The sequence below is a fragment of the Cornus florida genome, unplaced genomic scaffold, assembly GCF_030987335.1.
Source record: "Cornus florida cultivar Cherokee Brave unplaced genomic scaffold, ASM3098733v1 CherokeeBrave_3.0.0_Hap2_Chr05, whole genome shotgun sequence".
Classification (NCBI taxonomy): Eukaryota; Viridiplantae; Streptophyta; class Magnoliopsida; order Cornales; family Cornaceae; genus Cornus; species Cornus florida.
Window position 1 is genome coordinate 112,178,308 of NW_026775575.1, and position 62,955 is coordinate 112,241,262.

The 62,955-nt window shown below is 35.6% G+C and overlaps 1 protein-coding gene and 1 long non-coding RNA gene across 3 annotated transcripts; one reads left to right on the forward strand and one right to left on the reverse strand.

Moving 5' to 3' along the window:
• Positions 1-8,257: 8,257 nt before the first annotated feature.
• LOC132308635 (probable LRR receptor-like serine/threonine-protein kinase At1g53440) lies at positions 8,258-52,966 on the reverse strand. 2 transcript variants are annotated; one of them, XM_059806774.1, is made up of 24 exons: positions 52,578-52,966; positions 38,028-38,199; positions 37,158-37,229; positions 36,469-36,537; positions 36,285-36,356; positions 36,131-36,202; positions 35,963-36,034; positions 35,822-35,893; positions 35,615-35,686; positions 35,458-35,529; positions 35,284-35,358; positions 33,354-33,422; positions 32,812-32,880; positions 31,709-31,780; positions 31,586-31,627; positions 31,456-31,505; positions 30,938-31,314; positions 30,511-30,706; positions 30,298-30,432; positions 29,451-29,569; positions 29,058-29,268; positions 28,728-28,965; positions 9,761-9,911; positions 8,258-8,905 (listed from the first exon to the last, which is right to left on the reverse strand). In XM_059806774.1, the coding sequence occupies exons 1-24, from the start codon at positions 52,708-52,710 to the stop codon at positions 8,492-8,494; spliced, it is 3,096 nt and encodes a 1,031-aa protein (XP_059662757.1). In that variant the 5' UTR covers positions 52,711-52,966; the 3' UTR covers positions 8,258-8,491. The 2 variants fall into 2 exon arrangements, with proteins under 2 accessions (XP_059662757.1, XP_059662758.1); XM_059806775.1 differs by lacking the exon at positions 32,812-32,880 and having other exon boundaries at positions 52,578-52,965.
• On the forward strand, positions 10,742-11,987 carry LOC132308643 (uncharacterized). Its single transcript, XR_009482453.1, has 2 exons — positions 10,742-10,869; positions 11,763-11,987. It is a non-coding gene; the product is annotated as an uncharacterized LOC132308643 (long non-coding RNA).
• Positions 52,967-62,955: the final 9,989 nt, after the last annotated feature.

Genomic DNA, 62,955 nt, shown 5'->3' on the forward strand with positions numbered 1-62,955 from the left:
CCCGATTATATTTAGCCTTTCTAAAATCACCTAGTGTAGACTACTCCGTTGGGGACCTAACACTATTGATTTTAGATTGAGTGTATAACGTTATTAATGCTCTAATGAAAAATAAAATATTTAAATATCTTGTCATTATAATCTAGACTCTTTAAATCATGCGTAGGGCCTTATTTTTAAAGATCTAATTATAATGAACATTTAATATTATTATTTTCATGAGACAACCATTCTTGTAATATTAAGACTCTTCAAATCATGCGTGGGGCCTTATTTTTGAAGATCTAATTATAATGGTGTTAATAACGAAGGCCATGGGGCAATGTATAAAAATCCCCGCTCCCACTCAATTTTTAATCATTCATAATTAGGGTTTTCATTTTATTCATTTACATGATATAATGCATGCAAAACGTCTTGATTTTAATCCAATTAAATTTAGAAAATAATTGGACTTTTAAATGATTCACTAATATTTAATTGGAGGCACACTTTAAAAATAATTTTCAAAAATAATTTTTCGTTTCCCAATAAGTGCCCTCTAATTAATTAGTAATCAAATCCAATTAATTTTCATAACTTAATTAATATAAATCAAAACATTTAAATAAATATCATGGATCCAATGCATGAATAATAATAATAAACAATTAATTAATACATACATCAGATAAATAAATAAATAACAAACAGAAGCAATTTAAATGGCCATTGGATTCAGCTTTTAACATTTAAAAACTAAATAATTATTAAGTGCTATAATTATTGCACCCCATTAGACTCTCACTATCTTTAAATAATGGAGAATAATATTAAAATCCACTTTGGGGCAATAATTCACTCTTTAACGAGTGAAAACAGCACAAAATAATCATTAAAAACAAGCCTGGAGGTCCACCGTTAGGACCTATGCACCTGTAGGAGCCAAAACACAGTCCCACGTGCCCACACGCACGTCCCACTCGCCCTAATACTCTGGCACGTGCCAAGAGAGAGTGGCAGCGCGTGGCACGCGCTGCCACGCGCCATTTGATGCTGACACTCGCTGCGCGTGATACCCATGCGCTACTTGGTGCTCACACTCGCTGCGCGTGTTTCCCACATGCCATGTAGTTGGCTGGGCATTGATTGCATGGTCTTCCGCGAAGCACTGGAACATCTCCTTTGCTGATCACTAATCCAAGGGCCAATGATGCGGGCGCACCGTATGCTGGTGTACCGCGTCACACCTGATCCGCAGCCCTTTCTCCGCCACATCCCCTAATCGCGGGTGACTCTCCGGCCACCAGAAAAATGCCGGAAAATCCAGAAAATAATTTAAAAAATCCAGAAATTAAATTTAAGCCCTAAAAATTCCCAAAAAATTCCGAAAAATTCTTGAAGCCTAATTTAACCTTTTTGAACCTCTTTGAAGCTTCATAACATCCTTTGATGAAGATTACATGACTTTAAATAAATTTACAATTTGAAATACAATGGAAAAAATTAAATTACATCATTGAACTTTCAAATGGCTAAATCAAAGCCTGAATTACATTCATCCAAAGATAAAATTACATTCCAATAACCTATAAGCTTCATCCATGGCCTAAACATTTATCATCATCCATTCACAATTATACATACATCATCATGTATTAATATATTAAATCATACATTAACATACATCAATATATATAATTTGGATCCATGATGATGATTTTGATAAAAACATGATCTCTAGTAATGAATCAAACCACGTTCTGATACCACTGTTGGGAAACGTGCTAGTTTTAAAAACTTTTCGAGGGATTTTAATTCATAGATCTTGATTCATCACATAGAGACAAGTTTTATGCAAAAAATAAAACATGATGTATCATTCAATTAAAAGATTGAATACTTACATCAAGGTTTGAGTAAACCTTAGATCTCTCCTCTAAAGTGAATGTTCTCACTTATTGTAGATCCTTTTTGCTAGACACCTTTTCCATGGATCTCTATCTTCTTGGTAATTGTTTTGCCTTTAAGAATCACTCATAAGCCTCCATGAATGACCTTGGAAAACTAGGCTTGTGGGAGCCTCCATTAGATGAGAACACTAACCCTAATTTTCTAGAGAGAGAAAATTTATTCCTTTTTCCTTCTCATAAAAATCACCCCTAAAATATTTATAGACCATGTATATTTATAGGCAGTGTAAAGGTAAAGAAAAGGAAACAACAAATCCTTCTCAATCTCTAATTCACATGTCTCAAATCTAATATGATTCCAATATCAAGTTGGGCTATGAGTGAGAATCCATTGGGCCTATTATTTTATTGGCTACAATGAATTAATAATTGGCCCGGTCTATGGACCTAATTCAATTAATTCATAAATTAATTTCTACTCCACTAAAAGAAATTAATTGAACTCCAATTATATAATAAATAACTACTAAGTCAATATTGCACTTTGACCCCTCTATGCATAATTAGTTATCGGATAAATAAAGCCATCAATCCGACTACTTAATTAATATATTTATTTTGGTACCATTGACTATTTCTGGATCGATCATAATAAAACATTTGTTTGACAAAAAATAATAATTTAAATAAATAAATATATAATAAATCATTTTGTCTAAAAACACACGAAGGCCTTCGAATTTACTTTGTGATCAACCATAATCAATACAAAATAAATACAAGTAGTAATGATGCAAATATTAAAAATATAACCCTCGAACTATTAATTACATAACTACCCAAAGTGTCGGTCTAAGGATCCCGAAGAATCCGCCGAACAAATCAAATTAATTATTAATTAATAAAAGAGTCTATAATTTTCTCATGCTTAAGAGTCAAATGTTATGACGGTGATAGGGAGCAATTGCATACGACGACTCTTGCAATATATCTCAACCTAACGCGGATCCAGTTCAAGTCTTAATTAATTATGATTCCATCCATAATTACCGACTACGAACAATTTATGATTACTATTTATATTCATGTATTGATCGCCATCACATACATATATAAATATCTTTTGTAATCAAGTGGACACTCTCAATTCTATAATGAATCGAAACATAATACATTAAATTCACCAATTGTATAAAGCATAAATATTTTAGAAACGTCAGGAACATATGTTACTATAATCCCAATAGAAATTTGCTATGCCAGGGCAGATAAATCCCAACAGGAGGCATTCTTACCTTTCAATTGGGGGGAAAACAGTTCTTCTTAAGGCTGTTCTCCAAGCCATTCCAACCTTTACTATGAGTTGCTTCAAAATTCCTTTGGGTGTTTGTCAAAAATTATGAAGCAAACTCATTCACTTTTGGTGGTCAGGATCTAATGATCACAAAGGTGTTTGCTGGACCAAATGGGACACTTTGTGCAAAAACAAAGCAACGGGTGGTCTTGGATTCCGAGACTTAGAAAGCTTCAAATTTTCTCTTTTGGCTAAACAGGGGTAGAGGTTGGAAGTGGAAGAAGATTCATTGTTTTCAAAGGTGTTCAAAGCTAAATATTTTCCTGATTCTTCCTTTATGCAGTCTCGTCTAAAGAGAGGGGCTTCGTGGGCATGGCATAGTATTTATTCAAGCAAAGAAATCCTTCTCAAAGGTTTTCGGTGGAATGTGGGTAATGGTCGAAGTATTAATATTTGGAACGACCCTTGGATTCCAGAATCAATGGATTTCAAAGTTCAAACTCCTTGTCCCATGGGATGTGATCTTCAACTGGTTCATGATCTTATTGATCACTATACCAAGAGTTAGAACTATTTTCTCTTACATCAATTTTTTGGCATTGAAGATTGCACGTTTATTCAAAGAATTCCTATTAGTGAATTTGCTAGTTCGGATAAAAAAATATGGGCATTTTCTAGTAATGGTTCTTTCTCTGTCAAATCAGCCTATAATGTAGCGTTACATCTTAAGGAAGGTACTCTCAATCATCTTTTCCATGGTGCTCCTCCTTCTGATCAAGATGTTTTGTATCAGGTGTGGCAAAGTCTTTAGAATATTCGTGCAAAGGAATTTTTTTTGCATTTTTTATGGGCTTCTTTCCATGGTCATATTTAAGTTTTTTCCAATATGAAACGCAGGAATTTAGTAGAGGATGAGTGTTGCAAAAGATGTGGGCTTGACATTGAAAGTGTCAACCACCTATTGTTGTTTTGCCCTTTTGCTCAAAATGTGTGGCGCTTGAGTCCTTTGCGAGTGTTGGTTGAACAAGTCCCTCGTCCTACATGGTCTTCATGGTTTTCAAATATTGTTGTAGGGCTTAAACATTCTTCCATACGGATGGATACGTTAAGTTTAATTGCATACATTGCTTGGTGTTTGTGGAAAGCTAGAAATGCTTATATTTATGAAGAAAATGTCATGACAGAGCAAGAAGTTTTTTCACTGGCTTTGAAGCACTGGGATGAATTTAAACAAGTTATGAATGATCAATCCATGCGTTGTAGCAGTCCGGGAGTTATTCGAACAGAGGCGTAGCAACCTCCACCCAATGGTGTTCATAAGTTGAATTTTGATGCTTCTTTTTTGGCTCATTCCGGAGAAGCTGGTGGTGGATTTGTTGTTTGAGATTCAGAAGGGTGCATTGTCAAAATTGTCATCTGTTCATTGCCACACATGACTTCTGCTCTAATGGCTAAAGCTGCAACGGCTAGAAAGGCAATCAAATGGACTTTGGAGTGGGGCTTTACTGATTTAATTGTTGAAGGTGATTGCAAAGTTCTTCTTGATTCAAAGAGTCCTCAAAGTTACAGAGCTGTTATTTGGGACGATATTAGCTTTTTGCTTACCAAGTTTCAAAGCATATCTTTGCAGTGGGTTGGTAGAAAAGTTAATTCAGTGCTTATGTATTGAGTCATCTAGGTTTGAAAGAGAAAAGTGATATAATGTTTGCTTTTACTATTCCCAAAGTGATTCAAGAAGCAGCCTTAGTGGACTGCCATCAGTTGTAATTTGTTTTTCCTTTGAATCAATGAAATCTTTTTTCTTGCCTTGAAAAAAGAAAAAAAAAATGTGGCTGTGGAAAATTCCAAAAGTATAAAAGTATTCCTAAGAGGAGCAAAAGTGGTCTAATTTTTAATTCATCATTTTGAGTAAACGGGTTGAAGTTGTACCTCAAAGAACCGCGGTAAAAAGTTGATGCCTTTTGTAGACAAAATACAACCACATTAAATGCTTTGGCGACTAGTAGGTGCAAAAGTCATACAAGGTGGCTTGTATAGGTCGGTAATTGTGTTTTCAGTAAGTGGTCACAGATTTTATCGAATTAGTCATTAATTTTATTTTGATTCACTTCCAACGAATTGAAAATATCTGAATTTGTTATTTCACTGATGGAATTGAATTCGTTGAATAATTAATCGGGTGAAATTGAATTCGGATTAAAGCTTTTATTAAAAAGTCCAATATTATTTATTTTTAAACCATAACTCAATAGATTAAATTTCAATTTATTACCATTAATTCATACATTTAAATAATCATTAATTACTAAATTCTTCGTGTTGATGTAAAAATCTGCACGTTCCGGAGCTCGTGACGATTCCTGCAAGACAAAAGAGAAGTGATGACCAGCGTGGTACCGGCCGGATGCACTTCGACGGTTAAGTTAGTACTTGACGATTGAATATCCAATAAAGGATTAAATATGGGATTTATTGCTTACCTTTTGAGTTGCCCGACTTTTCTTTTATAGGAGAATTAATGATAGTCGTGTCCATATAGGGAGTTGATTCCCTTTACTCCTCCACCAAGGACTAAAAGAGTTATTCCATATAGAAGTCGATGATATCTCATCTACAAGTAACCTATCTAAACTTCTTGGACTTTTGTGTCAGCTAGTCTTCTACTTGAGCTAATATTCTTTATCAGTTGCCCCCCCATTCATGTGTTTGCTTGTCAAGCTTAGGGAATGTGAACCGCTTCTGTCTTTGCTTATTTTCAAGCTTATTGTAGAAGCACGGTTCAAAAGTAATATGTAGCTTGTAAATCAATTATCTATTTTGAAGATCATATTCTGCCCCAGTAATTGTGCACAATTTAGATAATGTGTCTGATTTAACGTTAGTTTTAGCACGTATTATTCTTTTTTTGAGAGTCTTTGGTTTGGCTCTATTGTCTCCACCCTTTAGTGAGGGGAGTAGTTGTCTTATCCCTTTAGTAAAGGAAGAAAGTTTTAATTGGCTTACCCTTCTCAATGGAAGGAGTAGTCATTTTCTCGTTCCTTTAATGATAGAAGAAGGTGTTGTCAACCTTTTGTCCCTTTAATAAGGAAAGAAGGTGTAGTCGGTCTCTCGTCCTTTTAATGAATGAATGAGGTGTAGTCTTAATGAGGGTGACCCTTTTAATACGGGAGGTAGTCGTCTCGTTCCTCTAGTAAATGAAGGAAGCTTGAATTATGTCACCCTTCTGTGTAGAGGGAGTAGTCGTATTCTTGTTCCTTTAATGAGGGAAGAATGTGTTGTTGGCCCCTGGTCCCTTTAATGAGGAAACCTTTAATAAGGTGTAGTCGACCTCTCGTCCCTTTAATAAAGGAAGTAGATTAATACGAGTTTCACTCAACTTACACTTTAATAAGGAAAGTAGATTACTATGAGCTTCACTCAGCTCACATTTTAACAATGTAAGTAGATTAATACGAGCTTCACTTAGTTCACCCTTGAATAAGGTAAGTAGATTAATACGAGCTTCACTTAGCTCACCCTTTAACAAGGGAGGTACTTTCAGCCCGCTTTCAAGACTAATGAGTTGATCCTTTTACTAAGGATGGTAGATTTTTCGAGATTCTTGTCGCTCAAACTATATATAGGATTTAAAGTCCTATATCATATGCCCATTTTCCAAGCTTGCTCATCACGTGCAAGGAACACTAACGTTCTCTTTCTATTTGCGAAGTTAGCAAAACAAAATTAAAGGAACAGATGTACAGTTTGAACGGATAATATATATATATATATATCAAAATTGGTACAATTAAGGCAAAAACTTATCATTGAGCATTATAGGACCAAAATTATCCATGGAGCTAGCGATTGTTCTCTGCCCCCAGTAACTGTTCAACTAATGGTTGGGGTGTTAGTGAAAAACGGAGTAAAAATTTATGATGTGAGTGATAGTTATTTTTAAAAGATGTTTAAGAGTGATATTTGACCAAATTTGAGAGGGTGTCAATAAAGTTAACCCTTTAAACATTGTTTTCATGCACGTGGCTATGGAAAATTCCAAAAGTATAAAAGCATTCCTAAAAGAGGAGCAAAAGTGGTCTAATTTTTAATTCATCATTTTGAGTAAACACGTTGAAGCTGTACCTCAAAGAACCGCGGGAAAAAGTTGATGCCTTTTGTAGACAAAATGCAACCACATTAAATGCTTTGGCGACTGACAGGTGCAAAGTCATACAAGGTGGCTTGTGTAGGTCGGTAATTGTGTTTTCAGTAGGTGGTCGCAGATTTGATTGAATTAGTCATTAATTTTATTTTGATTCATTTTCAACGAATTGAAAATATCTGAATTCGTTATTTCGCGGATCGAATTGAATTCTTTGAATAATGGATCGAGTCGAATTGAATTCGCAAATTAGAGATTTTATTAAAAAGTCTAATATTATTTATTTTTAAACCATAACTCAATAAATTAATTTTCAATTTATTACCATTAATTCATATATTTAAATAATCATTAATTAGTAAATTCTTAGAATCCATTAAATGATTATCAATTATTAAATTAACTAATACATTCTTTGAATATCTATATATATATATATATATATATATATATATATGTAAGTCTCACGGATCAGGATTGAATCGGACTTTCAGATTGAATTTTTAATAGTCCAATTTGTAATCTGATCCGTGAGCTACGGATTCGATTTTTTTGAATCCGCTACCAATCCGTGAATCTGCAAATTCGATAATTTCATCATTTAAAAAAAGTAGAACCTCAAAATAAAGCTCACACTCATAAAATGATAAAGCAAAAGATACCATTTTCTACTAACACTAGTGCTTTCGAATGAATCAAATTATTTACTTCTCTGCTCTTACATTTCATAAATATTCATACCATTTGTAGGCTTTATTCAGCTTGAAAACTAGGAGTGGGCAATAATTCGTGAATCTGCGAATTCAATCCGTGTGAACTAGCATTCATTTATAGGAGAAATAAGTAGTTTCTTCTACCAGGAAATAAATAAATAGGAGAAATAAGTAGTTTCTTCTACTAGGAAATAAATAAATAAATAGAAGTAATATCTTGATGATGACTAGCATTCATTTATATAGAATGGAATGGTTCAAAATTCAAATCTCATCATCTTTAAAATAAGTACAGGACTTCTCTATGCTTCAAAAAGTAAATATGTACATCATCTTTTCACCTCTTAGTAAAAAATAACATCATAAGTATAATTTAAGATAGAATTGCACAAAGTTTAGATAAATATAATTTCAAAGTGCTACAATTACAGACACATCACATATTCATAAATTATTCCAAATTCACGTCATAAAGATCTGGAAGAAGCTTGCTTGATGAAGTTCTGTTACTTGGGATAGAAACCGAAGAACCAGTCCATGGCCCATCCATAGATATGCTCCCCTGCACCTGACTGTCCACAGAGAATGCCGAGATGTTTGTCTGGCTGTCCTGTAATATCTTCTCAAATGATTTAAACCTCATGTCGTCGTTGACTGAACTACGCTTCACTATTGGCACTTGGATTGGGCTATTACCTTCGACCATACTCACCACAGATGACATGGATGGTCTAAGGGTGGGAGATAGGTTGGTGCATAAAAGAGACAAGTTTAACATCCTCATTGCCTCTTCTTTTGAGTAGTTTGAACCCAGAATTGGATCCACAAGTTCTAAAAGGTTTCCTTGCTCTTGCAAAACATAAGCCTGCAATTCCACGCGGAGACAAAATACTGAGATTTTTTATTTTTTTATCCTACTTTCCAACTAACTTAAAAGCATGAAACACAAACTTTAAAGTCTATATATACAAGGAATATATACCACCAAGGGTTACAGTGGTATATGGGTTCAAGTCTAGCTTTTATACGGACGAAGTAGGTGTTTGAGTTATTTGTCAAGAGAAAATTATTTACACACACATACGGAACATACAAGGGCATTTTCATCATAAAGCTACTCGAAATGAAGCCAATCATTTTATTTATTTATTTTTTCATTTCAAAACAAACATATTTTTCTTTTAGGTGCAAGTGAAACTTCATAACAAATATTTAAAACACAAACATCAAACATATTCGCATCACTCAAACCAACAAAAGCCAGTTACTTGTATGCAATGCATCTGAAGTTATCATAGTACTCTCATTCAATAAGAATTCGATTTGAGTATCAATTTCCTTTCCTTTTCTATTCTTTTTATCTCACTCTTTACATTACCTGCAAAAGACAAAAATAATAATAATAATATGTGGATCTACTTGACATCATGTAAGAAACAATGTTATTTTGAGATATTACATTCATGGGAGATTGAACGGTTTACAAAAGTTTTTCCATTGAATCTAATTTAAGGCTGGTTTTTGGCATTTTTGCAAAAAGAATAATTATATTTCATGTTTCTCAGAGTGCATTTGAAGTCAAGTATAAATAGTAGAAACAAGTGCAAGCTCTAGAAGTGTGACAAAAGACTATCTATGATGTATAAATAGTAGAAACAAGTGCAAGCTCTAGAAGTGTGACAAAAGACCATCTATGATTCTAAAGAGGAGAAAACTTTACCCAATCAAGAAGGTAAACAAACTCCTCCTTTGGCCTGTAACTTGTATTGCTTTTCCCACTGACAATCTCCAATAAAACAACCCCAAAGCTGTAAACATCGGCTTTGTCTGTCAAATAACCCCTCATTGCATATTCGGGAGCCATATATCCTCTGAAGAAATGAAAAAACAAAAAAGAAAAGAAAAATGTGCTTAAATAATTGTGATATATAGAGCGCAAATCTAGTTATATATAGTAATCCGATCTCTTCAACTATTCTAGAAACTCCAATCTAGATAACCCTTTTGGTTGGTACAGAAAAAGGGGTCAGTAAATTTGGAAATAGCATATTGAAAGCAGAAGCAGTTTACCACCCATAACAGAAACAAAGTAAGACAATATGCACTACAACACCACTGCTGGTCTCACACATGAAGTATTTTTCTCATCCTACTAAAAGAGAGAAGCAAAGAATAACGAAATATCGTATCAATGTTACAACCCATTATAACATGATACCAGTAACATATGACAGAAGAAATCCATTATAGGGTTTTTATTTAGGGTCTGATGCCTCTTTGAGAAATCAGATATGGATAGATGATGGTTAACTAAGTTCCATTTACAAACTAAGATTATTTACTAAACACATTCCTTTTTCCAACAATATTTTATTTGTTTTTTAACAGCAAGTTATTACCATTATCCCTAGAGATTAGATGCAAATAAGAATATACAAAGTGGAAATGTAATAGTTATGCTTATATATATGTATATGTATATATATATAATTAAGGTTAAAAGAAAAAGAAATAAAACAAGTGGGCCCCACCAATATTAAAAACATCAAAAAGGGCCATAAGGCCATTTCATGAGTCAACTGTTTCCTTTCTCTCTTTCTGCTGCATCCTTTCCCCTCTCGGCATCTCACTTTGTTTTTTTTCTTTTTGCAATCTCAAAAGCTTGATCTAGCTTTAATCTTTTAGATTTTGGTAGAACATTGTGAAGCAAAATTGTTGAGCTCGTCGAGGCCATCAATTTGATAGGAACCAATCATCATTTGGTGCACTCCAAGGAGTTCAAAATTCTAGGGTTCTTGGGCTCAAATTGGGGGTTTTCATCAATTTGAGGTAGGGGTGTTCTAATCTACAATTTCTTGGCCTTTGGTGAATTTTTCCCCTTAAATTTGATTCTAAGCATGCTAATTTTTAATTACTTAGCTTGTTATTGTTGTAATTCTTTGTAATTATAATAATAATTGTGCTCCTTGTGTTATTTGAGTTCATATAAATAAGCATGCTTAGTGTTTAATGTGTTGTATGTTTCCATGATTATTTATTTATTTATTGTCTTGAAGAAAAATGGATGCTATGGTTATAAATAAATAAAGGAAAGGAATGTTTAGAAATTTTCATTAAATTGTGATGATAATGTAAATGGAAAAGTGTGAAAATATATAGTTAAATTAATGATTTGAAGCATGAAGTATTCATGCATCCATTGGGAAAGAGAAAGGGGGAAAAATAATTGTTAGAACAAATAAAATTTGTTTTGGGGAAAATATTTTCTAAAAGTGTTGTGAAAACCGGACACCTAAGAGACGCCTAATGGTCTGTGATGTTGGTGTAGTCTAGAAGGGAATGTAGTTGAGTTAACTAGGCCGGGTGCGACGCCTTGGAGGTGCCTTGTGGTCGTGGATAGTTAACCAACCTTCCTTTCGTGACGCCATGGAGGTGCCTTGGGTCGGACTACACTAACGGTTTGGTTGTTGAAACGGAATTGTTTCGGAAATGGGGAGTGACATTTGCATAACATTGCACTTCATGACATCGTGGTAAATTTGTGATTGGTTGATATTTGTTATATACTTGTTATTGTGGTTGAGAATAGGTGTTTTCCGATGGCATGATCCCGTTCACTTTTTATCTATTCATTGTATGGATTCACGGGGACATAAGAAGTGTGTCTTAGACACTTCCTACTGAGCTTATGCTCACCCCCTTATTTTTAACATTTTTTTCAGGATATGGAAAAGAGGTGGCGGACGACGGTCCACCACAGGTTTAGATGAGCTTGAAGACCCATTCTATTTTGTTATCTTTTGTATTAGACTCTAATATTTTGTAAATGTAATATTAACTACCTTGTGACACTTTAGTTTAATTAGTATAATGTTGTAAGCTATGGACTTTTAATTCTAGCTACATTTTATGGATTGTAATTTGATGTAACTTAAGTGGGTTCCATGTTTGGATGAGATGGAGGAACGGGACTTTTGTATGTATGTAACTATTTTGGGAATGTAGTATAATATTTGAATTGTGCGTTGGGACAGGATAAGTTAGATTTAAGGCCCAGTGAGGCCATTGCATTTATTTTTGTATTTCTACAGGTTGTTGAGGGATGTTTTCTGCGGAAGTCATGCCGAAATTTTTATAGATTTTATTATTATTTTAGTATCTTTTCGAGTCGTTACTAATTTGGTATCAGAGCCATAGTTCGAATACCATTAGGACGACGGGTAGAGGCCTACCTAGGATTGCATGGGGAGTTGAGTTATTTGCTTACTTGTTTAATTACTTACGTGATTACATGCTTATATGTTAAGGTGTTTAATTATTTGAAAGGCATGCTTAATTGTTTAAATGCTTATATCATTACGTGTTAAGTGGTTAATGTTGTTGTATATTATTATGATTATGTTTATCCTTAGTTGGGTATTTTGGAAGTATGGAAAGTGTTTATGTGTTTCCATTCTTGTCAAATCATTCGTGTGAGGACTCCATTCTCGTGCGTATTTTAGTGTCATCGTAATTGATCCGTTTCCTTTTTTTATAGCTTCATGGCAACACGAAGGGATCCCGGGGAAAGTTCTAGCTCCAATCCCGTGGAAAGGGATCAGGAGCAAGTTGAGGAAGATATCTTATTGCGTGATTTGGTCCCACCAAGAGAGGGACGAGCGAGGGGGACCGTTGACCCACCTTTTCAGATAAATAGGGAGCAGTTGAGGTTAGCCGTTCAAGAGGCTATTTTTGATGCATATCGACCGACAGGTGCGTCATCGTCACAGTTTGTGCCACCACCGGCACCACCACCACCACCACCACCTCCAAAGAAAAATGAGTTAGATGATACTCTTTACCACATTGCAAAGTTTGTGAAATTGATGCCAACTCTGTTTGAGGGCGGTCCAGATCCGCTTGTTGCGGATAGTTTCATGGATAGGGTGGAGAAGCATATTAATGCCATGAATTTGGCAACGGACAAGTTGAAGATTACATTGGCTACTTACAATTTTGTGGGCGATGCTGAGATTTGGTGGAAGACCGTTTCTCACACCCATAATCTGGATACTATGACATATGCTACATTCAAGAAGTTGTATTATGAGAAGTACTTTCCAGCGCCTAAGCAGAGGGAACTAAAGAAGGAGTTTGATGGGTTAAAGCAAGGAAGTATGATAGTTACAGAGTATGAAAATAAGTTTACATCACTTTTGAGGTTTGCATCGGGAATTGCTAATGATGAAGAAGGAAAGATTGAGAAATTTGTTGATGGCCTTGATCTTACCATTAGGCCAATTGTAGCTGCTTAAGAACCGACAGAGTATGCAAAAGCAGTACGAAAAGCTTTAGTGGTTGAGGCTGAGAGTAAGGACAACAAGGCTATCAGGGAGTCCTACAAGCACAACAGGGGTATGAGTACTTTCTCCGAAGGTCAATCAAGTAAGAAGCAGAAGCATGAGCAGTCAGGGTTCAGAGGACAGCAGCCAGTCAGATCTGCACCCACAGCTTCAGTGTCCATGGGGTCTTCTAGACCGAATGTTACTTGTTTCAGATGCAGGCAGTTGAGACATTACAAGTCCCAATGCACTCAGACACAGGTAGCTCAGATGATTTGTTTCAAGTGTGGGCAGCCAGGGCATCACAAGTCCCAGTGTACTCAGATTCAGGTGGCGTCTGGTGGATGTTTCGGGTGTGGCCAGCAAGGCTATAGGGTGAAAGATTGTCCACAGCGGGGCAGTGGTTTGGGCAGAGGTAGAGGTTCACAGCAGAGGTAGATGCAGTCTGCCACAGTTCAGTCAGGGTTTCGACCACCACCACCACCTCAGCCGTCTCAGCTAACTATGTTAGCCCAGAGTTCTCGACCTGGTAGGGGAGCTTCTTCGAGTGCACCTACTCAGCAGTCTGGCTATCAGGCAGGCAGTTCTCAGGGGCAGAGGACCCAGGGTCGCCTGTTTGCACTCACTCCAGCCGAGTCACCATCCAGTCCTTCAGTTGTCAGGGGTATGTTTCTTGTGTCCCATTCTTGGGCTCGTGTATTGTTTGATTCCGGTGCTTCTTATTCATTCATTGCTTTATCATTTGCACGGGCATTAGGTTTAGAGGTCAGTCAGTTAGACAGATCGCTTTGTGTTGACACGCCTATCGGGGGTGCAGTTGCTTTTAGTAGAGTTTATGGGAGTTGTTCCATCACAATTGCCGGACGTGTTCTTGAGTTCGATCTCATCTTTCTCGAGATGACGGGATTTGACGTCATTCTTAGGATGGACTGGTTGTCATCCTTCAGAGCTGTCATTGATTGTTTCGGGGGCAGAGTTTCAATGTGTACCCTGGATGGGGATTGTTTCTGTTTTGTGGGAGATCGGTGTGATCCTCTCACTCATTCATTTTATGGTGTTAGGGGTCGAGATCGGCAGACATTCTTCTTGGCTAGTCTTTTCGCCGATGATGACGTTGAGTTTTATGGGGTTGATTATCCAGCAGTTGTGCGTGATTTTCTGGATGTGTTTCCAGAGGACTTGACTGAGTTGCCTCCACACCGAGAGGTGGAATTTGCTATTGATTTGATGCCTGGTATCGCGCTAATCTCTATGGCACCGTATCGTATGGCACCGATTGAATTAGAAGAATTGAAGAAGCAACTTGATGATTTGAGGATGAAAGGCTTTATCTGACCGAGTGTGTCACCGTGGGGTGCACCGGTCTTGTTCGCTAAGAAGAAAGATGGTTCTTTGAGGTTGTGCATTGATTACCGAAAGTTGAATCATGCCACCATCAAGAACAAGTATCCTTTACCAAGGATAGATGATTTATTTGATCAGTTGAGGGGAGCCAGTTGTTTTTCAAAGATTGACTTGAGGTCAGGTTATTATCAGTTACGGGTTAGAGAGGAGGATATTCCAAAGACCGCGTTCCGTACGCGGTATGGACATTACGAGTTTCTTGTAATGCCTTTTGGTTTAACCAATGCACCGGCGGCATTCATGGATTTAATGAACCGTGTCTTCCACGATTACTTGGATCAGTTTGTGGTAGTTTTTGTGGATGATATTCTTGTGTATTCACGGACTCGGGAAGAGCACGAGGTCCATTTGGGTATAGTGTTGCAGATTCTACGGGAGCACCGTTTGTACGCCAAGTATGAAAAGTGTGAGTTTTGGCTACAAGAGGTGAAATTTTTGGGACATGTTGTCTCGGAAGGTGGGGTTTCAGTTGATCCTTCAAAAATAGAGGCAGTTTTGAGTTGGGAGCAACCCAAGAATGTCTTTGAGATCCGGAGTTTCCTTGGCCTAGCGGGTTATTATCAGAGATTTGTGAAGGATTTTTCCCGTTTGGCAACTCCTATGACCAGATTGACCAGGAAAGGGATCAAGTTTGCATAGAATGAGGCCTGTGAATCATCCTTTCAAGAGTTGAAAACAAGGTTGACTACGGCTCCGGTGTTGGTGATACCTGAGCGTGGCTTGGGTTATGTGATCTATTGTGACGCCTCACGTGATGGTTTGGGTTGTGTACTGATGCAAGACGATAAAGTAGTGGCTTATGGGTCTCGACAGTTGAAGACTCACGAGCTTAACTACCCTACTCATGACTTAGAGTTAGCGGCAGTTGTATTTGCTTTGAAGTGTTGGAGACACTATTTGTATGGTGAGAGATTTGAGGTGTTCTCGGACCACAAGAGTCTCAAGTACCTTTTCTCCCAAAAGGACTTGAACAACAGACAGAGGCGATGGGTTGAATTCTTAGAAGACTATAACTTTGATTTGCAGTATCATCCTGGCAAGGCAAATGTGGTAGCTGATGCTTTAAGCCGGAAATCTCGTAGGACTTTGGCTAGTCTAGCCATTCGGAAATGGAAAATGCTGGAAAATTTGGCTGAAATAGGATTGTATTGTTTTGATGATGATGATGATGGCAGTGAGTCAGCATTCTTGTTTAGTCTCGTGGCTCAACCCACTCTTGTTAGATGGGTGATTGAGTTACAGAGACAGGGTTCAGATTTGGATGCCATTTACACTTTGATCTCCAGTGGCGAGATTGTGAAGGATTGGACCTTACATGCAAATGGAGGTCTACGGTTTAGGGGTTTGTTGGTTGTTCCTACAGTTTGTCGTGAGGACGTCTTACGGGAGTTTCATACTTCCCGCTTTGCAGTTCATCCGGGTGGTACCAAAATGTATCACAATCTAAGACGTCAGTATTGGTGGAGTGGAATGAAGAAGGATGTTGCACAATTTGTGGCTAAGTGCCTTACCTGTCAGCAGGTGAAGGCCGAGCACTAGAGACCAGCTGGTTTATTGCAACCATTGCCGGTAGCGCAGTGGAAATGGGAGGAGATTGCCATGGATTTTGTGACAGGTCTTCCTAGGTCACGGAGGGGAAATGAAGCCGTATGGGTCATTATTGATAGGTTGACCAAGACTGCTCACTTTTTGCCTATTAAGGCAACAAATGATGCAGAGGCACTTGGTGTCCTTTATGTGAAGGAGATTGTGAGATTGCACGGAGTTCCAGTGACTATTGTGTCGAATAGAGATGCCAAGTTCACCTCGAAGTTCTGGAAAGGACTTCAAGCAGCGTTTGGCTCAGCGTTGCACCTTAGCACGGCATTCTATCCACAGACGGACGGCCAGTCAGAGCGTACTATCCAGATCTTGGAGGATATGCTTCGGGCCTATGTACTTGACTTGGGTGGTAGTTGGGAGGATCACCTTCCACTTATTAAGTTTGCCTACAACAACAGTTATCAGGCAAGTATTCAGATGGCTCCATTTGAGGCGTTGTATGGTAGACCTTGTAGGTCTCCTGTCTGTTGGACTGAGGTGGGCGAGACAACCGCCTTAGGACCCGACATTGTACTCGAGACTACCGAGAAAATTAAGTTGATTAGACAGAGGCTGCTCACGGCTCAGAGCTGACAGAAGAGCTATGCAGATAGGCAGAGGCGACCGTTATCCTTTGAGGTGGGAGATCACGTTTTTCTTCGGGTTTCTCCACGGAAAGGGTTGATGAGGTTCGGAAAAAGTGGCAAGTTGTCGCCACGATTCATTGGGCCTTTTGAGATCTTGGACTGTGTAGGAGAGGTTGCCTACAGACTTGCTTTGCCACCGCAGATGGACAAAGTTCATAATGCCTTTCATGTATCAATGCTACGGAAGTACGAGCCGGATCCGTCTCACATTTTGAGTTGGGTTGATGTAGACATTGATGAGGATGTTTCTTACGAGGAGGGACCAGTTCAGATCCTTGACACACAGCAGAAGGTGTTGAGGAAAAAGACGATACCATTGGTGTAATACCCCTAATTTTAAAAGGATAGTCTCGGTATTTATTTATTTGTTTTAATTGTATTTTTTAATTATTTAATTAATTATTTGACTAATTGCTTATGTGTTTAATTAAATTAGGTATTACTTGATTATTTGATTATGTATCTATGTATTATTTGTATTTGTCTATGTGTTAATTATTTAATTAGATTGTGTGCTTAAATGGTGTTTTGATTAATTGTAAATTAAATGTTTTTTTTTATTATTTTATTTTATTTTTCTTTTATGGTTATGGTTATTAGTAATGGGCCAACCAATTGGGTCCCATGGTTGGATATGTATGGATTATTACTCATGGATAATGTATGTATATATATTATATAAATATATAGAAAGGAAAGTAATTTATTAATTATTTCTATGGTAACTTGGGTAGTAATATTTAATCTGATGTATATGTTTTATATTTAAATAATAAAAATATACATAGATTTGATACGTGTTATGTTTTAAGTTACTTTATAATATTATGGTAACTTAAGTATTATTGGATAATCCATTAATAAATAATGGAATATTTATTTAATAAACATATACATAAATTATATACGTAACATATTTTACTTACCTTTTTAATATATATATATATATATATATATATATATATATATAAGAGAAAGTAATTTATTAATTACTTTTATGGTAATTTGGGTAGTAATATTCAATCTGATGTATATGTTTATTTAAATAATAAAAATATACATAGATTTGATACGTATTATGTTTTAAGTTACTTTATAATATTATGGTAACTTAAATATTATTGGATAATCCATTAATAAATAATAGAATGTGTATAATTTATTTATTTAATAAACATATACATAAATTATATACGTAACATATTTTGCTTACCTTTTTAATATTTTTATTTTCATTTTTTTTTTTAGTTGACTTGGATTGGGAAAAGGGCTAGGGTTATTTTATTTAGCCTATAAATATATATCTATAGGTTGTAAAAGGGGGTTAGAAATATTCACGTGATATATACTAGAGAGATAGTGTTAGAGAAGGAAGGAGGAAAAGGAAGGAATGATGAGAAAAATCCTGTAGAGAGAAGATCAAGGAAGAAGAAGTTTAACTTTCGATCCGAAAGTTTAAGGCAAGTTCTTCTTCTATCTCTTTCCCTTTGATTCGTGTTTCTGTACATGCCTAGGAAATTCCAGGATTTATTAAACACATAAAATTAAATAATTATGCATGTTTAATTGGGTTAGAACATAGGTTTTATGATATTGGTTCATATTTGTTCTTGTATTATGAATTGATAAAATGCATGATTTTGATTTGATTTCTTATGGGAATTTTTACATGTTTAAATTATGTATTTTTCATATCTGTGGAATGATGGAACGTAGAAACATGCATAGGATTCCTGAACATTAAATAGGGACTAGGTTTGGGTTTTAATAAATTTAAATAGACTCAATCATAATGATGCTTGCTATTTGAATGTTTTAAACAAACGAATAGATTTAATCTTTTAAAATATTTTAGCAATTAAGATTAAATGTGTAGGATGAATTGGATATAGAGAATCCTTATTTAACAGTATAATAAAATATCATCATGTATAAGATTCAGTTTGCGTAGGACATATGATATAGGAAGTTTAAAGAAATAATACGTCATTCCTATTATGTGATAACTTGATATCATATTTATCATAGTTATTTATGGAATATTTGATGTATTTCCTTAATTGTTACACCAATTGTTGGCTTGTGTGGTTTAATGCACCGGTATGGGACGGTGGCATTCTAGGGATGGATTAACTTATCAGTTAAGTCCTACCTATTTTATATAAGGGAATGGATTAATAAAAATGTTAAGTCCTACTTATATTTAAGTCAGGTCAGCTGAACAAGTTGAATGACTTATGGAGGATTAATTTATTATATAAGGGAATGGATTAACTAAAATGTTAAGTCCTACTTATATTCAAGTCAGGTCAGCTGAACAAGTTGAATGACTTATGGAGGATTAATTTATTATATAAGGGAATGGATTAACTAAAATGTTAAGTCCTACTTATATTCAAGTCAGGTCAGCTGAACAAGTTGAATGACTTATGGAGGATTAATTTATACTGGATAGGATGGTTACTAGATTTTATATATATAAGTATGGTGCCATGATATGAGCTTGAGTCTCAGGATCAATGGTTAGGGCGCGTATATCGCCAGGGATGTGTAGCTAGATATAGTGTAGTTGTGTACCCTGGTAGGTCTAGGTACTCATGCCCACTATATGTGCGTTTTGCATGTTGCCTACTATTCAGGTTGAGACAACCCTATAGTCTAGTGAGGTTCCTTTAGTGTGTATATATATATATACGGACTACTAGTTACTGTTGGATTGACTATGATGTATACGTGTATCGGATCTCTGCTTGGACTGTAGTAGAGTAGAACTTGTTTGTGGGCCTGACCCACCATTATTTTTCAGGTGTTCGTCACGAGTAGAGGTTGTTCGTGCTAAGCGGGGATCAGTCTACTTCATTCTTCCGATGCTACATAGGAGTTCCTTTATGATTCAGTTTCCTGTTTTAGATTACTGTCATTTGTTTAGTTTGGATTTTCTAGGGTTCCACACAATATGGATTCCCGAGTTGTATTTTGAAGGATCAGTTGTATCAGAAGAGTTTATTAATTAATGAAAATATATTATGAGGTTTATTATTAGATTATCATTTTAGTTTCTTGTCAGCATTTTATTTATTCTTTTTTATTCTTTTGTACTTTGTGTTCGTTTATTATCAATTTGTTTTGATATCCTCGGGTATTCGGGCGTGGGCCTGGCCAACCCGCATTTGAAAATTATGGGGTATCACAGTTGGTATCAGAGCACTCCTGAAGAGTGTCTTTCATTATGTGACTTCCGCGTTGCGTCTCTTAAAACTTAGAGCCCATATTAGGATTCGTTGTACTTTATTTACGGTTTGTTAGGAGGAGCTGATGTCAATATTCTGTAGTCATAGAATGGTTGGTATTAGAAAAAGGATGGGTTCAAGGCGAAAGCAATAAAGACCCAAAGGAGTAGAGGAGTATGTTATCGATTTCATTGCCAGAAGGCAGAGTTAAGGATTGACGGTTTAGGTTCGTTTGGCGTTACTTTAAAAGTATAAGCTAATGAAGGATTTAGGTGTACGTGATAGGTCACCGCATATCGGGACCAACACGACTTCAGTTGATCTCAAAAAGGAGACAAGCAAGGAGTAGGAGCCGAAGAGGATCCTAATGGAGGAGATTTATGTGTATCCAATAGAGAGGGTACTAAATCTTGAAGAGGGATGATTGCGCGAGGTGATCTAAATTGCTAATAATATAGCGAATGTTATTAGTAGAATTGGGGTTGATCAATCTACAAATAATTAAATCTTTCTTATCATCTCTAAAAGAGGTATATAAGAAGTATTGTTCAGGAGTTTGGGGATTGGATGTGTTCTTATCAGAACGAAATACATAATTTTTAAATCACATACAAAAAGGCATTGGTATTATGTTGTGACGTTCTAATTCGATTTATAAAGTCAAGTAAGACAGTTTACATTCTGCATATAAAGAGGATGAGGGTTAAGCCCTTGGTATTTGCTTAGGAAAACATTTGTACTTTTAAGCGATGTTTTAAAGGATATGTTTCGAGGTTGAATGATTATTTACGAAATTATAAAAGAAAATTTTGAAACAATCTAGTTAGGTTGATTTCAAAGGAGACTTTCTTTTCTAGAAAGAACGATGTCCTAAGTAGGAGTATATTTTGTTCTATTGTGTTTATCATACGTGTTTTATTTTATTTTTTTTGTTAATTACTCGGGATTTGGTATGTGGTTTAGTTGGAGACATAAGTGTGTGATCAACCAATTATTGTTTTAATAACATGGAGTCATAACGCTATTTACGTTAAATTTGTGAGCATACGGTCATAGGATTTGGTAGATACATATAAATCTAACCAATCTATTGGACCTGGACATGTGTCATTATGGTGTGTTTTGGGATGGGATAATTAAATCATCACTACGAGTCAAACAATCTAGAACGATTAATTTGATATACTTTACGTTAGGTATGGATTCGTATCATATTACAACGCCATGATATTGGTGATTGTTAATGTTTCGGTATGCGTGAGGTAGTGGTAAATAAAGATCACTAAAATGCCATGATGATATATCAGAGGTGCTGGATTTGCTGAACATCTTCTTAAAAATTTCAGAAGTTGTTACCAAGTTAGAAGGAGGATTTAGTACTAGATTAAGTACTTATTGGAATGACACCGAGTGAGGATAGGAGACTGAATAAATATTCATCAGTAAATTCTTAATCAAGAATTTATTCAAGAGGGTGTGTCATTGGGAGGAATTTGCCGGTGTTGCACATGGAGGAGGAAACTAAGTCTCTTCATTTCCATAAATAATATGGAATTATTTTTTTAGTCACAATTTGCAACAATTAGCTGTTGCAAGGAAATTGATGACTTATGTAGAGGATGGGAAGATTTCATATTCTTTTGAAGTTAGATAAAGAAGTCGGATTGTCATTAACTTGTCTTAAAGAAGCAGGGTGTGTCAAAGACAAGATGGTGAGACCAAATACTTATATAAAGATGAGGTGCATGGTATGTATGGAAAGGTCGTAGTTTGTTGACTTTTGTTGAGTTAAAGTTATAGTTAACTATTGATAAATTGAATTACCGATTGATTTTTAATATCGGCAAGTTTATCACGGATCAGTGGTGGATAGATTTAGTTACATAATTCGCTTTTGAAGATGCTCCAATTTAAACAATGGGTACAGACGAAAGCTGGTGGTACCGGACTAATGGTATTTTCTGTAGACAAATTTGATGGAGGATGCAAGGATTGAGTTTCACAACTCTTAGTTCTTTATTCACCCTAGTAGAAACATGATGCTTCACAGTATGAAGCAGATGTTTGGAGGACAGGCAGGAAGAGAAATATAGTGTTTTTTCTCTAAGTCTAATATTTATTAAATAGTAGAGATGGACCATCAAAGATCACTGGATTCTTGCAACTATTTTCTATACTGAAGTGGAAATGACAGAGCATTTTCACGGATTTAGTTGAGGGATTGCTGATTTGATGCAAGGGTCAGGATTCTAGATGGGATATTGGTTGACTGATAAAATTAAATCAGTTTCATTTTGTCTATTTTGATCGAGCTGGTAAGATATCAGTTCATACGAATATAACGGATCACGAGACGGCTTAGATGGATGCAATAATAACACTTGTTATTACCAAGGTAGTTCAGGAGGTCAATTTTGAATATCGGAGCTGACCTTAGAGAAGGTGTTACCTTACTCAGATGGAGTTTAAGGTACTGGAGGAGGAGTTAGTAGTTTCTATAAATAGTGATATGACTATCGGGCGACTAAGATGGAAATTTATAATTTTTCTTGGTACACCCAGACGGTTAGAAGGTACATCACGACATCAAATGTCAGTTTTGGTGAACAGGTACGGATAGGGACGTGTATATAATTGTCCTAAGTGTAAAACCTACTACAAAGGTGGAAAGTTGATCATTAGATATCATATGAATCTTTAGCCACTTCCCATAACAAATATGGAAGTTGAACTAAACAGGAGTGATAGTTGGTGGGAAGGATCGACATTGATTTGGATTTTCAATTTTCCATATGGAATCCGAGTGGTGGATTGAGAAAGATCGCTTGAGGATATAAATTTGAGTGATGCTTATTTTAGAACTTCATAGTAATTAAATAGTTCAGTGATAGTGGTGTTATAGCATGTGGATGTCCATATTAATGGATGCAAAATGCTATTTCGAAGGAGCTTTATGAAGATTTTGGAGCAGCAACTCTACTTCATATATATAGAAGGAGGAATTAATCGAGAGATTAAATTAGACCATAAAGGATATGTTTGAGGCGTATATCCTAGATTTTCATGGACTGTTGGAAGTGTTTACTTCACTTGTCAGAATTTTGTCTGTGATATTATTGGCACAAGGAGGTTAGTGTGACAACTTTAGAGGTTTTGTATCTTTCACAATGCATACCTCTCATTTGTTGGTTGGAAATGGAAGTAAGGGTTGTACAATCAGACCTCGACTTCATTTAAAAATATGTCGGAAATAGATACTTCCCTTTATATTGAACTGCGCGTGGTTGGGAGGCAACAGTAGGATGTTGTAAATAGTTGAACTCGTATACTAGAGTTTTTCTATCAGGGAGTAGTTTGCTCGTTCTGTTTTCTATGTAGGAAGAAAGGCGATTTTTGGAGAAAGGTCAATTTTACTTATTACATTGACTTTTAGAAGATTGTGTTTCGCAATTGAGGCAGTCACCTCTGAATTAGCGTTACCAAATTATTAGCGCTGGGTGCATATGAGTTTGTGCGTATATTCTATGGCACTTGGAGGTATGTAGATCATTCCCTTGTCGACATAGGAGGATTACGTTGTTATTTGATACAACCTACGCATTGTATGATTATTGTGTTTCTTAAAATATAGGAACTCTGTATACCACTTAGTATATTAGAGTTAAGTGGAGCCCTTATAGTGAGGTTGCGTCTATTTGGGAATATGAGGATGTTTTTCGCTCACAGTTTCCAAGCATAATGGAAGAAAGTAAGGGTGAATTCCAAGGACGGAATTCCTTTTATTAGGGGGGAAGAATGTAATACCCCTAATTTTAAAAGGATAGTCTCGGTATTTATTTATTTGTTTTAATTGTATTTTATAATTATTTAATTAATTATTTGACTAATTGCTTATGTGTTTAATTGAATTAGGTATTACTTGATTATTTGATTATGTGTCTATGTATTATTTGTATTTGTTTATGTGTTAATTGTTTAATTAGATTATGTGCTTAAATGGTGTTTTGATTAATTGTAAATTAAATGTTTTCTTTTTTTTATTATTTTATTTTATTTTTCTTTTATGGTTATGGTTAGTAGTAATGGGCCAACCAATTGGGTCCCATGGACTACTTGGATAGGAGGTTGGATATGTATGGATTATTACCCATGGATAATGTATGTATATATATTATATACATATATAAAAAGGAAAGTAATTTATTAATTATTTCTATGGTAACTTGGGTAGTAATATTTAATCTGATGTATATGTTTTATATTTAAATAATAAAAATATACATATATTTGATACGTGTTATGTTTTAAGTTACTTTATAATATTATGGTAACTTAAGTATTATTGGATAATCCATTAATAAATAATGGAATGTGTATAATTTATTTATTTAATAAACATATACATAAATTATATACGTAATATATTTTACTTACCTTTTTAATATATATATATATATATATATATATATATATATATATAAAAGAGAAAGTAATTTATTAATTACTTTTATGGTAACTTGGGTAGTAATATTTAATCTGATGTATATGTTTATTTAAATAATAAAAATATACATAGATTTGATACGTGTTATGTTTTAAGTTACTTTATAATATTATGGTAACTTAAATTTTATTGGATAATCCATTAATAAATAATAGAATGTGTATAATTTATTTATTTAATAAACATATACATAAATTATATACGTAACATATTTTGCTTACCTTTTTAATATTTTTATTTATTTATTTATTTTTAGTTGACTTGGATTGGGAAAAGGGTTAGGGTTATTTTATTTAGCCTATAAATATATATCTATAGGTTGTAAAAGGGGGTTAGAAATATTCACGTGATATATACTGATAGTGTTAGAGAGGGAAGGAGGAAAAGGAAGGAATGAGAAAAAAAATCATGTAGAGAGAAGATCAAGGAAGAAGAAGTTTAACTTTCGATCCGAAAGTTTAAGGCAAGTTCTTCTTCTATCTCTTTCCCTTTGATTCGTGTTTCTGTACATGCCTAGGAAATTCCAGGATTTATTAAACACATAAAATTAAATAATTATGCATGTTTAATTGGGTTAGAATATAGGTTTTATGAAATTGGTTCATATTTGTTCTTGTGTTACGAATTGATAAAATGCATGATTTTGATTTGATTTCTTATGCGAATTTTTACATGTTTAAATTATGTATTTTTCATATCTGTGGAATAATGAAACGTAGAAACATGCCTAGGATTCCTGAACATTAAATAGGGACTAGGTTGGGTTTTAATAAATTTAAATAAACTCAATCATAATGATGCTTGCTATTTGAATGTTTTAAACAAACGAATGGATTTAATCTTTTAAAATATTTTAGCAATTAAGATTAAATGTGTAGGATGAATTGGATATAGAGAATCCTTATTTAACAGTATAATAAAATATCATCATGTATAAGATTCAGTTTGCGTAGGACATATGATATAGGAAGTTTAAAGAAATAATAAGTCATTCCTATTATGTGATAACTTGATATCATATTTATCATAGTTATTTATGGAATATTTGATGTATTTCCTTAATTGTTACACCAATTGTTGGATTGTGTGGTTTAATGTACCGGTATGGGACGGTGGCATTCTAGGGATGGATTAACTTATCAGTTAAGTCCTACCTATTTTATATAAGGGAATGGATTAACTAAAATGTTAAGTCCTACTTATATTTAAGTCAGGTCAGCTGAACAAGTTGAATGACTTATGGAGAATTAATTTATTATATAAGGGAATGGATTAACTAAAATGTTAAGTCCTACTTATATTCAAGTCAGGTTAGCTGAACAAGTTGAATGACTTATGGAGGATTAATTTATACTGGATAGGATGGTTACTAGATTTTATATATATAAGTATTGTGCCATGATATGAGCTTGAGTCTCAGGATCAATGGTTAGGGCGCGTATATCGCCAGGGATGTGTAGCTAGATATAGTGTAGTTGTGTACCCTGGTAGGTTTAGGTACTCATGCCCACTATATGTGCGTTTTGCATATTGCCTACTATTCAGGTTGAGATAACCCTATAGTCTAGTGAGGTTCCTTTAGTGTGTATATATATATATACGGACTACTAGTTACTGTTGGATTGACTAGGATGTATACGTGTATCGGATCTCTGCTTGGACTGTAGTAGAGTAGAACTTGTTTGTGGGCCTGACCCATCATTATTTTTCAGGTGTTCGTCACGAGTAGAGGTTGTTTGTGCTGAGCGGGGATCAGTCTACTTCATTCTTCCGATGCTACATAGGAGTTCCTTTATGATTCAGTTTCCTGTTTTAGATTACTGTCATTTGTTTAGTTTGGATTTTCTAGGGGTCCACACAATATGGATTCCCGAATTGTATTTTGGTGGATCAGTTGTATCAGAAGAGTTTATTAATTAATGAAAATATATTATGAGATTTATTATTAGATTATCATTTTAATTTCTTGTCAGTATTTTATTTATTCTTTTTTATTCTTTTGTACTCTATGTTCGTTTATTATCAATTTGTTTTGACATCCTCGGGTATTCGGGCGTGGGCCTGGCCAACCCGCATTCGGAAATTCGGGGGTATCACAATTGGTAAAGGTTCTTTGGAGGCATCATGGAGTTGAGGAGGCTACTTGGGAGCTTGAACAGGAGGTTCGCTCCAAGTATCCAGAGTTGTTTTCTTCCTCATGTATGACTTGATTTCGGGGACGAAATCTTTTAAAGTTAGGGAGAATGTAATAGTTATGCTTATATATATGTATATGTATATATATATAATTAAGGTTAAAAGAAAAAGAAATAAAATAAGTGGGCCCCACCACTATTAAAAACATCAAAAAGGGCCATAAGGCCATTTCATGAGTCAACTGTTTCCTTTCTCTTTCTCTGCTGCATCCTTTCCCCTCTCGACATCTCACTTTGTTTTTTTTTCTTTTTGCAATCTCAAAAGCTTGATCTAGCTTTAATCTTTTGGATTTTGGTAGAACATTGTGAAGCAAAATTGTTGAGCTCGTCGAGGCCATTAATTTGATAGGAACCAATCATCATTTGGTGCACTCCAAGGAGTTCAAAATTCTAGGGTTCTTGGGCTCAAATTGGGGGTTTTCATCAATTTGAGGTAGAGGTGTTCTAATCTACAATTTCTTGGCCTTTGGTGAATTTTTCCCCTTAAATTTGATTCTAAGCATGCTAAATTTTAATTACTTAGCTTGTTATTGTTGTAGTTCTTTGTAATTATAATGATAATTGTGCTCCTTGTGTTATTTAAGTTCATATAAATGAGCATGCTTAGTGTTTAATGTGTTGTATGTTTTCATGATTATTTATTTATTTATTGTCTTGAAGAAAAATGGATGCTATGGTTATAAATAAATAAAGGAAAGGAATGTTTAGAAATTTTCATTAAATTGTGATGATAATGTAAATGGAAAAGTGTGAAAATATATAGTTAAATTAATGATTTGAAGCATGAAGTATTCATGTATCCATTAGGAAAGAGAAAGTGGGAAAAATAATTGTTAGAACAAATAAAAATTGTTTTGGGGAAAATATTTTCTAAAAGTGTTGTGAAAACCTGACGCCTAGGAGGCGCCTAGTGGTCCGTGATGTTGGTGTAGTCTAGAAGGGAATGTAGTTGAGTTAACTAGGCCGGGTGCGACGCCTTGGAGGTGTCTTGTGGTCGTGGATAGTTAACCAACCTTCCTTTCGTGACGCCATGGAGGTGCCTTGGGTCGGACTACACTAACGGTTTGGTTGTTGAAACGGAATTGTTTCGGAAATGGGGAGTGACATTTGCATAACATTGCACTTCATGACATCGTGGTAAATTTGTGATTGGTTGATATTTGTTATATACTTGTTATTGTGGTTGAGAATGGGTGTTTTCCGATGGCATGATCCCGTTCACTTTTTATCTATTCATTGTATGGATTCACGGGGACATAAGAAGTGTGTCTTAGACACTTCCTACTGAGCTTATGCTCACCCCCTTATTTTTAACATTTTTTTCAGGATATGAAAAGGAGGTGACGGAAGACGGTCCACCACAGGTTTAGATGAGCTTGAAAACCCATTCTATTTTGTTATTTTTTGTATTAGACTCTAATATTTTGTAAATGTAATATTAACTACCTTGTGACACTTTAGTTTAATTAGTATAATGTTGTAAGTTATGAACTTTTAATTCTAGCTACATTTTGTGGACTGTAATTTGATGTAACTTAAGTGGGTTCCATGTTTGGATGAGATAGAGGAACGGGACTTTTGTATGTATGTAACTATTTTGGGAATGTAGTATAATATTTGAATTGTGCGTTGGGACAGGATAAGTTAGATTTAAGGCCCAGTGAGGCCATTGCATTTATTTTTGTATTTTTACAGGTTGTTGAGGGACGTTTTCTGCGGAAGTCATGCCGAAATTTTTATAGATTTTATTATTATTTTAGTATCTTTTCGAGTCGTTACAGGAAAAGTGTGAGAGAAAAACTCACATTGTTCCAGCAATTCTTGTGCTGATATGGGTGTTCTCTTCTTCATCAAGCTTGGCCAAACCAAAATCAGATATCTTAGCATTTAAATCCTTATCAAGCAGAACATTGGTACCCTTAATGTCTCTATGAACGATTTTCAACCTTGATTCCTCATGAAGATAAGCTAAGCCCCTTGCTATTCCTAAGCATATCTTCTTTCTTGTTAGCCAATCAAGGTTTAGCCGGTGTTCCTCGCGACCTAGAAATGAGAAAGAGAGAGAGAGAGAGATCATAATAGTCACTCTTATGACGTATATAAAATGGTGTCAAAGATGATAGGGAAGTACTTACCAAAAAGTGCACGGGCAAGACTATTGTTCTCCAAGTATTCATATATTAGCAACAACTGGTTTCCTTCAATGCAACAGCCATAAAGCCTCACAAGGTTTGGGTGTTGTAGGGCAGATATCATGCCTATCTCATTGACAAACTCACGATTTCCTTGCTTAGATTTGGAGGAAAGCTGCTTAACAGCGATTACTAAACCATCTGACAATAAACCCTAAAATCAAGTAAAAAGCATTTCAAATGATTAAATATAACAAACAAGATATATGGCGGTCATATGAAAAAAATTCTTGGACTTCCCATTTCCGCCTCTAGGCATGGAATTAAATTGACACATCACCTCAATGTTGTGAGACAGTTATATATGGAAATTTGATAAGTTGTGTTGGCAATAACCTTGTAAACTGGTCCAAATCCTCCTTCACCAATTTTGTTTGCAGGGTCAAAGTTACTGGTAGCAGCTTTGATCTGCCTTAAAGTGAAATAACCTGTTTGCAGATCTAGCCCTCGAAGTTCTGTAACAAAGACCCAAAATAGAAATTGCCCCAAGAATGATAAGAATGATAAATTAGAAAATGATTGTAATGCAAAATACAGTTAAAAAATAACAGTTCATCTTTCTTTCCAACTTTCCGTCCAACCATAAGGTTGCAGTACTTCATAAACCATGATATCTTAGAGCCTCAAATTCTTATCCTATATGATCATCAGCGGATACCTTTCCATGAAGAAAAATTCACATACATACGATTATGTTGTTCATAACAATTTACATAGTTACACGTGCAAATACAAATTGGGCTAATGTTTACCCTGAATAAGGTTCTTACTCATCGCAGCATCTATCTTATCCTTAAACAACAAATTATCTTCATTCACAGTTTTAATCAATTTACAAGCCATACCCTAAAGTTTGTTATAACTCTCATAAAAGATTTGCAGGATCATTACAGAGATTCTTGAGTAGTTTAAGCATTCCAATCCATATTAAATTTCTGTCAAAAGTCAAAACACCCAAAGGGAGGACTGGTGTTTCAGAAATTCTATAAAGCTAATCTTCAATACGGGTTCTAACTTATATATGGTACAAGAAAAAGCATTTACCAGGACATTTTACCAATGCCTTATCCAGATAAAGTTCAAACATCAAGCACCTTTTCCAAGTAGTAACTCAACTTGCATTTGCAATCACATAGTGAGAAAAAACATCATACCAAGAATTTTGCGTGCTTTTAGATCTCACCTTCATTTTCAAGGTCTCTCCCTCCTAAGTAACCTTTCATTCGAAGTAATAACAAAATCAACCCAAAGACTACGCATGAAGCAGCCACGATACCAACAATAGATCCAACAGAAAGTCCCGTATCAACATCAAAGTCTACAAGAAAAAGAAAGATACTCTCGTAACAAGCTAGTAGAAAAAAAGAGGCACACCCAGAATGAAAGATACACTTACTTGGTGTCACTGAAATAGCAGAGATAAGAGGTCCATATACACCTTTGTCAGGAATTGCATTAGTCCCTTTCCCAGACCAGTATAAGTGGATCTCCAGAGTGCTGCCACTAACATTAACATCGTGTACCATTGTGAAGTTCTTGCCAGGACCTTTAGCTTCCTTCATAATGTTAAAATCCTTCCAAATTAGATTCCCCTGCAGAAGACGTGAAATTAACACAAGCTAGACAAAAGTTAAAAAACTTCTATTTTAGAGACCAAAAAAAAAAAAGTAGCAAAGAAAAGAGAGTGTCCAGAAAGCAATTGATGTTTATATGAAATGGTAAAAAAATTAACAAAGTCACGAACTGCACAAGAGTAACACTGTTTGTGCGGATCAACACAAGAATCTTTTCAACTTGCATTAATAAAAATGAATCTTACTCACTTGGATTGATACATCAAAAATCCGTTTCCCGAGGCTAGTATAATTCTGGACCTTCTGGTCATCCGAAAACATTATTTCAGCAAAGTGGAGACGCACTTTATAACTGCCTTTACGCAAGCAAAGGCCATAGTACTTAAGTGAAGTAGGGGCAAGGCGTGCTGTTTCGTATATCTCATCAAGCTTGTAAGAGAATAAATTATTTGCTATGTAACTGGCTTTGCTAATCTTGTCCATGAAAACCCCTGTGCTGCTAAAAGCCCATTTTCCTTCAGAAACATAAAATTGTGATTGACCGTCTCTCTCTGAGTCTCTTTCATATTCCTTCCCCTCAAATTTTGTTGGATTGCTTCCTCCACAATTGATAAACAGGGAATAGTCTATATATGCAATCAAAATTGTAACATAAGATATTTTTGTTTTTTCTTTTTGGCAAGTATAATATAATATATCTATAGGTAGATAAGAGTTAATTATTATCACCAGATCATAGTAACAGACCTGGCAGGTCTTAAACTTACGCTGGGCATTGTCGCAAGGAAGGTCCTTCTTCAAGCACCAAGGAATACTTCTGTAAGACTTTTAGGTTAGCTAACCCATATTACTTAGATATGCAAACTAAATGCCACTCTTTCTAGGCAAAGAACTTACGAGTTGCTATCCACAGATGAGGACATGCTGGAAGCTAAATTCCTGTTCACCGATATGGAAAGGGGTGATTTGTAAATTATATGGAAGAATGAATTATAGAAGTAATAATGAAAAGAAGCTTACAGGTTTGATGACCCGCTGCAACTGACTTCAGATGTATCTGATCCATCTGTGAAGTTGTTGTAAGACACATCGCTGCAACAGAATTGGCATGACATGCGTGAAATTTTCAATTGAATATAATTCTTCTTGTTTTAAAGACCGTGTCATGTCAGACACATAACATGCATATGGGAGGTTGAACATGCCCCTAAAAACACATTCAATAATTAAATTTTATTATATTACTGCTTCAAAATTAGTGAAATGTCTATATTAGACATTATGTTACACAGAGACGTCATTTTATTCTAAAAATAAATATAAATATTAACTAATATGAATATTAGAAATGTCTGTGTCTTCCTATTTTAAAAATTGACACATCCTATGTGTGGATACATTCTCGTACCCAATACATCAACCCAAATTTAGATCTCATTAGCTTAGAGATCAAGCTCAACCTCATCAAATTTGACAAATCAGAAAAACATGACATACGTATGCATGAAATTTTAAAAGTCAAATAAAGGTTGGTGATATACTAACATGTAGTCACTACTACTATTTACCAAAGATAGATTAAAAACATATTCTCTCATATATAACCAACTGTAATTTTCCTTCATCTAGGAGGAAAAATTATATAAGAAAAATAGAAATTTTATTTATATGAATCCGTGGTGGATTCTCATCCGACTTTTTCCATTATTTGATCAAAAATTGTTTAATCTTATTTTTATTTAATTTTATTATTCAAAAAATTCAAAATTGTTTTTAAAGTTCTTTCTTCTTCCCTTAAATTTTTTGTTTTGAAATTGAGTTCAGAGTTCTAATATTGAATGTGTGGTTCAACCATGCTTATTCTATACAATTTTTAGTTTAGTCCTTGTAGGTTTTTCTTTATTTTTGCACGAAGTGTAGAAGAACAACGACTCAAATATCCATAATTTTACACATCGTCAATCATATGCGTGGATAATTCTCATACCCGATACATGAACCCAGATCTAGATCTCACTAGCTTAGAGATCAAGCTCAACCTCATAAAATTTCACAAATCAGAAAAACATGACATGCGTATACATGACATTTAAAAGTCAAATAAAGGTTGGTGATATACTAACATCCAGTCATTTCTTCTAAGGAGTAACCAGTACGGTATTGTCCCATTTAGCGAGTTGTTGTTCAAAAACCTACATCCATATACATTATCATGATTAAAACAAAAATCATTAAGGTACAAACACAAAAGTCAGCTTACTAAATACTCAAATTTTGCTTAAAACCATAATAGTAAACAGATTTACCATAATTTGGAATGCATAATTTTTTTTTTTTTCCTAGTTGGTTCTCACACATACATGCATCCACTGCGACTTGAACCCTTGACCTTGTTGGTAATTTGGAATGCATATTTACTTTATATTAATTTATATATTGAGGATATACTGGTAAAAAAAATATATAAAATCTCTCATTATCTTCCTTCCAACCAAATAAAAAAATGTGTCACCTCATTCATCTTTTCTACTATTCTTTTCATTCAACGAAACAAAAAGTGAGGGAGATTCCTCCTCTTCTCTCTTCCATTCATTTTTTTATCCCTCTTAGGAAATAGAGCATAGAAGATTGTACATGGGACTTATTCTAAAAAATAATTACTTACATGTAATCAAAATCCAAATTTTCAAATGTCTTTGGAATTCCACCTGTCAACCTATTGAAGCTCAAATCTCTGCAAGTGAAAAGTTCATATGACCAAAATGAGATAAAATTGTCGATAAAAACATACAAGATGACTAAAATGTGATCTAATCCAAATATGATAGAGTAACTCCACTTTACTCTCAAAATCTATAGTCATCAAAAGATGGTAAGTAATCAAAATAGACTGACTTCTTTTGTAAAAGAAAAAACTGTGTGATTGCTATCGCACTATAAAGGGAATCATATCAAATGCTATTATGAAATCAAGTGAATTGTACATAGACCACAAGAGAATAAATTCAATTTCATGGATGTCCAAAATGCACTCAATATCTTCTTCAACTGATAAATTCTATACTGAGGACACTGCTTTTTTAGATGAAATAATGAGAATCCACAAAGAGAATATACTACTAAATTACCATCAGTTTGGACATTAACATTAAAATGAGGATTTCCTTCTACTCAAATGAAACCTTCTTTGGTATTTTATTCAGTAAATATTCAAACCTCGTGAAAAGAAAATTAATCAGCAAGATAGCAATTGATAGCCCAATGTATCATTAATGACAAACTAATGATGTAGGTTCATGACAATAAAAAAATCAATGCAATGTAAAAAAACTTCACTTACAATGACTTTTTTTTTTTTTTTTTTTTTTTTTTCAATTTGTAGATTTCTATTGGTTGATGTCTTTGGAGATTGTTTAGAGGTTGAGAGACTCATTTTGAAAAAATTGGAAGATCAGGTGTGCAGCTAGTTCCTAAGCCATGACTCCAATTCATCAAATTGTCCAAAGATGAAAATCAGAACAATTAAACGGATAGAAAGGAAAGCGCAGTGACAGATACAAAGTATCAACTCATTTTATGGATTCTTTTCCATTGTCATTACTTATCCATAATCACATTGATCACAGTAGAAAGGAATAATTCAAGTGAAGTCAAGGACAGAATCACCATGGGTACATGGTGGCCTCACTAATATTTTTTACGTATGTGTATAATTTTTAAAATACTAGTTAATGCCCCCCCTAAAATTATCCTTTTATAAAAATTTCTCTAATACTTTCTCTCTTTTCCTTCAAAGTTCGTACTCTTCTTCTTTTTCTTTCAAATTTTTTTCACTCTCTTTAAAAAATATTTACATTCCCTTTCTTCAGTCAATCCTAATTTTTTTTCCTTCAAAGTTCTCTCATATTTTATTTTCCCTTTATTTTCTTTTTCTTCTTCTTTGTTGTTCTTTTTTCTTTAAAATTTTCTTCCTCTTGCACTCATATATGATGTATGTACACTAACATTCTTTTCTCTTTTTACTTTTATTTTTTTATTCTCTTATTCTTTAAGTTTATTACTGAAATTTTATACACTTAGGGTTTGTTTGGTTAAAAGACTCACCTCTGAAAGCAAAACAGTCATTTTCACTTGTTTTGCTATTGTAGCTAAACAAATGAAAATAGAATTTTTTAAGAAAAAAAAAAAAAACCAATATGATGTAAATACTCTTCTTTAAAATAATTTAAACAAATTTTTTATGAAACACTGTGCAACAAATTAGTTACCAAACACGTTTTTGTTTCAGAATAAATAATACCACCGAAAAAAAAAAAGCAATTAATTTTAATTTTTGCACCGTTACTATCGTTCTATTTTTCAGTGTGTTGTCTTTGTTGCACTGTTAGTTGGGAAAAAAAAACACAATATAAAGTTCACTGTGCCCCCAAAACAAATTATTGGCTCCGTCCTTGAGTGAAGTCACTTTGGATCACCCGGTTTCAGAGCATGATCTTAAATTTGGAAATTCTATATGTAAAGATATCAAATCAGCAGCAGATCAGAAAAATAGAGAAACCATGCTTCTCTGTGAGAGTACATTAGAATAAACTCACAAAATTCTGAGTTCAATAAAATGATTATCAATGTAATCAGGAATTGAACCATTTATTGAGCAATTTCTCAGTATCCTGTGCCACAAAAACATAAAAACATGGTCAGCTGACAGAACCATAAAATTTGGTAACATCTTGGATGTTCTCCATGAAATATATTCATATTCAACTCACAGGTACTTCAAGCCTTTCATATCCTGTAGATCAGGGAAACTCGAGTTTGATCCATTCAGATCAGATATTCTCCTGAAAATCAAATGCAACGGATCAAATTACTTCGTTTTAACTGTAAAGCATTCAATAGCTTTTAGATGGTTAGATTTTTGCTCACAATTCTTTTAAGTTTTTCAGGTTGGATATGGTAGATGGTAAGGGTCCCTCCCCGAATGTTCCTTGCATATCCCTGCAACAGATTGAGTTGAACATTTATTTATTTGAGATATGAACAATTAGCAATAAAATTTAAGAAGAAATTTCGTTATTTTCTCCAGGTGGGGGAAAGGATTCGCTGATCAATGAAAAGAAGTATCATACTCACAGTCTGCTAATGTTCGTCCAGTTCCCAATCCAATCAGGTATCTTCCCAGATAGTTTACTCCCATCTATAGTACTGCAGGAGTAAAAAGTAATAAAATTTCTGAAACTCAAGATCATAAATGCCAAAACAATTAACACTTACAATTCCGTTAAGTTCTTTAGCTTGCTGAATTCAACTGGTAGTGTTCCCTTAAAATTGTTAGCAGAAAGACGGCTGCAGAAAAGCGTTTGTTATGCATTTGAAACCGCATGAGAAAAATCAGTCCAATATTGGCAAGAATGTTTATTTCTCCACTGACTAGTGTCTTACAGTCTACTCAAGCGGCTCAAATTTCCAAGGTTAGGAGGAAGAGGTCCTCCAAGCTGATTATTTTCCAAGACCCTAGATAACAAAGTTAGAATTAATTCAAGATAAAGCTTTATCTATTACTCCAATACACATCGAACTGTACTCCATCACTTACAGCTCCACAAGGGTAGAAATGTCACCAATTTCTTTAGGAATCGAACCACTGATTCGGTTTACCCCAAGGGACCTGTAGCGTACCAATTATTAAAGTTTAGCCAACCAGTCCAACTACTCCATAAATAAATATCTAACAAGAAAATGGCCCTTAAAGATTTGAAACAATATAAAAAGAAACTTACAGAAAGGTCAGAGGGAGTCGAGAAAAAGATGTAGGAATCGATCCATTTATGTAGTTGCGAGTGAGATCACTGTGTTGATAAAAGAAGCCTCACTTAGTTTCTATCAGTTTCAGACGGTCACCTGATAATAATAAAGCGCCAATCTTCCATATGGGTTATACCATATGTTGGAGGGATTATAGTTGTAGAAAATATGGCACAAAGTTTAGTTAAGATTGCATTCTATTATAAAATTTACAGAAAGAGATTCCTCCACTGCATAGTGTGGTATTTGACCTCAAATCATCATCAAATAAATTTACAATAGGGCTTAAGTTTATAAAAGTAGGCATGCTTGAGTGTGTCATCGAAATTGGAGTAACATGTTGTGCATTATATAGAATAATAACCAAAAAATGTTCCCATATATCCTTAATTTCAAACTACTAAGGAAACCAAACAGGCTTGCCTGCAATTAAGGACAACATAATAGACTTATCTCAGGTAACATTGAAGAATAGATACCAACTTAAAATTCCTAGGGACATCCCAAACAATAATAATAAATAAATAAATAAAAATAGTGCTTATAGTCTTCATAGTGTAGAAAATCTATTTTAAGTAATTTATGAATAAACCTAATACACCAACATGGCTGATGTGTCAGTATGCTGATGGATTTCTGAATGCAACTTAAATGTGTCACATACATTTCTTGCAGGTAACGAAGATTTGCGAATTCGGCTGGTAGTTCTCCTGTTAAATTTTGACCCTTCAGCAGGCTGCAATTCAAAACAAGGAAAACTGAAATCAGAGAAAAGAACATAGAATAAATAAGCACTGTGTTAAACCTAGGGATCATTATAGTCCCTAAAAAAAATTAATATGGTTAGGCCCGTCAGGTTTCACCGGTACATTTGTTCTTGAAAGTGGAACAATGATATGAACTTATGGTAGAGACAGGCATATGGTATCCAGCAGTGATATATCAGGACACTGGGACAAAAACAAAATATAGTCTAACTACACTCTAAACAAACCGAGAAAAAACTAATAATGGAAGCATGAAGGGCACTAGCTCAAAACCTGACAATATTCCATCGATTTATGTTGGTGTTTATCATACTGCTTGGTTTAGAAAACAGATCTCTTTTATGTAACAGAGCAATTAAAGTTTCAGACCAGATTAACCAAAACCATTGGAACTTATCATTTGTTATACAGATCAATTTACTCCTCTGCTTTTGATTTAAATTAAGCATAGTGCTCAACCGTTAAATGTGGTGGATCCCAACCTCAGACCCAACTTATCCCAATGGACGAACGAGATATATAAAAAGTTGAAAAGTGATAAAAATATTAGGGTTATCCCAACTAACTACTACGCATAAGGACTTATATTTTTTGCAGTCATTATTTCCATGCGTCCCGAGTATTGGTAGTAGTCTATACAAGATAAAGTTGATATCATATCCCATGTATTTAAATTAGTATGGCTTTCTTAATCCTTATTTGCATGCCTTGCATATATGTATGTATATTACAGGGGAAAAGTAAAGGACAGTAAAACACGGCCGTACATGTTTGTGACGTGGCAGACTGTATTGTTTGTGCAATTGCAAGCAACATTGCTATAACTCTTATCACGAACATTCCCAGTCGTAACATTACCCCCACTGCAAAATGCACGGTTAATGTTCCAGTGATTTATCTGCATCCGCAGTTCCGTTGATATCGTTTCAAGAGCCGCAACTGTTGCACACAAGTAGGTGAAATCTGGTTAGTATCAATATTAGCAAAAAAATTTATTAATAATTCCAAAATTTTAATAAAATATTTGTCACTTACAATTTCTTTTAAGAACAATAATTCTATCTTGGGGAACTGTTAACTGATGATGTAATCATTGTACTTTTTATTATTATTAATTTTTTTTTTTTTTTTTTTTTTTGATCGCAAACAACTTTTATGTCATATTTTCTCAACAGAATTCAGGCTATTAGGCCAGAAGTAAATTATTGACACTATATTTGTACAAGAACCATGCTATTCCCACCAATGGAAGTATAACAGAAACCATGAGCTAATTGTGATCCATAGGTGTGTGTAGGTGCAAAATTTTGCCCAACCAATAATGATCAGGAGAAATAACACAACTCACTCAATAAACAATAAAAATAAACAAGAACAGTATCTAAAGAAGCGTAGAATTGTTTGATCCTTTTATTGGAGGTCTGGGCCTCTATTTATACACAAAAGATTGGTTGAATTATGGTAGGACTCGCATTGCTTGTCCTCCTATTCTTTCCCTACAGAAATTCTTTACAAATAGAGCTCCTTCCTTTGTATAATTTTCCTTGTGTAGTAGTTTCTTTCTTTGCTGTATCCTTCTTCTAATAGGACCAATTTCCTTACAAAGGATTTGGGCTATAAGTAACCTGATCCATGTGACATTGTTAACGGGCTGAATCTCTTGTTTCGGGCTTGAGCAATGCTACAGAGATTAATTATCTGCGACCTTGGGTTAGTGTCTTATGACGTTGGGCTGTCAACGAGCTTGGACTGGGCTTTGAGTAGGATGGGCCTCTGACATTTGTGATGGGTATTTACATTGCGATGACGTGTACAGTTCTCATTGGAGGGAGATTTTTCCCTCCACACTTTGCCCCCAATTCCCTCTTTAATTGGATTACGGCTCCTATTAAAAAGGGATTTGAAGTTGCACGGTTGTCTATTTTACAAAAAGACGGTTCGAAGATTGCCTATTGCCATTCTACCTTAAGAGATTCCATAAGGGTTACTTTTGCTCTCACTACGTTTCTTGCATTCTTCATTCCGTCGTCTTATCAGGTTAATTCTTCATCTTTTTCTCTTCGATCTTGCATTATGAGTACTTCAACTACTCCTGAACGTATTGAGATCGTAGATTCTGAGTCCACTCCCTCGTCTTCCCCTAATCTCATTAGGGTTCCCCCACCTAGGGTTTCGAACTTCCTTAAACCTATAAATGACTCGGCTAATCAGCCGGGTGCTTCCCCGATCCAGGCTGAAACATCCACCTCTGGGTCGGACAATATCCTCACTAAGGAAGAAAGAAATGCAATTTTATCTATTCGTCGCATCCCGTTCTCCATTGAATCCGTAATGGGAGAATTCGAGATTCCCGAGGGGGTAAAAATTGCAGAATACCCCAAAGGCGCTGATTTTTACCCCGGCGAGGGCGTCGGAGAAGATTAGTTGCTCCTCTCTGTTGGGCACCTCAACGCTCTTAGGTTCCCCCTTCATCCTTTCCATCACTTAGTCTTCAACAAATTAGGGATTGCACCCCTGCAAGTAAACCCTAACTTCCTTCGAGTAATCTCGGCACTCCTTATTCGCTAGTGGCAGGAGAGTTTTAACCTGACTCTGGCTGACTTGCTGATTACTTATTCTATTTCTAAGCATGGAACCGAACCTTGTCGTTTCTTTTTCACTTCCCCCTTGCACCAAAGGATATGTACAGACCTCCCTACTTCTGAGAAGAAGTGGAAAGAGAGGATGATAATTGTTAAAGGGAGATGGGTCGTGCCCCAATCGAGCAAACTCCCAATCCCTCGCAAGTTCGAGAAGTTAGGTATAGAACATCCCCCCTTTCTTCATGAAGATTGTTTGGCTGTTTCCCATGTCGAGTCTTATTCTTTCGATATATTTACGAGTTTCTTGGTGTTTTTCCAACGACATTTCCTTCTTCGGCTACCAAGAAGAGGCTTTCCTTCTTGGAAAGACAGGTTTGGAGCGACCCTCCCTCGGTCAAGAGCTTACTCACTTTTGCGAGTCTTAAAGCAGTTGCTTTCAGAGCTGTAACCACTGATCTCATGGACCTCTCACTTCCATCATTTGACAGCTTACCCATGACTGAGGAAGAAAAACAGAGGGCTGAAGCCTTGAAGAGGAAAGCTGCAGAGAATGCTCCGCTGACTATATTGTGTACAAATAAGCAGGAGAAGGAGATTGACGAAGTCCCTTTGAATAAAAGGGCAAGGCTGAACCCCTCTTCAACCGCGAAACCCAAGGGTGTTTCCAACCCAAAAAGCAAAGGGAAGAAAACCGAGGAGATTAACCCTGAGGATGAGGTCAGCGCCTACGTCCTTGCCGAGGCTAGGGCACCTTGGACTCCATCCTTCTCGAGGGCTGACAAGTCCATCCTCCATGTGGGTGATTCTATGATAACTGACCCATCTGCAGCACTGGCCGTCACTCGGGGAATGTGGCTCCCCAAGGATGAAGAAATTATTGGCAGAATGGGGTTGGAACAGTTACTCCCATTTGCCCCTGTTCGAGCCATAGAGGTTTGCTCCTTCCTTCATTTCCATTGTCATAATTGTCTTACAAACTTTCTTACATTGTTATTATCTCATGACGCAGGGCTTGTATCATACTATGGCCCTCTGTGCTACTGCTGAGGCTCAGTCTCTTTCTCTTAAGAAGTTGGAGAAAGACCTCAGTAATTCTGAAAATAAGGCATCCCATGCCATTGCCAATGCACAAATTGCATATGAGGCTCGGGATGTTTACAAGAAACGTCTGGCTACTTCTGATGCCAAAGTTGAGTCGCTGGAGGCTGAAGTCCAGCGCTTGAATGATGCCCTTAGCACCTACATCGTTGTCGGGAGGCAGATGCAAGGTCGTTACTCCAGTCTGGTGCGCTTGTCAAGTGCAAAAGCTTACCGGTTCGGCTTCAATCAAGGCTCAGGCCCCAAATTGATGGATCCCGATGCCTTTGATGTGAACATGGGGGTGTCCTTCCCTTATACAGAGGGTCCGAAGGCTCAGGAGGCTGAGGTGCTTTTTGCTGAAATGGTGAAGGCTCACCCGGAAGATCCTCCAAGCTCATCAACTCCTGTAACTCTTGGTCCTTCAATTCCTCCACCTGCAAGTCTAGCTGTAGTAGATGCTTTCGAATCTGCCCCGTTTAATCCGAAGAGGAAGTAGGATCAAGCAAATATATATAATTTTTTTTTCCCTTGTAATGAAACAATTTTGAGAATAAATGATATATCATTGTTTCTTAAGCTGTGTTTCTTTTATTCTGCTTCGACTGAGTATGCTTGTATGCTTCTGATATTGCACTCACTCTGCTGAGAGATTTTTTTTTTTTTTTAAAAAAGGAAGGTAATCTGCCTGAAGGTTCCTTATTTGTTTTAGTCCGAAGCAAAATAAATAAGAGGTTTTCCAAGCCGGACACTCAGTGTCCAAGGCAAGGTTTTTGCTGAGCCGGACACTTAGGGTCCGAGGCGAGATTTTTGCCGAGCCGGACACTTAGGGTCCGAGGCGAGATTTTGCCGAGCCGGACACTTAGGGTCCGAGGCGAGATTTTGCCGAGCCGGACACTTAGGGTCCGAGGCGAGATTTTTCCGAACCGGACACTTAGGGTCCGAGGCGAGATTTTGCCGAGCCAAAAAATTAGGGTCCGAGGCGAATGAATTACTCCTCGGCGCTGAGCCTGAAAGAGGTTTTCATATATATATTCTTCTCTTCATCGTTTTTTTTTTTTTTTTTTTTAAAAAAAAAAAAAAAAAAAAAAAAACAACTTGCCGAGGACTCAAAAATGATAGGAGGCCAAGAAAGCGAGTAACAATGGCTGCGAAGTTTCCTATTTATTTACTTTGGAGACTTTCCTCCATTGATACTCCCTTCTTGGCAATCATACGTCATGGACTACGCATATATTAACCACATTTCCTTTCTATTTTTATCCGATGTGGGACAAAGAGTTTTAACCATAGGTCAAAACGCATGCTTTTTAATAACTTGCTTTCAACATTGCTTTGTATAAAAACATAAAATTGCATAATCATAGTGTAGTATGAAAATTTCTTTGCATAAAATTTGAAAATTTCAAATTGTTTTCTTTACATAAAAATTTTCAAAATTTTTTTCTTTGTATAAAAACTGCATAAAAATTGCTTTCTTTGCATAAAAATTGCTAATGCATACTGCGATTGCATAAAAATTGCTTTCTTTGCATAAAAATTGCTAATGCATACTGCAACGCAAAATTGCATAATCATAGAATGATGGTATGGCCCCCATTTTTATGGAAAGAAACAAATAGAAGCAAAATAAAGTAAAGCATGGCTGACTGTGGGCTTACGCAGCCTTATTTGTGAAGAATTCTTAATAAAATTGACAAACTTAACTAATGGAAATACCGTTTAAGGTGTATTGCATTCCAAGGACGCACAATGGGACGTCCGTCAGCTTCGGCCAAATGATATGCTCCCTTCCCCACTACTTCGGTAATCCTGTAGGGTCCGGTCCAATTAGGTTCCAGTTTCTTTACATGAGCTGTCTCTTGCTTCAGAACCCAATCGCCTACCGCAAAGCTCCGGAATCTGACATGTTTGTTATAATTGTTGCGCAGCTGCTGCTGATATGAAGCAAGCCTAATTGCTGCAGTATCCCTTTTTTCATCGAGGAGGTCGAGACTATGTTCGAGCTGCTGACTATTGTTTCCTTCAAGCAACAAGGATGTCCGAAGGGTTGGAATTGCCGCTTCGGTTGGAATCACTGCTTCGGATCCATAAGCCATGGCAAAGGAACTCTCCCCCGTGGGCCGCCGTGGTGTGGTTCGGTACGCCCAAAGCACCTGAGGGAGATTCTCGTACCATTTCATTTTGAGTTTCTCCAATTTCTTCTTTAAATAACTGAAAATGGTCCGATTAGTTATTTCAGCCTATCCATTCCCTTGTGGATGACTAACTGCAGCTAACTTTTGTATAATTCCATGCTCAACAAAGAATTTTCTTGTACTTTTATTGTCGAGGTTCTTATCATTGTCCATCTTAATGACTTTTGGGACCCCAAACCGGCAAATGATGTCGTTCTAAAGGAAAGTTTTTACCTGCTCATGGGTCACACTTGAGTAGGCCTCGGCTTCTACCCATTTAGTGAAATAATCTGTAACCAGCAGCACGTACTCCTTTTGTTTCACAGTCTTGGGTAACGGGCCCACCATATCAATCCCCCATTGTGCGAATGGCCATGGATTTGCCATTGCATGCAAATCTTCGGCAAGTTAATGCTTCATGGGACCGTGACGTTGACATTTGTCACACCTCTGAGTATACTCTTCTGCATTCCGAGCCAAGTACGGCCAAAAGTAACCTTGAGTCAGGACTTTATGCGCAAGGGATCTACCCCCAGAATGGTTGCCACAATCTCCGTCATGGATTTGTTTCAACACCACAAGAGCCTCAGTAGGGCTTAAACATTTCAGGTAAGGACCTGAAAATGACTTTCGGTATAACTGATTGTTAATGATGGCATATTTAGCTGCAGTGAGACAGAGCTTCCGTGCTTCGGACTTCTGGTTTGGAAGAAGTCCATGCTTGAGGTAGGCTTCCAATGGATCAATCTAGCATGGTTCTCGAGGAATAACTAGAATTACCATTACTTCCTGCGGAGGATTAATGCTGGGCTCGTCCAGAACGCCAATCGGCACAATCCGAGTCAGATCTTCATTTGAGGATGACGCTGATGTGGCCAATTGATCTGCTTCGGCATTCTCAACACGAGGTACCTGATAGAATTCGACCTGATCGAATCCCCGTGCAACGTTCTCTACAGCTTTTTTATATGCTTTCATTCTTTCATCTTTGGGATGGTACTGACCTGTCACTTGATTTATAACAAGCTGTGAGTCACTAAAAACCTTTAAGCAACGTACCTGGAGGCTGCTGGCCAATCGAAGACCAGCAAGTAACGCCTCATACTCGGCCTCATTGTTCGTAGCCGAGAACTTCAAACAGATAGATTGCTGCAGCTTGATGCCTTCGGGTGTTGACATTACAACTCCTACCCCTGCACTTGCTTGATTCGAGGAGCCATCGACTCGAAGTTCCCACTATAGTTCAAGGTGTACCAGCTCTTCGAGAGTGTCTTCATATTCAAGAAGAAAGTCTGCTACGGCCTGTCCTTTGTGCGACACCTTTGGCTCATAAGTTATGTCGAAGGAACTAAGCTCGATAGCCCACTTGGTAATTCTCCCAGATAGATCGGGCTTAGAGAATATACCCCGTATAGGATAGTTGGTGAGTACCACAATGCTATGAGATTCAAAATAATGCCGAAGCTTCCTCTTGGCATAGATCAAGGCTAAGATGACTTTTTCTGCTTTACTATATCGTGTCTCCACATCTGTCATGGTCTTACTTGTGTAGAAGACTGGATATTGCCTCTTTCCTTCCTTTCTAATCAATGCTGCACTTGTCGCTATATTAGAAATTGCCAAATACATAATAAGAACCTCCCCGGGTTTTGGAGCGGATAGAATTGGTGGTTCGGCCATATAACCTTTCAACCGACTGAGGGCCTCCTGCTGCTGAGGTCCCCATATATCTTTATTCTTAGATCGTATAACATCGAAGAATGGTTTGCACTTATCTGACAATCGGGATATAAACCGGTTGAGGGCTGCGATCCGACCGGTAAGAACCTGCACCTCCCTGCGATTTTTTGGTTCCTGATTCTGGATGAGGGCCTTAGCCTGAGCCGAACTTACCTCTATCCCTCTTTTATTCACTATGTGGCCGAGGAATTGACCTGATGATACCGCGAAGGAGCACTTGGATGGATTCAGCTTCATGTTGTACTTCTTCAAGGTATTGAAAACTTCCTGTAGATGTTTCGGATGATCTTCTTTCTTCACACTTTTAACCACCATGTCATCTATATATGCTTCAACTATCTTTCCCAGCAGATTATCGAATATCTTGTTAACAAGGCGTTGATAAGTAGCTCCAGCATTCTTCAGTCCGAAGGGCATGACCCTGTAACAATAAGTCCCCTTTTCTGTAATAAAAGCCGTTTTTTCTTCATCTTTGGGATTCATAGGAATTTGATTGTATCCCGAGTATGCATCTAGGAATGTCAGCCTCTCGTAGCCAGTAGTAGCATCAACCATCTGATCTATCTTGGGCAGAGGGAAGCTATCTTTAGGGTAGGCTTTGTTAAGGTTGGTATAGTCTACACAAACCCTCCATTTTCCATTCTTCTTTTGTACGACTACCACGTTTGACAGCCACTGTGGATATTGCACTTCTCGAATGAAACCTGCTTGCAATAATTTGCTCACTTCTTTAGCTATAATGTGATTGCGTTCTGGGGCAAACCTTCAGTATTTCTGCTTAACTGGTTTGAACTCCAGATCCACCTTCAGACTATGGCAGGAAACTAAGGGATCGATCCCTACCATGTCCGAGTGATCCCACGCAAAGGCATCTGCATTGCTTTGGATAACATCAATTAACGTTTCCTTTTCTTCGGACGTGGAGGAAGAGCCTAGATAGGTAACCTTCTGAGGGTCGCCGAGGAAAACTTCCACGGCTTCAAGGGTCTCCTCGGTGGGCTTCGCAATTTCCTCTTCCTCCTCTACCTTAAAATACTTGGGCAAAGGGCTCTGTAATTGCTATTTGGGTCCAATTTTGGAAGCCACACCTGGTTGCTGTTGAGTCGACACTCTCTTTGCTTCAACTTGTGTCAACATATAGCATTCCTTCGCTACGATTTGATCGCCCCACAGATTAATTACTTCTTTCCCGTTCGGAGATAAGCACTGCATCACCTGGTGATGGGTGGACGAAACTCCTCTCATCCGATGTATCCAGCCTCTTCCCATGATGAGATTGTAAGAAGGATGGATCTCTGTTAAAACAAAGTTCTCCTTCAGAGTCCTCTTCGCCGCGGTTACGGACAAGTCTATTACTCCAAGGGGATCTACTCTTGTGCCATCGAACCCCATCAACGGGCTGGAGGTAGGTCGAATAGATGATGACGGGATCTCTAACTGCTCAAAGACCGTCTTTGTGATTATGTTAGCGCTACTTCCTGGATCTATCAAAACCCTCCGGATCATACAATTGGCCACTAAAAGACTGATGACCAATGGATCCTCGTGGGGGAGTTGAACTCTAGATAGGTCGCCATCTCCGAATCCAATACTGATGCTACCCGAAGCGATAGCACTGACCGAGGACATCATCCTGAGCTTGTGGGCTGCCCTCAGTCTGGATCTGTATACCTTCTCGGACTCTTGATCATCTTCGGACCTGCCATGTATTGCATGGATGACTTTTACTTGCGTACCTTCCACCTTGCGGGGATAGACCTCGCAGGGCTTTGCATACTCCTTTGTCATGAGGTAATCCGTCAACTTACCTCTGGCGATCATATTCTCCACCTGTCGCCTGAGGGATCTGCAATCATTGGTTGAATGCCCATAATCTCGATGATAAGCGCAATGCTTGCTTTTGTCCCTTTGCTTCAGGGGTTGCTTTATTGGCTGCGGAGTTGTGAACTTCATTTTATTCTCTTGGAAGAGCCGAGCCAAGGTAGTTCAGAGAGGTGTAAATCCTTCCTCTACCCTTTGCCTTTTTTCAGGTGCCTGGGTGATCGGCGTTGAGGAACGTTGGCTTTTTTGAATCTTTGGGGTTGGAACTCTTTCTCGAGGCTTGTTTTCCACTGTCACGAGGGTGGCGTGCTGCGCTCAGTGGGCTATATTTTCCTCAAGCCGAATGTAGATCTGGGCCCTGGCATTGAGAGTCTGCATGTCGGGAGGAAAATACTTGACTAAGGAAGTGTGGAACTTTGCCCCCTGAATCATCGCGAGTTTAAATGTCTCTATAGCAGTTGCGGGATGACAATCCGCTATTTCTGAGGCTTCCATGTTGAATCTTGACAAGAAATCCTGCAATGTTTCCCCCCTTTTTTGCCTTACGGTGAAGAGGATGGCAATGCTCTTCTTTTGCTTCTTATTTCCGCAATACTGTGCCAGGAACATGGTGCATAGAGTTACGTAATCCGGGATGGACTTATGCGGTCTATTCCTGAACCACTCTAGTGCTGCTCCTGTCAAACTGGTAGGAAAAACTCTGCATATCCAAGGGTCATTACGATCATCCAAAGCCATCTTTTGAGCGTAATGATCTAGGTGTCGAGAAGGATCCCCTGTTCCATCAAACTGGGTGAAAGAAGGCATAGTAAATTTCTTGGGCCTCTCAACCAGATACACATCGTCAGTGAAAGGAGTTTTGACCAAGGAATTTTTGTGTTCTCTAGCCATCTCGGCAGGTGTCTGAATCTTCAGGAGTCTCTTCTCGTCAAAGGCATCTTGAACACCTGCACTATCTGGGATTCCATTGGACCACACCGTAAGCTTATGGCTGGATTCGACTTGCTCATCCTGTGTGCGACGAGGGACGTTATCTGAAGCCGCAACCTCGGATCTTGCCCTCCGTTGTTGCTGAACCTCATTCGGCTGAGCCTCATTGGGTCGTGCCCCATTAAGTGGAGCCCCATCAGGCGGAAGTCCAGTAATCGGAGGAATATTCTGACTAGGGGGTGCTGCTGTGTCACCCACTGGTGGCGGTGGTGCCAACTGAGCCAGCGCCGTTTACAGAGTGTTATTCTGCTGTTAAAGCAAGGCGATCTGAGCCACGCTTGCTTCGTTTGCCTGACGAAGTACGTCAAACTGGTGTAGAAACTCTTCACGCATTTTCTGCATCAACTCCGTCTGTTGATCCATTGAAGATCCTCCATTCGACATTCTGGATGGTAGCTGCAGGATTCACTTGTGAAACAAAAAACAAGAGTGGGAATATATTTGCACACGTTTCCCACAGACGGCGCCAAAGTGTAGGTGCAAAATTTCGCCCAATCAATAATGATTAGGAGAAATAACACAACTCACTCAATAAACAATAAAAATAAACAAGAACAGTATCTAAAGAAGCGTAGAATTGCTTGATCCTTTTATTGGAGGTCTGGGCCTCTATTTATACACAAAAGATTGGTTGAATTATGGTAGAACTCGCATTGCTTGTCCTCCAATTCTTTCCCTACAGAAATTCTTTACAAATAGAGCTCCTTCCTTTGTATAATTTTCCTTGTGTAGTAGTTTCTTTCTTTGCTATATCCTTCTTCTAATAGGACCAATTTCCTTACAATGGATTTGGGCTATAAGTAACCTGATCCATGTGACATTGTTAACGGGCTGGATCTCTTGTTTCGGGCTTGAGCAATGCTATAGAGATCAATTATCTGCGACCTTAGGTTAGTGTCTTATGACGTTGGGCTGTCAACGAGCTTGAACTGGGCTTTGAGCAGGATGGGCCTCTGACATTTGTGATGGGTATTTACATTGCGATGACGTGTACAGTTCTCATTGGAGGGAGATTTTTCCCTCCACAGTGTGGGAATCATTTTTCTTTGTACAAAATAATAAAGCTCAATCCAAGATGTTTTTTCCTTTTACCTAGATGTTCATAATTAATGTTCATGATACTTATACATAACTAAAACTGTGCAGTAGAGAAATTATTACGTCCTGGAATTTTCAAAAAATAATATAATATTCATAAGAACCTAATTACCTAATTACTTAATGAGAGAGAATAATATCTTTTTTATCCAAAAAAAATCAGTAGGGGCAAGACTGTATAATGGAGTATTTTCAAAAATTTAGTGGGGGAATTTTTTTAATTTTAATAAAATATATAGATAATAATACAAATAAAATAAAAAATTCGGCCCCACTGGGCCTATGCTAGGTCCATGGTTGTCCGGACCAATCAAGTGCTGACACACAAGTAAAAAAAATTAAATAAAATCAATACAAAACTCACATTTGTTTAAGTATCCCAATGTGATTAGCCGAGATCAATGTACATGCTTCGGATGGGAGAGTATGGCACATTCAAAACAAACAAAGTAATACGGTGATTTATATTTGACCAAATCATTCTACAAAACATAACAGACAAAACAGATGACCTTACTACCAGGGGCGGAGCCCCGGGGGCACGTGCCCCTTAGCCTGGTCTCGCTTACTATAATTTAGGCGGCAAAATAACCCGAGCCCAGCCCGAAATTTTGTAGGTTTAGGCAATGTTTTTCTAATTTTGGTTTGAGCCTAGGTTATATATTTTGAACCCGAATTCAATTCAGGCAAGCCTTAGGTTGATATGGTTGAAGCCCGAAGCCCAACCCGAGACTGAAAATATTATATATATTTATAATTATACTTAAGTCACAAGAGTGTAGTAACCAAGTTAGTATTGTACTTGGAATTTATGCTTAAGGTTTCAAGTTCAAGTCATGGGTGTAGTATTAATTGACTTATTTTTTGCATACAAATTATGTATGGGTTGGGCTTGGGTTGAAAATTTTTTATATGGGCCTAACCCGAGATGAGTACCAAGCTCGCCCTAGTCCTAACTATAATATATATACTAAATTTATATATTTTTACATGCATATATGAAAAAATTCATATAATGCCCCCCCTAAAATTTTTATTTTTTAAAATTATCTCTTAAATTTTGTATTTCTTCTCTTTTTTCTCTTTAAATATGTTTAATTTCCTTTAAAACAAGTCAAATTTTTCTTTTTGAATCAAATTCCAATTTTTTTTTCCTTTCAAAATTCTCTCATTTTTCTTTCCTTTTTAAATTTTTTGTTAACCATTTATTTTTCTTAAATTACTCATTGATTGACTTATTATTTTGAGTAATTTTTCTTCTCTGTCTCTTAATTTATAGAATCTATATTTATTATTGTGATTATTAATTTTTTTTTTTCTTTTTTACACTATGTCCCCCCTGAAATTTAATTTATGGCTCCCCTCTGCCTACCACCTTAAAAAATCAACTGGCATCACATTACACACATATTTAATACAATACAGTTGGTCTCATCTTCATGGAGGTGGGGTAGATATGCAAGATCAAATTTCCTTCTTGCGTTTTCTACTGTTCTCTTTGATTTTTACCACTATTTTTGAATTTCACAGCCAAATGGTGAAATTTCACTTACAATAAATAGTAGCAAATTTTAAACATGTGAAATTGCATCATTATAGTAATAAAATTAAGGGTAAAGTACAAAAAATCCCCCTCAACTTGTAGCCATTTTCAGTAAACCCCTTTATTTATTTTTTTACCAAAGAACCTCCCTTGACTTTTAGCATTTTTCCAATAAATTCTTCTTATCTAATTTTTTACCAAAGAATCCCCTCAACTATCTGAGAAAGGTAAAATAATTGATATTTGGACCAAAATACTCTTTTATTTAAATATTAATTCTCCCTAAGTTCAAAAATTTATATCTCACAAACTAAAAATTGTAAATAATATATGCACAGAAAGTTTATGAAATAAGGATTCTATAAATATAATATTTGTGCAACAAAACTTCATCAGAGAGAAATAGGCAATCAATTTACTCCAACAATCTTATTTTATTTTTAATACTCGAGATATTTGTAAGAAAATTTTTAGAATTATTCATTTACACATGGAGCATAATATATATAAAAAATTTAGCATCAACAGGGTTCGATTTCATGATATATCATATTTTGCATTAAAGTATTTTCATTCTTTTATAACCTTAAAAAATCAAGATAATATTCGGTCTCTATTGGGGCTTATTATTATTTTTTTTTATATGTTATGCTCCATATGAAAACAAATAATTATGAAAATTTTCTTGCAAATAATTCAAGTATTTTTTTAAAAATAAAATAAAATAAGATTATTGCAGTAGATTTTTAGATTGTATATATTTCTTTGGTTATGAAGTTTTGTTAAACAAATCTTATATTTCTGAAATTCTTGTTTTATAAGCTTTTCGTGTATATATTATTTGTAATATTTGGATGTACAATTTTATTCTTTTAGATAGTTGAAGGGGTTCTTTGATAATAAAAAAAAATAGATTAAAAATTTATTAAAAAATACTGATAAAAAAAATTAAACAAAGGGTGCACCGAAAAGAATTACAAATCTAGGGATTTCAGTGCTTTGCCTTAAAGTTAATAATTGATAGTGATAAAATTTCCTACAAAACTGCGACTGAATTTTTTTCTTTTTATTTTTATCCAGATACATAACAGCAATGGTGAAACAGTCACATCACATGTATTGCTTGACCGGTCTCAACCATTTAACAGTATGCTTATCTGATTATACAATAGTCAAATAAATTTTGGTATCAATATTTTTATTGGTGATAGCCATCAATGTTAAATTGTTAATCAGACACAGAATCAACCATGTAACGTTTGCTTAGTCGAATATATATATTCTCTATAAATATTTGAAGGGTAAAGTATCTGGTTATAGAATGGTCGGTGAGTGGGGGGGTTGGGACTTTTATCAATTTTCATATTTTAATGGTCAAATCATACACTTGCTCCATCTTTGACGGGTCTGTATTGGTAGGTAACAGGATAAAGGTTGCGATGGTTGGCAGATTTATAGTATGAGTATTGCTATTTATAATAATTTTTCTTACATTATAAATGTCTGATTTATGATGCACAATATTCTCCATGTTAATACAAAATCCAAAAGATTTATATTATGTGTGGGTCATCGTATTTATGCTTAAGACGTGGGTTGCGATTCTTGCAATCACATAGCAAGGAAAGTGGGACCAACCTCCAAAGAGTGTACTTTGATAACCAGAAGGCGCATGATGCAATTATTGCTATCCAACAGAGTCAAAAAATGGCGGATTTAAGGTAGGGCTGGGCTAGGCTGGGCTCCAGCCCACCCAAAAAAAAAAATTTATTACAATGGGTAAATCTGGCCCCCAAAAAAAAAATTTATTATTAGTATTGGCCCACCCAAACAAGCTCAATATTAAAATAAAGGCCTAATCCAAACAAGCCCAAGCCAAACGGGGCCTAATACATGAACTAGTGCTACGGTCCTAGCCCTCCATTCTTGACAGTAATACTTAAAAAATAATAAATTAATTAATTAATTGAAACGTGAGAATCTTGAACTGCCTAATCTCCTCTGAGTTTGTGGGTCAATGCTAATGAGATAAAAGATGGATGACCACCAATTTCAATACAGTTCCATGGCCATTTTGCATTGAATTATGCTAATCAATCAAAAGAAACACTTAGAATTTTGAATAAAACGCATCAATTTCCAGAGATCAGAAAAGAAAAGTAAGAGCATATATTCATTGGTGAAGGTCTTAATTTATGGAAGCAAAACAGAGAGATTAATGAAGATAATAACAGAGAAAGCACACAAATGGGTTAAGCTGATAGAGAGAGTTGGGAATTGAATTTGTACCTTCTTCATCTGGTAGAAGTTGAGCGACGGATCTAAATTCAGTAAAACAGTTCAAAACCAGAGATACAAAGAGAAGATGAGTGAATATCTTCTTCAAAGTGGTGGTTGACCCTGTGTTGAAGAGAGACTCCATCTTCTCTGCAACTCCAATTCGGCCGCTACATATATAGAGAAATTCAGAGAGAGATGGGGGATGGGATGGTGGTCAAAACGGTGGGTTGGGGGGCAAGGCGGGAAAGAAAAAATGGTAATTGGAACATAGAAAGAAAAAGTAGATTTATTTGAAAGATTGAAATGTTCAAAACCCAAAGAAAGACTTTTGAGAAAGATCAAAAGGAATAAAAGAGGGCACTTGGATTATGTGCACACTGCAAAGTCTCTAATTCGGGGAGTAAAATACGAATAATATTGTATTCAGAATAATAAGGGTCATTACCTACAACAAAATTAGATTTATGTTACATCGCAATTAATTCGATGTGAGGACAAAATGGGACCCCATTTAACGTGATGCGGTACAATTGATTCTCTCCATTAGGAATTTATTCCACTTGCAAACCCTCTACAAATAAAGAGATTTTTATTTTTTATTTTTTATTTTTTATTTTTTACAGTACATGCATTATGTGCTTGCCTCTGCCTTTTAATTAATTAATTATCTCTTTTTTTATGAATATTAATTATCTCTTTTTCATATATAAATAATATACACACAGTAATCTCTCTTGTGAGCAAAAAAAAAAAATAAAACATTATATTCACTTTAACACCATAGAAAAAAATATTGACTTAAGAAAAACACGAAAGTAAAACAAAAATCTAATCATCCAAAACCTTACGACACTAAAAATTAAAACGTGACAACTCACTCATCCTCACATCCGTAAAACCATGTGCAGATTAAAAGTAAAGCAATCTTTGATTGAATTTCATGTATCATGGGTTGATGGACCAGCGCAAACTTTTAGAACTCTCTGCTTATATTTTTACATATCAAAATCTGTTATTGTAAAAGCCTTCAAAATATAAGTCCGTTGTAGAGGCACATTATGAAATTGCGTAGGAGTTCAGTTTCGACTCACCAAATCTCTCTAAGTAAAAAAACAATAAAGACCACATAAAATAGTGACAAATCCGCTCCTACTGAATTTTTTTTTTCTCTATATTTTATATTTTAAATTTTTAAAAATTTATGAAGTTAACTCCATTGAAATTACAAAAATAAACCCATCATATAAATTTTTTCCCACGAATTAAAAAACCACCCCCTCACAAATATAACCAAAAGAATAAAAAAAATAAAATAAATCTATATACTTTCGTCTATGTAAATCAAGGAGTACCAAGACTCCAAAGTCCAAATATCCAAAACAGATTTACCATTCAAATGAAATTATCAAAAAAGGGCAAAAAAAATCATCAAATCTGATATGCAATCGAAGCCAAGAGAGATGGGTTCCACCATGAACTAACAATCTAAACTATTGGAATCCATAGAAAGGAGTAGTGATGGAAAAAAATAATAAGAAGAGTAGCTAAATTCTTTTATTTTTATCAGATTTTTATAATTAAGGTAAAATAGTCACTTTTTTGTTATTTTACCATAATTATATTTAATGGTAAAAAAAGAATGAATAAGTTTCTTAAAATAGAGAAAATAAAAATTAATTAACTAATTGTATTAAAATTACAATTAAAAGTGACTATACTTTCTGCTCATTAGTGAGCGCGGACTTTATATATATATATATACATAATTTTGTATTTATGTAAATTTGCTGAGCTAATTTAATAGATAATAAAATGAAACCATTATTTTTCTTTTCTTAATTTTATATTACTTTGTATATTTTTCCTTTAGTCTATGAAAAGTATGTATAATAAAGAAACGGCAGTTGTAGATGCTACATAGCCATGATGCACTTAATTTCTTCTTTGTGAAGTCATGCACTCAGTTTGAACTTTGAAAATGCATGCACAATTTGAGCCTGAGAATACAGGTGGACTCTCCTTTGTGAAAGCGCTCCTAGCCTTTCCCCAAGAATCCGTCTGAACCACTGGTGCTGGTACAGGTGCCTGCTGAACCTGTGGTTGGTTCCGGAGTGCAGCTGTTACCCCAGCCTCTATAGCCCGAGCAACAAGGTCATTGAGGTGAGGAGGAATCTCTGGATCTCTGACTTGGTCCAGAGTCTGTTGAACATTCTCCTGTTCCTCCTGAAACTGATCCATGTCATCTGGAAACCCAAGCTTTTGTTGCTCTTCCTCCATTTGCTGATGCTGTAGGAGATATTGTTGCCTACGTGCCACTCTCCTTTCTTTCCTAGTTCCTTGCATGTTCTGTCCATTTCTAGCGTTAACCATCTGTTAACACGAAAAGATAGACATCAGTACCATTTCTATACGAACCATAAGGAATACAATGAATCCTAACTTAAGCTCAATTCAAGAGAACGCTACGCGGAAGACTTAATATGAAAACATCCTAGAGACACTTGAACCTGGAGTGCTCTGATACCAACTGTGATACCCCTCGGATCCGAGACACGGGTTGATCAGGCCCAGGCCCAAACCCGAGGGAATATCAAACAATTAATATTTTATAACGAACACGGAATACAAAATGAATTAAGAAATGAAAGTTTAAAGCTGAAAAGAAACTAAAAGATAATCCTTAAATAATTAAATACTTAAATTTGATAAACCAAATATCCATAATTTGAACAACTCGGGAATCCATCTCTAGTGGACCCCTAATAAAAATCTCACACTAAATGAAAGTAAAATGAAAGATAAAACCCAAATCCAAGATCTGGAAAGAAATCCTACATCGTCGGTAGAATGGAAGATCGTCTCTGCTCAGCACGAACAAGCTCAAGCCTGGAACTGACGTACACCTGAAAAATAGGAGTGGGTCAGGCCCACGAACAAGTTCTAACCTACTATAATCCAAGCAGAGACTCGATACGCATGTACATACTAAATAGTTCAACAATAACTAATAATCCGTACATAAATATATCCACACTACTGGACTCTCGCTAGGCCATGAAAGGGGTCTCAACCTGGATAGAAGGCATCACACAATACACACCTGAGTGGGCATGAGTACCTAAACCTAAACAGGGTATACCTCAACCTTCACAGTCAGCTACACATCCAACTGCATATACGCACCCTAACCGTCGACACTGAGACTCAAGCTCATGACACGGTAACATAAAAATATATCTAAACTCCGTTCCTAACCATCCACAAGAAATCCAGTAAGTCACTCGGCGTATTCAACCGTACCGACTTATATATATAAGGAGGATTGTATTTTATAATCCGTGCCCTTACTCCAAAATAGGTAGGACTTAGCAATTTGAGCTAATCCAAACCTAGTATGTCACCGTCCCATACCGGTACATACAATCCAATCCGTCCAATAGTTGATAAAGCATCGATAATAATAACAACAATATCAACAATTCCATACTAAACATAATAGAATGCATTAGCAACCATTCTTAAAAATACCAATAATTGATTCACACTGAAAATATAAATATCAATGTCAACTACTCCTTACTATGCATATTGAAATAGATAATCAACATGCTTATTTACATTCACAGTTGATAAAATAATGACCATATAAATGTCAATACCAACAGTTCCAAACTAAACATGTTAGAACAGATTAACAAACATGCTTAAGTAAGCCAATTCAGAATCCATAATTTGATCATACAGGGCTTTATTTGTAATTATGACCTATTCCCAGTTTCCATAGAATTAACAGAGCCTAAATAGATATTTTCCCACTCAAATCTATAGCATGCAAAATAAATATAAGTAATCTATTATACTTATAGTTTCCTGTCCAACAACTTGACGCACTAACCGTTAAATTTAATCATCAACTAATTTTCAGTGAAATATAAATTTTTAGCATAATTTCTATTTCCATGAACATATAATTCGAGTGGACAAGCTCTCACAGAAAATTTCTAATATAATTAAGAAATTAGAAACTCCAAATCCACACAGTCTACAAGACATTCGTAATTAACTCCATGTAATCCTAATGATTAATGCTTTGTGTCCAATTCTATGTTAATCTGGTCTTTGCATATTTATGTTTACCCTAGACCACTCCTAAACCATCCATTACAGTATTCATTCTCCACTAAAACATATTAAAACAATCACTAGGAAGCCTAATCACTGAAAAGTGGAAAAACAACCAACAGAACCAAAAACCCACGAACAAACAACCTGGAGCCTGCTCCAGAATATTGGAGCCGCCTCCAATGGCCCTGGAGCCGGCTCCTAGACCATTGGAGCCGCCTCCAGTCCAAGGAGAGCCGGCTCCAATCCAATAGGAGCCGGCTCTCTCCCTCCTCTTCTTCGTGTTCTCCTCTCCGGTCGCCGTTTACGCCTCCGACACTTCACAGTATAGGTTTTCAGAGAGTTTAACTTAATCCCAGAAGATTCCAACCCTTAACTCAGTCCTTATTATGCTACTAATATGGATTAAACCAAGAATTAAACAAGAAAGTTCAAAGTTAAACAGTTTACAATTTTTAAACCAAATTCAGTTTCAGTTACACTCTAAACATGAAACAGATAGCGTTTTTATTTTTAAACATGTAATTCATCCTGGAACCATTGAGTACGCAAAGCACACGAGTATAAGGGAGAGAGTAAGGTTAGAACTTGCCTTTTGAGATTTTTGTTAAAAATCTCTACGTTGTCTTCTACGATCTTCGACGATTCCTCCTACAGCTTCCTCTGTTCCTCGTTTCTAATTCCACAGACGTGTTTTGGTTTTATTATTTTTTTTCTCCTAAGCAGACTTATCTTATATATTTATAGGCAACCAAAACCCTAAGTCCAATTACATCTAAAGTCTGAAACGCGGCCCATAAACACAACCTAGTTTATACCCTGTCGGCGCATTAAATTAAACCTAAACAGAACTAAACCCTAACCACACTTTTATACCTAATCATAAATTAAAACATGTAATTACTAATTCAATTAAAGAAACAATAAAATTCCAAGTTAATGTAAAACAGAAAATAACATACAATGTACAGAAAATTGAAGCCAAATAAATAATTAAAACAATTAACTTAAATAATCACAATTATGTAAATAATTCAAATAATTAGTTAAACCAAAAAAAATAAATAAACCAACTAATTAATTCAAATAACACAAATAAGTCAAGTAAATCAATTCAAAACAATTAATGAACCCAAAAACAATCAATGAACAGAAAAACAATTAAACAAAATACCGAGACTATCCTTTTGAAAATTAGGGGTATTACATATCTCTCAGTACATATAATATTTCAATTACCAGATTTGTTGTTTTTATTAAATTGCGTGCCCTGATTTAGTACCTAATGAATGGTTAATAGTTATATATATATAACTTATATATATATATATAAGCATAATGAGACAAATCTAAGTGTTTTTCGTGCATGCCTATCAGTAGTATAAAGAATGAAATTTTATTTTTTATTTTTACTTTTGATTCTGCGTAAAACGAGGTGCCAAATTGTAATGATACATTTTGTTTTGTACATGATTACATATGCTTATTGATATACACCTACGCTACATATATCTATGATATTTTTGGGCACTCACTAGCAATTTAATTAATTATTTTTGTAAAATATGTGTGCATAATATGGTGGGTAATTTAATATTGAATTTATTACTAAATAATTAAATATTCATATTATAGAAAGGTTGATGGCTACCAAAGTGGCCTAACCATAATGATTAATGGATATTAATTTTAGTGGTAAACATAATTGCAATATTTCATGAATAATGATGCTTGTAATTTTTTGTAAAATTCATGAATATTAGGTTTATTCAATTATTAGAAATAATTCCTTAAAAGGAATTAATTTTTAAGTGATTAAATAAACATTAAGGGTTTGTATGTAATTTTTAATTGGGTAGATATAGGATATTCAAAGGTAACTTGTCTATTTAATTACTTAGTGCATCACCAATGAAGCTATATATAAATAAATACATCTAAGTGTTTTTTTTTTTTTTTTTGTATTTTGGGGTTACTACCCAAATGGGTACCATAGTTGTACAATGTATTTATTTATTTTTATATGTGTTGTTATCTCAAAGTATTAATGTTAGGAGCATTTACCTTATTATGATTATTTTATTACAGTATCTATTCCTATTTCAGTGAATTCGCATGCTTCATCTGTTCCAATTCTTAATGGGATTAACTTTTTAGAATGAAATGAGCAAGTTCAGTTCAACTTAGGTATGATAGATCTTGATTTAGCATTTCAAATTGAGAAACATACTGCTATTACTAGTGAAAGCAGTGAGGAAGAAAAGTCTCTCCATAAAGTTTGGGGGAAATCGAACAGATTGAGTATTATGTTTATGCGAATGACTATTGCAAACAATATCAAAACAACTCTTCCCCAAACTGATAGTGCTAAGGAATATTTGAAAAATATTGAAGAACGTTTCTGTACTACAGATAAGTCTCTTGCAGGGAAATTAATGGCTGACCTTACTACTATGTGTTTTGATGGTACTCGAAGTATGCATGAGCATGTTCTTGACATGACTAATCTTGTTGCAAAATTAAAAACTTTAGGGATGAATGTGGATGAGACTTTTGTCATTCAATTTATTCTCAATTCCTTACCTACTCAATATAGGTCATTTCAAATTCACTATAACACTATTAAAGACAAGTGGAATGTGAATGAATTGGTCAGTATGTTAGTTCAGGAGGAAGGAAGGCTTAAGCAACAAGATAATCATAATGTTCATCTCATGACTCAAGAAGCTATAAAGAAATTTGGGAAAAGGCCTAGAAAATGTATTAAGCAAGCAACACCCCAAATAAAGGATTCTGATCAAGCTACTCAAAAGAAGGAACGCAAGAATGATAAGTGTCATTTTTGTAACAAATCTGGACACTTTCAGAAAGATTGCATAAAACGTAAAGAATGGTTCGAAAAGAAGGAGATTTCTTTCAACCCAAACCACAAATCCAAATGATGATTTCTTGTTCACAGGGAATAGGGAGAAAATTCCAGTTGAAGCCATTGGGACATTTCGTTTAGTTTTAGATAGTGGATTTCATTTAGATTTGTTTAAAACTCTTTATGTTCCTTCAATTCCCCGTCTTTGTCCAAATTTGATGTTGATGGTTTTTCATTTAAATTTGGTAATGGATGTTTCAGTTTGTTCAAAAAATCTCAATTTGTTGGTTCTGGTATTCTTGTTGATGGTTTATACAACATAAAGCTTGATAATTTATTTTCTGAAACACTTTTTGACCTTGCATCATAATATTGGAACCAAACGTAGCTCAATTAATAAAAATTCATCTTTCTTGTGGCATAAAAGATTGGGTCATATATCCAGTGAAAGGTTAAAAAGATTAGTAAAAGATGAAATTATTTGGAATCTAGATTTTACTGATTTTATTGTGTGTGTGGATTGTATTAAAGGTAAACAAACCAAACACACAAAGAAATGAGCCACAAGAAGTATATAGCTTCTTGAAATTATTCATACAGACATTTGTGGACCTTTTGATGCTTCATCTTTTGGTGGAGAAAAATATTTTATCACCTTTATAGATGATTTTTCACGTTATGGATATATCTATTTGTTGCATGAAAAATCTCAAGCAATGAATACTCTTGAAGTATACATAAATGAGGTTGAAAGGCAACTAGATAAAAAAGTGAAAATAGTAAGGTCAGATAGAGGTGGTGAATATTATGGAAAGTATGATGAAACGGGTCAATGCCCTGGACCGTTTGCTAAATTCCTTGAAAAGCGTGGCATTTGTGCTCAATATACTATGTCAGGCACGCCACAGCAGAATGGTGTAACTGAAAGGCGTAATTGTACTCTTATGGAAATGGTTAGGAGTATGTTAAGTAATTCCTCTTTACCCATATCATTGTGGATGTATGCTCTTAGAACTGCTATGTATACATTAAACAGGGTTCCTAGTAAGGTAGTTCCAAAAACTCCATTTGAACTGTGGACAGGAAGAAAATCTAGTTTAAGGCACCTGTATGTTTGGGGTTGCCCAGCGGAAGCTAGGATTTATAATCCACATGAAAAGAAATTGGATTTTAGAACAGTTAGTGGGTACTTTATTGGTTACTCAGAAAAATCCAAAGGGTATAGGTTTTACTGTCCTACACATAGTACAAGAATTGTTGAAACCGGTAATGCCAGATTCATTGAGGATGGTGAAATCAGTGGGAGTGATAGAAATGAGAATGTGATCATTCAAGAGTTAGGGTACAAATCCCTTTACCCACAACTTCTAAAGAAATAATTGTTTCTCTAGTTGTTGAATAACATAACAACTAAGAACAATTAAATGATCAACAACTCCATAATGAAACTATCACCAATGAAGTTATAGAAGAACCACAAGGAATAACATTTATATGGTTTCAAAGAGAAAAGAGACCTGCTATTCCGGATGATTATGTGATATATCTACATGAATCTGATTTTGATATAGGGATATGTAAGGATCCGGTTACATATTCATAAGCCATTAATAGTAATAATTCTATTAATTGGATTAATGCCATTAATGAGGAGTTGAAGTCAATAGAACAAAATAAAATTTGGGAACTCGTTGAATTGCCTGAAGGATTTAAACAAGTCGGGTGTAAATGGGTCTTTAAGACCAAACACGACTCTAATGGCAATATTGAACGATATAGAGCCAGACTTGTAGCCAAGGGCTTCACTCAGATAGGAGGCATTGATTACAAAGAAACCTTCTCTCCTGTATCTAAGAAGGATTCATTTAGAATTATCATAGCGTTTGTAGCTCATTATGATTTAGAGTTGCATCAAATGGATGTGAAAACAGCTTTCCTAAATGGGAGTTTAGAAGAAGAAGTCTATATGGATCAACCTGAAGGCTTCAGATTAGAGGATAAAGAACGCATGGTCTGTAAACTTAAGAAGTCAATATATGGACTTAAACAAGCTTCCCGACAATGGTATATCAAGTTTAATGATACTATTACTTCTTTTAGTTTTAATGAAAACACTGTTGATCGGTGTATATACTAGAAGGTTAGTGGGAGTAAGTTTATATTTCTAATTTTATATGTTGACGATATTTTGCTTGCTAGTAGTGATCTTGGTTTTTTACATGAAACTAAAAATTATCTCTCTAAGAATTTTGAGATGAAAGATATGGGTGAGGCATCTTACGTGATAGGAATAGAAATATTTCGTGATAGGTCACGTGGATTGTTAGGATTGTCTCAGAAAAAATATATTGAGAGAATTCTAGAGAGATTTAGTATGGAACACTGCTTAGTTAGTGTTGTTCCAATACAGAAAGGGGATAAATTTAGTTTGATACAATGCCCAAAGAATGAATTAGAACATAAAGAAATGCAAAATATTCCTTATGCATCTATTGTGGGAAGTTTGATATATGCACAGGTTTGCACTCGTCCAGATATTGGTTTTGTAGTTAGAATGCTAGGCAAATACCAAAGCAATCCACGAATGCATCACTGGAAAGCTGCAAAGAAAGTCATGAGATACTTACAAGGAACAAAGAATAATATGCTCACATTTAGAAGGACTGATGACTTAGAGGTTATTGGTTACTCAGACTCAGATTTTGCTAGATGTGTGGATAGTAGAAGATCCACTTTTGGTTATTTGTTCCTTTTAGCTGGAGGGGCAATATCATGGAAAAGCGCAAAACAATCCATTATTGTTTCATCTACTATGGAAGCTGAGTTTGTAGCATGCTTTGAGGTTACAAATCATGGTTTGTGGTTGCGGAACTTTATTTCAGGATTTGGTGTTATGGATTTAATTTCCAGACCGCTGAAAATTTATTGTGATAACACCGCAGCTGTCTTCTTTACTGAAAATGATAAGTATTCCAATGGCATTAAGCATATGAAGCTGAAATATCTTACCGTTAAAGAAGAAGTTCAGAAACAACGAGTGTCTTTTGAAAATATAAGCACACAACTTATGGTTACAGATCCATTAATAAAAGGATTACCGCCCAAGACATTCATAGGACATGTTGAAAGAATGGGTCTTGAATGTAATCAAAGTTAACTATTATTTTTGTTATGGATTGCTTAACAATGCTTATATATATTTGACATTTTGAGCTCATTAAAATGTGTTTATGTTATTTCCTGTTAATTTATGTATGTACATGCATGTATTACTTTAAATGATGAAAACATGAATAGTCTTAGAAAAGATATTATTACTAGACCTTTATTATTTCTTCTCACTTATAGACCATGTTAAATGGGTTACTAGTGTTGCAGTACATAGAAGGGACTATGTCA

Excerpts from the sequence above, each read along its gene's own strand:
- LOC132308635 (XM_059806774.1), bottom strand. The coding sequence starts at position 52,710 with ATGGAGTCTCTCTTCAACACAGGGTCAACCACCACTTTGAAGAAGATA. Across the intron at positions 35,530-35,614 it reads CTGAAAAACTTAAAAGAATT|GAGAATATCTGATCTGAATG; the intron begins GTGAGCAAAAAT and ends TTTGATTTTCAG. Across the intron at positions 31,628-31,708 it reads TGCAGCGGGTCATCAAACCT|GAATTTAGCTTCCAGCATGT; the intron begins GTAAGCTTCTTT and ends ATCGGTGAACAG.